We start from the raw sequence: 72,089 nt of genomic DNA, 5'->3' as shown, positions 1-72,089 counted from the left end.
TGCGCAAAGACTGATTGGCCTTTTTCAAGAACTATTAGCTCTATGCCTGGCTATTTGTATTTGTGGTTTTATTATTCCATTGTTTGTTTCGGTTTGAGCTGGCACAAGAAAAGAGGGCTGTTCCCAGTCAAAATAGGTATTATTAGTAGTGATTGTTAGTGATTGGTACTTTTCTTAGAACTACCTTTTGATCCTCATTGGCCGCTTCTGTTGGCTTCATGGGATCAGTAGTTTGTTCTTGACTGCAGCTGCTATTAAAAATAAAGAAGAGACTTAGCATAATACTTGCCTCCGTGTCTTTAATAGAATTAAGACTTTCCTTCATAACTTACTAGGAAAATCTACATTTGACTCTACCAGATTGCTTTGCCAGCACCTTCTCCGTATCCTTTTTTTAGTCCTCCAAAGACATTCATTCTGTTTTCTTTTTCTTTCTGGCAAAAGTAGTACCTCTCGGAGATGGTCCCAGTGTGATCTACTTTGGCCCCTAATGCTTTCCCAATCGGAAGCCTTCTTCCTCTTGGTGTGCCTCTCCCCCTTCTGCTGCTCTTTCTCTCCTGAGCTTTAATGTTATAAAAAGCTTTCCTTAGTTCCTTTAGCCCTCTGTCACGTCTCAGCCCCTCAACTGTATTCGTTTTCTGCCCTCTCAACACTGATGCCTCCAGACCTCTTGTCACTTTCTTTATTCCCCACTAACATACTAGAATTCCTAGTTACTTCCACAAAATACTTCCTTACTCTTTGTCGATTTCTGGTGGCCTCCGGTTCCCAGGTTTATAGGAATATATTTTGTTTTTCCTTTCTTTTGCCTAAGAGCGGAATCATCTTGTTGAGCCGAAGTACCAGGTAGGCATTCACAATTATGTTGTATGGTGTTTCTCCCCTTTGGAATAACATACAATTCCCCCCGCCCCCCAACAGAAAAACGTTGATAAGTGCTTGCAATTTTCGATGTATTTATTATTCGATGAATTTTATCTGGAAGATTTGTGACCTCCCCCCACCGCAAACACCTTTTTATTTTGGATTACTTTGGGCATTTTATTTCTCACTTTCAACACCACTAGTTTGTTGACTTGACAGTGGTCTAATTCTGATAAAAAAGAAATGTATTTCACCCATATTTTCCAAAGGTTATCTTCTTTCCTCTAAGTGCCTATTAGCATATACATATTATGTCCATCCCTACAGCACCAATTCACTATACTTGAATACTTATAAAGCACTGCGCGCATAAGGATTGGGCCGTTCCTTGATTTCTTAGATTTGTTTTTGGTCAAGGATAGCGTATCCAATACCTGATTGCATATAGCTTACAGATCATATTAAACAAATTGACCTGTTTCAAGTCTGAATTTAGGAAGACCTGCGTGGCTTTAATATAACGACAGCTATTTTTATCTGAAGACAGAGTCCCAAAATATAGGATGCGTCAAGAGAATGCCTGCCGCGATCCTTTTTGCCTCTTTGCTGAGCAAAACATGGAGAAACACACAATTCAGAGACACTTGTCTGAAGGATGCTCCAAATAGAGGGGAATTGCACATATTTGTTTCGCTTAACAAAATGAAACACCCAATTAAAGGACTTTTTTACCTCGTTTTTCAATGTTTCTCCCTCTTTTGTACTTTGCCACACATCCCCGGTCCTAAAATGGCCCTGACAGACTCTTACACTTGTATACTTCATGAATACAATTTAGTAATTATTAAACTGGTTTGCACGCCCCAGTAGGGAGTCCCTGAGGCTACAACTATCCCGGACTTTTCTACTTTTGACGACATGGTTGCTGGTCGGTCACCTTTAGCAGCGTGACACACAAACAGCTGAGAGTTATACTCCGATGTTTGGCACAGTGTCCACAATGTCATTTTAGTTTCAGTCAGTCAGCTTTATTAGGAATTTTGAACTTCAGTTCTGTATCCCGTGCAGTGTTTTTAACTGCTCATCATGCAGCGCTCCGCCATTATCTTGATTGTTTTGTAACACTGAAGCATTGTTATAATACATACTTTAGTGTGTCAGACACGTGTACCTGACAGGAGGAAATGGTAGCGTGTCAGACAGAGTTGGAAGGGAAGAAAACAAAGGCGCTTAACAGTTCTATTTATGCCCTCCCGCTCAATAGGCTTTAATTAGAGAAACATGATAAACATTTATACAGCTTTTAAAAAAGTGTCTATTAGTCACTGACAGAATATGAACACCCGAATGTGTTTGAAGATGAAGTGTGCTGTCTTTCTGAAGCTGCTTCTTTTCTGGAACAGCGGGCGGGGCTTTAGTTACAGCGCTGCCTGCCCCTCCCCACCAGGCCCACTCCCCCCCACCAGCCCTACGCAGGACTCTGGCTGGCTTATCGTCACCGTGCAAAACAGCGCTATTTATCAGACCCCATGTATCAATTTAAGAACATGAATATATTCAACACCTTGGGTTGCAATGAGTTCCTCTACAACATGACTATTTGACTCACTTATTGAAGAATGATCCAAGCCTTAGAATAACATAATTAAGGCGAGAAGACGAGATGAAAAAACACTTCCTCACAAGCGGTTGATGAATGCGCAGGTAGGGAGAGTGATGTGCATGTGTATCATCCTATTAAGGAAAATGCTACCAACAATGTGAGAAAACTTGTTTTGTCTTTTTTGAATGAACTGCTTCCAATATAAAATGGAGCTGTAACATCCTTTATGGATATGGTAATGCTTTAGGGTTACTTGATTGATATTACTTGGACGATCTCGGTGCTTCTCCTAATCAATATTCAAAGTTGTCTTTATTTTCTGAAACAGTGGAGTGCATTATGCGCTGAGATCAGGGTGTAAAGTGAAGACCACGGTTCCCAATCACTCCACCGTCTATCAAGCTTTTCATCCTCTTATGGTTGATAGACTCAGGGCCATTGACTTGATTATCCGTAGTACGTTACTTTCAAGGTGTACAAATATTACAACTGCATTAGCAATCTCTACATAATCCATGGAAGTCTGTAATAACTATAGAAACGTATTTCTAGAAGAGCCATTTGAAATATGAAATGACATAGCTACTTAACTGTAATAAGTCATAACAACTGGGTTTTGAAATCACATTACCGCTGCCAAGTACAACATGCAATGTTAAAAGGTAGGACATGGACCAGCATCTCAAATCTTTTTGTAATCAATGAAAATTATAACTCGTTTCAGCTCTCTATTTCACTAAACTTGTCAGACCTTTATGGACAGAATGTCAATTTATTGCACTGTTTGAGCTAATTACAAAAAACATAGGACATATCTTCATCCGAACAAGCATGCAGAAAACAGACGAATTTTAAAAGTGGCTTACATTACATTGTTTAAAATATACTTTGTGACCAACTTTATGCTTCACAATTAAGTTATGTAGTTTCACAGTACAGATTTTAAATTTATTCCATGTATTTACAAACATCTTTTATTTTATACAATTTGCTAAAATAGAAAAGAGTTACATAGTTGCCTGGGGGAAGTGAATGGTGTGGCCATTTACTATAAGATGAAGATACTTTCTATTATGACTTACTCATGGAATACAGGCCATATATACAAAATTCCGCTTTTGCATTTCCTAAATAGTGAATCATAAGAAATTGATATTTAGGAAATGCAAAACAGAATGCACGAAAATAGAGATTTCTTAATAGCAATTCTTACAGAGCAGGAATCGCCAATACGACATCGCTATTTAGGAAATGCAACACCTTGAGGTCCATAGATATGAATGGTTTTGCATTTCCACTAGAAAATGTAAAACCAAGGGTGCCAATGGGCCCACAGCCCACATTGATGCACCCCCAAAAAAGTGGTGCACCTGTAAAGCTCACAAATGCCCTAGGGGCATGTGCGCTACATGAGCTTTACAAAATGCATTTTGGGTGCATTTTTTGGGTGCATTTTTAAAAATTGCACATGGTTGCCATTGACTCAAAGTCAATGGTAGTAGCATTTCCTAAATGCCCATTTCGCATTTAGGGAATGCTTTGTGCATGTGCTAAGGAACTCGCAAATAGAAATTCTCTATTTAAGATTTCCTATTTAGGGAATCAGAAACTGTGATTTCTATCTATTGGATATAAATCGCATTTTGCAATTCCTTATCTGTCTATGTCTACATATGGAAAGGTAATTTAGCATTTGTTAATAGATTGAAATTGCGAGTCAGTCCCTTAAGAAATGCTAAATCCTTTCGTACATATGGTATATAGACCCTCAAGCTTGCATTATACGGATAGTGCAAGTCACCAAGGAGGTCCAGGCCCATGAGGAAGAATGAGGCCAAATATTAATTTCCTTCATAAGGTCATGGAACTTCGAGGCAATATTATTTTAACTTATGACAAAGCGTTTTTTTTCTTATAACACATTAGTTACACCATCACTTTTCCCACAGACTGCTTACATTCTTGGTATCTTGCTCCTTGACTTGAAAGAGAACGTATGATTGCAGGGACAAATAATAAAAGGGGATTCTGTGGTAGAAAATTGACCACACTAAACACAGTTAGTAAATTTGCTGCAAAACCATATCAGAAAGATGAGGAAAATTCTTTCCTGCAATGCATTAGGCGAAAAAATACAAACATTTCCACAAACCTTTCCTGCTGATCATTTTAGAAAAACATATAATAAGAATGATAAGCCATTTCTAATTTTTGTTGTTTAAAATGCTGTAATGATATTCAGTGACCATACCAGCCTTTCATATTGGCTACAGGCTCTGGCAGTAGGCATTTTGATATTTCAACTCAACTGTAAAAACTTATTATAGTTGTGTAGTTACATCACTTCTCTACTGCAGGTGACTGTACCAACTCAAGTGCAATACAGAATTTAGAAAGGGGCTTCTATACAGAGTTTGCATTCTCCTATGTATTATAAGGTTATTGCAACTCATTTTGGAGTTATGTGACTTTATTAAGGAACCTGGCCTTTTTCTTTTTTCCGCTATAAGATAATGAAATTCCAGCAGTAGCAGTGTAATGCATAGTAAGGGATACTTTATTCCAGATACAAAAACAAGAATCTGTTATTGTACATGCAATCAGCTGTTTGGTGAAGCAGATAGCATGATATGTGATGAATTCCTATAAAAACAAATCAACACTATATAGTAAAATATGCTGAGTATATCCCACCCTCTTCTGGAGGCTATTTCCCTCTGCACAACAGTTTTGATCATGTGCAGCAACCAGGCTCTGCATCCAGCTAGTGGTGTTTGACCAACCCCACTGCACAAGGCTTTTGCTGGGTGCAGCAAGAGTTGGTCTTAGGGCCCCATCTCACTGAAGGTGGCCAAACCCAGCTGAACAAGTGCAGAAGGAGATTGCAACAGGGACTACACTGCAGTCAGGCCTACCTTCCAACCCACCCCATGTAGCCAACATCCAGAAGTGACAGTAGGTTAGGTGCAGCGGTAATGCAATGAATATTTTCCATTTTATTAAAGAACAAATTAATCTTTTATTTCGGTAAATTTTAACCTCTTCAGGCCCAAACCAAATACCTCTAAAAGAGCTAATTTCTCAAAAGCTATTGAGCAGATTTACTCCAAACCTAGCAAAGTTCTATTACATACCAAGTCTGGAGTAATTTTGTGCAGACATTTTATTCAGCCTGGACGAGCAAACAATCCAGTGGGAGTTAAAATGGTCAATGTGACTTTTATGATCCTCCCATTTTTAGGCCCCTGGTTGATGAATCTACATGATACAATCCCTGACAAACCTAAAGTGGATGTATGTTTCGTTCCAGAATTATTTACACAAATTTCTCAAATGGCTCTAACCTCATTATGAAAACCAAAAATGCCTTCAATGGAAACCCATTGTTAACTATAACTACTGAGGAGCTATTGCCCCATAGTTAGTGACTTGACAAAAATAAACTTAACTCATTCTAAAGGATTCCATTTTAGAATCATTTGACAGATGTAGAACCTGAGCCTTACACACAAAGATTATTGTTTGTGATTATCTCTCACTGCATGAACCTAAAACATTGCACTATGGAAATGGAACTCTACCATTTTTATAGCTACTGCACATGCAATAATATCATGACATAAACCATACATGTAGATTGATTGTCTATAATATGATCTAATTTATTACCACTTTTGTAAAGAGAGGGCCCTCCTCACAGTTGAGCATATATATATATATGTTACCTAGGTAGTTATAGTTAGGACCTAGTTTCTACAGAAAAAGTGTTTCTTTGTTTCTTCGTTTGCTAATAACTTTACCGTCAATTAATCTTAATGAGATTTTTCCCCCAAAAAATGGTGGTCACTTCAGCTGCTGTCTGGAAAGTTTTGGAGTGATCCATCAAGTGGGGGCCAAGAAAAAGGGTGTGTCCCAAACTGCCTTTTCGCCATTCATTTTCCCATTGGGGTTTGAACAATGATAGAGCCCAAACCACTAGACGGATTCGCACTAAATTTTGCAGAAAGACATCTCTTAGTTTAGAAAGGAGCTGTTTGTTATTTGGTGTAAGTCCATTCAGTAGTTTTAGAGAAATTAAAGAAAATCCAAATTTGTATATAAAGGGATGCGAATGCTTCGCAAACCCTCCTGATCTCGTGCTGAGATCTGATTGGCTGTCTACACTTCAACAACACACTGTTGGCAGCCATGTTAGGACTCAGCTTCAGCCGACTCCCAGAAAAAAGTGTAAACAAAAAACAAAAGGAGCCAGAGTAGAGTCACCCTGACCCCTTAGCTCTGGTGCATGGGTCCCAGAGGGATCTCCCCAGAGCTAAAAACAAGAAGTAAGCATGGGCTCCCTCACTTGCATTAACTGCAGCCTGCGGGTGGGCCAATTTCTGGGGTCATTCTCATTTTAATGCAGGCGGGCCTGCTGGCCCCAAGCTTCCTTAGGGACTGCCAACTCCTCAGGGCAAAAAAAATTGATGTGTGTGGGGGGTCATCCTGTCCCCTGCTGTCCTGGGGACCGCCACCTTCCTGGGGCATTCAACCAAAATGATCAGGGGCATCCCTGGAGACTGCCACCTGCATGTGGGGGCTGCACAGCCCCCCTGCAGCCCCAGGGACTGGGGCTTTAAAGTAATATGTGGAGTCACACGGCCCGCCTGCAGCCCTGGGGCCACCACCTCCCTGGGGCATCTATCCAATTCAGAGGTCTTCAAACAGGGGGGTGGGCCCCCCTAGGGGGGGCCTCAAGTGATCCCAGGGTGGGCACCAGGCTCTGGCCAAAAGACAGATTATGCAGATAATAATGCTTTGTTTAAAGCAGAAACATGTTTATTGAATTTTTAAAAAGGTAACAGAACTTAACTACAATGTTTAAGTAAGTCTAGACTTATTTAAACGTTGCCAACTTAATGGAATAGTTTTGAAAAATTCTGAGGGGGGCCCGAGGATACATTTTTTCCCACTGTGGGGGCACAGCATTAGCAAGTTTGAAAACCACTGATCCAATTGAATGTGGAGGGTAGCGTGCCTCACCCCCTACAGATTCAGGGACAACCACCTCCCCAAGGCATTCAATTAATAGAGCATGGGGGGAACAACACCATCTGGGGCCACAATAAAAAAGTTCAGAACCCTGGGGACTACCCACTCCCTGAGGCAAAGGTCATTGGAGGGGGCTGCACAGCCCCCCTCGAGAAGCCACAGATGGCTCTAGGGACCGCCACCCATCAGGGCCAGCTCCTGCTATGTCCAGTTGTGTCCACCCCTGGGACATAGATGTTTGCTTTTGCTGACAGCTCGAACCAAGCAAACAAAGTCCTTTTTCTGCAAGAGGGAGCTGTTAAACAGCTCTGCCTTGCAGAAAGTGGAGTTTTTATCTGTCTTCCCTGCATGCCAATATGCGTGCAGGGAGAAAGATGTAAACATTGCTCCTGCAAGCAGGGAGCTGCTTTCAAAAGCAGCTCCCTGCTTGGGGAGCAATGCCGGCTCCCACAGGATGTGGGGAGCCAGCTTGGACTGTGGGGGCCTTTAGACTACCACTGCTTTCCTGTTACTCTCTCTCTCTCTCTCTCTCGTGCATCCCATAATGGGATAGAAGAGAGCAAGAGAGAGAGAGATGGTCATTGCAATGGTCTCTCCATGCAATTACTTCAAATAATGAAAGCACACTAAGCACTCACCTGTGGCATAATGGTTAAGGGCTCAGTCATTCTCGCTGAAAGTTGAGGGTTCTAGTCCATGTGTGTCTGTTGTCACTTACCTATTTACATTTCTCTTAAACTTTAAAAGTGTAAGGATTATACGGAAGGGTAATTTCACTCTCTTTAATTGACAAATGCATTTTTTCTTTTCAAATGGTCCAGAAATATCTCATTTTAAGTATATCATTCATCAAAGTCTAAAAACCTCTCTAACTCTCTCACTCTCACTCTCACTCTCTTTCTCTCTCTCAATTTCTCTTTTTCAATTGCTTTCTCCCACTCACCACCCACGTAGACCCTTACACTCCCACTATCAGACCCACTCAGACACTCACACACCCACACACAGACTCACTCAGAATTGAATGCACCCACTCACAGCCCCACTCACACCCTCCCACACCCACTCACAAATCCACTCAGACACTCATACATCTACTCACAGACTCACTCACACTCTCACACACCCACTCATAGACCCACTGAAACCCTCCTCCACTCACTCAGAGACTCACACAGACACTGAAACACCCACTAAGACACTGATGCACCAACTCACACACCCAGACAGACACTCACACACCTACTCTGAGACCCACTCACACTCTGACACACCCACTCACAGACCCACTGAAACCCTCACTCACCCACTCACAGACCAACACAGACACTGACACTCCCACTAAGACACTGATGCACCCACTCTCACACCCAGACAGACACTCACACACATACTCACAGACCTACTCACACACCCACTCACATTTTAAACATGCCAAACCATAGAAATTCACTTGTAATAGTTAAAGTTATCTTAAGTAACTATAACTGGTGCCCTCAGGTAACTATAACTTGCCCCCTCACCATGCACTGCTAATTACCCCACAAATAACAGCACTTATGACATTGTTCATAACATCACTAATAATATCAATGTGATATTTACAGTATTGAGGAAAAGACTGTGCATGGCAGGGGAATAGACCCAGAGACCGCCACCTCCCTGGGGCTAATATCACATTATATGCATGGGTGTGCACCCACCCACACAGCCCTGGGGACCACCATTTCCCTGGGCAAAGTATATAAAATAAGCAGGGGATCCTGCAGACCCCATGCAGCCTTGGGAACCACCACCTCCATGGGTCAAAGTGTGTTCAATAAGTAGGGGGGTCTGGCTGACCATCTATGGCCCTGGGGACCACCACAGGGCTAACTGAAATGTTAGCGGTCACATGGGCCCTCTTAAGGAGCCAATAATGGCCCTCGTGACCACCACCCACCTAGGGCCATTTCCTGATATGTCCTGGGATGCCCACAGGAGGCAGGGAGCAGCTGGGATGACAGGGGGCCTTCAGGCTCCCCCCACAGTCTCCCCCCCAAATGTACACGTTGAGGCTCAACCCCGAGGGATGGGGTCCCCAGGGCAAAAAGCTCATTCCTGCACACTGGGCACTTACCAGCCAGTAGAAAGTGATCCAGTTGGATAGACATTTTAGGCAATCTGTGGAATCTTGTTGGATAAACAAGCAGGTGAGCTTCCATTCTGGCCATGATGCTCAATTCACAGAATTGAACCTCAACAGAAATCACTTACACATATAAACATAACAGTTATCCCAGTTGAAGTACCCTATATATTCTATTCATTTTGCCCCAGGAAGGTGGTGGTCCATGGGGCGCGGCCCTCCCTCCGCATAGTATTGAAATAAAGCCCCAGGGGGTGTGTCTGGCCATGGACCCTGACGACCACCTGTAATCAGAGCTCTGCGCAGCAGCGGGCCCTGAACAGGGGTAGGGGCACCCGGTGAGCTGTAGCAACTTGTGATCATGGCCTGGGAGGCGCCGTAAACGAAGTGACACGATTGGAGGGTCTGGCCGGGGGGGCACCACTGCAGAACCCTGCTTTTATTGCAGCTATGCTGACAAGGCCTAGCGGTACAGATTACAGCAGCGGCCTCACGTGAGAGACGAGCAAGGCCGGCCGCGCATGTGAGAGATGCGTGGCTGTAACTGAGGTCTGTGACCTCCTACCAACATCGCCACATCGGCTGCACCACTGAGAGGCGGGGGCCAAGGTCCTCCCACACACCGCCCCCCTTTTTCTTTTCTCTCCAGTAGGACCCATCGAATGAGGGAGAGGGACCAGCACCCACTATACTGCAGGCCAGCGAGGGCCGTCGGGGGTCACCCCAGTGCGGGAGAGACAAACTGCCCACTCAGTGGGAACGGCCCAGCATTAATGCCAGGATCTACCTGCAGTCCCCCCACAACTATGTTCACCCTCCCCCCTCGGAGACCGGCATCACCTCTGAGTGGTGATATGGGAGCCCTGGCCGAGCCATCAACAGACCAGCACCTCTCACACCCGTAAAGGAAACCAAGGCTCACCACAGAGAATCTCACTGTGCCAGCACCTTCACCTGAATCCTCTTCCCATCCCCTAACCAACGCTGCTCATTGGACCTCATGGAGGAGGGTGGCTGGCCTCTATCTTTTATCCTTTGCCTGGAAAAAACCATCAAGGCCCACCTGAGGCTTGGGATCCAGAACAGTCCGGGGTGGTGCCCCTCACCCACCCTCCTGTACAGTGGACAAAGTAAATGTGGGACCCTATGTAGGTGCAGGTGGGGGAACGGACATATCCTTGCAGGACAAACCAGACCTCTGCCTGGGTTATGGTGAGTTCAAGGGCGGCACCCAGGTCCTGAACTGGGATTGAGCGCCCACCCCCAGATCCTTGCAGAGGCCATGAACTAGGGGGTCACCCCCCCCTATTCTTCCTCTGCGGTACTTCAGCCCACCTCCCTACCAGAAGCGTAGCTCCTCGACAGTGACACCATGGAGCACTGTCTGAAGATTCAGTCTGGAAATGCCAAATGGTAAATCTGCCAGAAATCCCACTAATAAGCCTGCCCGGCAATTCTCTGAAGTCCTCCAACACCCACGATCAATGTCCTCTATCAAGGGAGTGCCGGAGTCGGAACCACTTACTATCTCCACTAGCCCAGTGCAGGATACCGCTATGGATATGATACTTTTGGAAATCAGGGTGATGGACTCTACCATCTGTACGATAGCAGCCAAGACCAAATCCATAGGTTTGGATATAGCGGGTTTCCAGGCTCGGGTGACGGGGCTAGAGCAGAGAATGACAAAGATGGTGGACCACTTCAAAACCATACCGGACCGAGATCAAGAGCTCCTTCACCTGCGCAGCATGCTCATTGACCTAGAGGAAAGGAGCCTCAGGGACAACGTCCATTTCTTTGGTTTCCCGGAACAATCAGAAGGGACGGATGTCCAAGATTTCTTCCAAAGTATCCTCCCTACTATCCCAGGCCTAACTTTTGACCCCCCCGTTGGAATTTCAGAGGGCAGATCGTCTGGGACCACAACGGCACGACAGAGACACCTGCCTCGCCAGATAATCACCTGTCTACTAAGACATGGGCAGGCCCGACGACTCATCATGGTAGCACGTGCCCATGGCCCATACTGAGCAGAGGGGTACGAGGTGCAGATAGCAGCAGACTTTTCAAAGGAGACCAGTGACCGCTGCACAACTTTTCTGGCATTCTGGCCTCAACTCCATCAACTGGATGTGAAATTTGGGCTGTTTGAACCAGCACTGATGTGGATCACTAAGAACTGCAAGTCCAAAGACTTCTATGATCCATAAGATCTACAACGCTTCCTGCATGGATTAGCAACTCAGGTTATAGACAAGACACCCCCAGGTCGACCCTCGGGGCAGACAATCAGCACCCAGATGCACCACCCTTGCCTGCCTCCCCGGGAAGACAGCCCAGACGTGATGATGATCTGCACCAATGGGGCAGGAACCAGTAGCAACTTCCAAGGCCACATGGCAATAGAGACATGGCACTCCTGGCTGTGGTGCAATACACACAATGTCAGGATAGAGACAAATCACGTTACCCTTTGAAACGTCTACATGCTTCCAACTGACACGCCATCAGGAGATGGGGCCCTTCCTGCCCATGAGACTGTACTGAGAAGTATGGTCCACTGCTCGGACGCACAGCTGAGTATACCACTGCATGCCTTTAAGAGCTAGGGCCTAACTCTATTGCAGTTAGATGCAAAATGTAGAATAAGGGCTGGCCACGAAGAGTCCTGATGTCTCTTGTACTGCTCTATGACTGCTCTGGAACTCTCTGTCCTCCCTCACCCCCCAAACTTTTCATCAATGCAGTGCCTCAAACTGTTAATTGTGGGGGCACAGTAGAGTTCTGTGAGATGTACGGCATTGTGGTTACTGCTGTATACTGTGCCGTTATTTGTCTGCTTAGAGCCTTGATGCCCTGCAACCCACAATCGATGCTCTGAAATGTTTTATGTATTACAGTTCAACTTTTTTCTGACGATATTCTGCCATAGGGTTCAGGACTTCTTCATTGTCTATTGTTAATGCCGGTGGCCACCCCAATCCCATGGTCACTTTTGCTGCCTACTTAGATGTCCATGTGCCCTTCCCCCGCCTATCCGGTGGGGGTCCAGGAGATTGGCACCCACACTACGGGGTGGTGACATGGTCAGCCCCTCCCAAGAATCTCCCTCCTGGCCATGGCTTGACTAGCCCTGCATGTCCTGTGTTCCCTGTGTGCCCTGCCCCCTGCCGGGGCCCTCCGGTCACCCTGGCCCCACAGGCTTAGACCCGCAGTCTACAGGCTCCACCCGGGGGACACTCCCCCTTTCCACATGATGTCTCTTGTACTGCTCTATTACTGCTGTGGAACTCTCTGTCATCCCTCACCCCCCAAACTTTTCACCAATGCGGTACCTTAAACTGTTAATTGTAGGGGCGCAGTAGAGTTCAGTGAGATGCAAGGCATTGTGGTTACTGCTGTATACCATGCCGTTATTTGTCTGCTATGAGCCTTGATGCCCTGATACCCACAATCTATACTCTGAAATGTTTTATATATTACAGCTCAACTTGTTTCTGACGATATTCTGCTATAGGGTTCAGGACTTCTTCATTGTCTATTGTTAATGCCGGTGGCCGCCCCGATCCCATGGTCACTCTTGCTGCCTACTTAGATGTCCATGTGCCCTTCCCCTGCCTATCCGGTGGGGGTCCAGGAGATTGGCACCCACACTATGGGGTGGTGACACGGTCAGCCCCTCCCAAGAATCTCCCTCCTGGCCACGGCTTGACTAGCCCTGCATGTCCTGTGTGCCCTGTGTGCCCTGCCCCCTGCCGGGGCCCTTCGATCGCCCTGGAGCCACAGGCTTAGACCCGCACTCTACAGGCACCACCCAGGGGACACTGCCCCTTTCCGCATGATGTCTCTTGTACTGCTCTATTACTGCTGTGGAACTCTCTGTCCTCCCTCACCCCCCAAACGTTTCATCAATGTGGTGCCTCAAACTGTTAGTTGTGGGGGTGCAGTAGAGTTCCGTGAGATGCACAGCATTGTGGTTACTGTTGTATACCATGCCGTTATTTGTCTGCTATAAGCCTTGATGCCCTGCGACCCACAATCTATGCTCTGAAATGTATTATGTACTACAGTTCAACTTGTTTCTGATGATATTCTGCCATAGGGTTCAGGACTTCTTCATTGTCTATTGTTAATGCCGGTGGCCGCCCCGATCCCATGGTCACTCTTGCTGCCTACTTAGATGTCCATGTGCCCTTCCCCCACCTATGCAGTGGGGGTGCAGGAGATTGGCACCCACACTACGGGGTGGTGACACGGTCAGCCCCTCCCAAAAATCTCCCTCCTGGCCATGGCTTGACTAGCCCTGCATGTCCTGTGTGCCCCCTATGCCCTACCCCCTGCCGGGGCCCTCGGGTCGCCGTTGCCCCACAGGCTTAGACCCGCAGTCTACAGGCTCCAACCAGGGGACACTCCCCCTTTCCACATTCAGAACCCCCTACCTTCTACCCCTCGGCTTCGTAACTTAACCTTCTCTTTCCCTCCCCCCTACTCCCAATTTTTCTTTCCTCCTCTCCTCCCACCCTTCCCATCTGCTCTATACGACTCTTTGCTTTACTTCACTCTAAATCACTGCAGCTAATCTAGATGGGCAGCCGTGTCCCCTCTATCCTCTCCCCCTCCCCCTTCACATCGACTGAGTACCAAGTCAGCCTTCCACCTCGCTCCGGTAGCCAGTCCTATCCCTACTCCCTCCCCTTCATGGACACCCTCTCATTATCCCAATCAGTCCCTTCTTCCCCCGACTTCCTTCCCTCTCCTTCTAGCCTACCCTCCACATTTACCACTGCTATGACCGGCCAGTCTTACCTCTCTCAGCACCCACTTAAGGTCCTGTTCTGGAATGTCAATGGCCTGACCCATTATGTGAAGCGAAAGAAAGTACTCTCGTACCTCCAGTCAAAAAGGGTTGATGTGACTCTCCTTCAGGAGATGCATCTTGACACAGCTGAGTCTAGCAAATTATGCCAGGAATGGATAGCGAAAAAAAAATTCAGCTGCTGCCCAAAGTTGTGACAGGAGGGAGAAGGGGCACCCAGGAAATGTGGAGTGGCAATCCTCCTCTGCAAGACCCTCCACGTAACGGTGACCAAAACATGGTCTGATTCAGAGGGAAGGTATGTGTTCATCAAACTGAAAGTCGGGGACTTCTCACTATGCGTCGGCTCTGTCTACACGCCTACAGGCTGTAAGTGCTTGTTTTTCCCACCAAATCAACCGCCTACTTACTGAGATTAGAGCATCCCGGTACCTCAAGGGGGGAGACTGGAATCTGGGTTGCGACACAGTACTTGACAGGACTGACCCCATAGATGTTGGCAATATCCAGGACAGGGCAATATTAATGGACGTGTCCTCAGATCACGGGCTGGTGGACCATTGGAGGCTTACACATCCGGCAGACAGAGAATACACATCACTATCGCGGGTACACAGAACACAGTCGTGATTGGACTACTTTCTGGTGACTCAAAACATAGTAGCCCAGGCCCACGACTTTCGAACTGGAGTGTGCCCTCTCGGATCACTCCCGACCCTGATGACTATCGACACGGCCTGGTCACACCGGGCCATAAACCGTGGCGTCTTGCCACACACCGTTACGGCACAACGCAGGGCAAAAAACAACTGAAGGCCCATGTTTCCACCTATATGCGAGACAATAAGGGCACAGTCTCATTCCAGAGGGTACTGTGGGCAGCTGCAAAGGCAACCATTCACGGGCAAATGATGCAAGATGCAGGGGAGACAATTGAGCTAAAATTGGCTTGCCAGACAGAACTTGAGGACAATATTGCACACCTCACCTGCCAATACACTGACCTACCCTCATTATCTACACACCAGCGCCTCAAAGGAACCCGAAAGGCCCTTAATGAACTGTATACTTCCTGAGCTGAATATGCACTGAAACGCCTGCATGGGAGCCACTATGAGAAGGGGGAAAAAGGTGTCAGGCTCTTAGCAGCGCAGCTTCATCAGAGTGAAGCCGCACAGGCCATTCCAGCCACCTTAACCTCTAGGGGAGAGCTCCTGACTCAGCCGCAGAGTATTGTTAACAAATTTGCAGCATTCTATCACCGTTTATACACCCCAGAGGGACGAGACAAGGTTGCCCTCTCTCGCCACTTCTATTTTTACTGGCTATGGAACCTCTTGTGGCCACACTTCGACAATCTCCTCAACTCACCAGAATCCCCCTGAGGGGGGGCGAGTCCAAAATCTACTTCTATGCAGATGATATTCTGTTCACCATGGCGGACCTGGGCCAGTCCCTCCCGGCCTTGCTGAAGATTGTTGACAGTTTTGTGACCCTTTCTGGGTACTGGGTGAATTGGGACAGGAGTGAAGCCCTGCCCCTCTCTTATTTCAGCACACGGGCGGCAATTCACGACCGCTCCACCTCAAGTACCTGGGAACCCCTATCAATCGTGGACTGGAGCATATGGTAAGGGGTAACTTAGACCCACTCGTCACCCGCATGACCCCTGATTTCAAGAAATGGTCCCACTTGGGCCTCTCCATGTGGGGGAGGATACAGGCAGTGAGGATGGTTACACTGCCGAGTTATACATATGTGCTAGGTATGCTTCCCATTCTAGTTCCCCTATCATCCCTCCGACTGATAGACAAGGCGATCAGAGCCTTTGTATGGGGCTTCTCCCGCCTTCGCCTATAGTCAGCCAAGCTAATGGTGCACCGCTCCACGGAGGCATGGGACTCTCGTCGATTGAACTCTATGCCATAGCCCTGCACCTCCCTCAGCTAGTGTATACGCTACCCTAAGTAACAGACCCACCGCAATGGGTCATCACGGAATGCATGTTGCTGTCCAGTCTCGGCATTCTAGAAGCCCTGTACAAATCTGACCAATCACAGTCAGGCCCCGATAACCCAATACTGAGGATGATGCATGGCATGACCCTGCCACCCAAAGTCAACATTGTGGGGAGGTAATTTTTCACCAGCCAGATAAACCCTCCCAGTTCATCAGCACTTATCCTATGTGCTCTCTCTTTCCCAGACATTTTGCAGTTTCCCCTCACTCCAAATCAAATAGCCCCAAATAAAATAAGAAACTATCCCACCTAACCCCAAATACCCCAACAGACTATGCTACCCCAAGACCAACACCCCACAATACAATACAGGACAAAAACACTACTCAAGACTCAGGAAAATGACAAAATGCACAGGACAGCAAAGGACACAGCACAAAACTCTCAATAACCACTACTCTACCAGCACCACACACCCACTCACAATCACAGACAAAAAGATTGTAAAGTGAAAGTGAAATCACTGTACCATGTAAGCAGCAAGGAAGTCCTGTCTCAACACTTCCCGGGAGTGTGCGTCATGTTTTCTGATCTTTTTTTTTATCCATGATGGTCATGCATGTTTTTTTTTCCCATTAAGGCTGACAAGGCCTGTTGAATTGCAATTGACATGCAGGGGCCAGGTGTCCTTTTTTTAAGTAGCGTAGTATGGAGTATTGCCGTTTGTGTCAAAAATGTTGACGCATAACGAGAATGCATTGTATTCCTTCCCTTGAAGGCTGACAAGGCCTGTCGACTTGCGACTGATACGCAGGGGCCAGGCATCATTTTTTGGAATAGTGCAGTATGCAGTATTGCTGTTTGTGTGAAAAAATTTGACTCATAACGAGAATGTGTGGCTTTTGTTGGAAAGGCTGACAGTTCACCCAGATTCACATACCATGTCACAGGGGCTATGCATGTATGTTGTCAGTATGGTATGGCTATGTGTGTGTGCGTGTGCATTCATGTTGTAACAGTAATATCAGGATCTGTGACCATATGTTTGTATGTGTGTGTGATGCATGCAATGACTAATACCGTTTGCATATGTGCATGTGTTGGTAGACTTTTTCCACATATATGTTACCACATGTATACAGGAAGTATATATATGGGGTGTAACACATATTTGTGGATTTACCACATTGTCATGTCTGATTTCCAAATGTACTTTTGACAACAACACATTAGATATGATGGGCTGTGTCCAATACATGTTCATGCATGTGATACCCTTGACAAATCATATTCAGAGGATGCAGTGGATTATGGCTGGGTCAATTTCACATAACCCATGGCTATGTGAGTGCATGTGTATCTACAGTGTGGTGTGTTGTATGGGTCAGGGTTCATGATGCTATGCCACACGTATAACATATGGTGTCCTATGCATCTATGATGCAGGAGATGGTGTACCCACATGTGTCAATGAAGGTTGGTATGTGACATGTGTAGTGTAAAATGCATAAAGGTTGGTATGGAAAGACATGTGTAGTGTAAAATGTGTAAAGAATGCTAAAGTGGTGAGTTAATGGAATATGAAACTTCACAAATCTATATTCCTGCATGGACATATGTTGGACATTGTATGGTGGATGTGTAGTCCTATCAATGCCACCTATGTTTCCGTATGTGGGAACACATCTGAAGGTCATTTAAGTCTATGTATGATCATGTGATACAAATACATTTTTATGAGTGGAAAGTAGATGTTTGTGCATACTCCAATATACAATAACATTGAAGTAGTACTTGTGTGCAGAGAAATCAGACATTGGGCCTCATTCCGAGGCCGGCCGGCGGCGGCTGCCGCCCGCCTGGCGGGAACTGCCATATGGCCGCTCCGCGGTCGAAAGACCACGGAGGCCATTCTGGCTTTCCCGCTGGGCTGGCGGGAGACCGCCAGAAGGCCGCCCGCCAGCCCAGCGGGAAACCCCTTCCCACGAGGAAGCCGGCTCCGAATGGAGCCGGCGGAGTGGGAAGGTGCGACGGGTGCAGTTGCACCCGTCGCGAATTTCAGTGTCTGCTAAGCAGACACTGAAATTCTTTGTGGGGCCCTCTTACGGGGGCCCCTGCAGTGCCCATGCCATTGGCATGGGCACTGCAGGGGCCCCCAGGGGCCCCACGACACCCCATACCGCCATCCTGTTCCTGGCGGGCGAACCGCCAGGAACAGGATGGCGGTATGGGGTGTCGAAATCCCCATGGCGGCGCAGCATGTGCGCCGTCATGGAGGATTCCTGAGGGCAGCGGAAAACCAGCGGGAGACCGCCGGTTTTCCCTTTCTGACCGCAGTCAAACCGCCACGGTCAGAATGCCCTTGAGAGCACCGCCAGCCTGTTGGCGGTGCTCTCGTTGTCGTTGACCCTGGCGGTCAATGACCGCCAGGGTCAGAATGACCCCCATTGTGTTCAAGGCATAAACTAGTTACATGCAATAGACCACATGTTTGATATGACTGTTACATGCAATGGTGTACAACTGTGTAGCATGGTTGCAGTCAGGCAATGATTGCACCCTAGTCATCATTGCTCCTGTGGGGTTGTTTTGAAGCAAGTTGATGGTGCTCCACTCAGCTTAGTTCATAGTGCACATGCATCAAGCCCCTGACTGTGTCAAGATCAATGTAGCCTCAGCATAGGAGTTAGGGGGTATTGGGAGGAGATCTGCCCTCATCATGATAACTCTTCAGCAGCGCAATACACAGTCCCCTGCAGACAGATACCTGCACAAATGCGATCCCATGGCCTGGGACATTCAATTTCCTTTGAGGTACTTGATGTCAGACTTGTCCTATCATGTACGGGGAACTGGCTGCTTGTATGGGCAGGACATGTCTCATCATTTGGCATGGCCTGACACAAATGGTTATACATTGTTAGCATTTTACATATACAGCTTGGTTAGGACATGTATCTCAAGTGTAACTTGTTCATGTTTTCCGACCCAGGGGACAGATGATGCCATTCTGTTACTGCCTTCTGTTAGAATAGTATGCAATGGGCACCTACATTGTTGTTGTTGTTGCAAACATGAATGGGTTATGCACTGACTTAGACATCCTCTGTGAACATAGTAAGTACTGATCTATGTGTGTACCTTTTCAAACATTTACAGCATATCTTGTTTGGAACTGATTTGGTCCTACATTGTTGGCATTTTTGAGGCTGCTTACACTTTGTACACATCTTCTATTGCAACATTGTCCTGTCATACTTGGACAGGATGATACGTGTGACTTGTGTAATTTGAAGATGTACACATCTTCTACTACTGGCTACGTGATAGTTTCCCTCCCATTTCCACGCTTTGCAAGATTAAATGACTTCCACACACACATGACAGTACGTCAACCACAGCACTTGTGTAGTGTCCAAGTGACCTCCCCATATTGTGTCTCCAAGTGCCTTAGGGAGTCTCTCAGCTGTTCTTCCACATCCTTTGGTGTACATGAGCATGGACTCACATCTGTATTCCACAACCTATGTCACTGTCACCATGAGTTTTGCCACATGCAACACATGTCTCCTTCTTCACCCATACAATTTAGGGTGGGACTGTGATATGTTTGGACATTGCTAGACTTACATGCACATCCCAAACCGGATTGGCATGTGGGAGACCTAGACATTTTAGGGTATTGGTCCCACTAGGTCACTTTGTCTTAGTTAGGTACATGAGTGTCAATGAGAGGTGTGTTTTCATATGTGGTATGGGATGTGTGATGACATTATGCAGACTATTATGGTTTACCATGCTGACAAATATCAACTATTGTAGTTAATTGCAAACCCTTTCCTACCTAGGCCACATACCGGTACATCAGTCTTCACATGTCTTTCTAGATTAGCTGCAGGCATATGTCAAGACAGAACAATTGTGTGACATGTGTGTTAGAATGAACATAGGATGAGCTGCAGACTCTGCCTACATTCCACCCACACTTTCATGTGGAGGTGAACTCTCCCATTTAGTGAACCATTCCTGGCTATGGGGCATATGTGTGGTGAGTGGATCAGCACCCATTGCTGCTTCACATGTCTAGCGACCCTTAGCGCACTCCACAGCCAATATGTGTATTCTATATTTGAGGTATAGCACACCACGTGTCAGGGATGGGGCCAAAAGTGCTGATAGTACATAATGCCATTGATTTAGGGTGCAGGGTTAGGCTCAAACTTTTGTCTCTCACCCTGAACAGTCCATGAAGGTCCATTGATACCAATAGTGTTCCCTCTTGTCACACGTGCTCAGTGCTGGCATTACAGCTAACCACCTGAGTTGTGAGACTATTTATTTCCTTATTTTGAAATACACCATTTGAAAACAGCCCCTACCGTATGTACACCCTCCTTGCATGCATCTTGCCTTGCATAGCCATTTTGTGGTGAAAGGGCAGGATTTTGCATTATGCCTACTTAATGCCACGTAGTTTTTCTGGTACGTGGATCTAGCCATTTGAGAGCCACATGAACGTGAGCTATGTGATGCTGATGTGTGGAATGGAGGCCCTAGACCCTCTTCCACAACAGCCTGTGTTCCAAAAATCTTTTTAACCACTGTATTTTTCTTCCTGCTCTCTGAGGTATGAGCAAAATTCCAGTTGTATATGTGGTACAGAATGAGTACGTCATGGACAATCTGGTGCAACGTGATTTAATGGTACAAGGTGATATTAGTTGTACAGTGTCTAGGTGTAGAAGTACTGTGCAATTTGTTGTCTCCTTCCAACTCCAGAAGCAGTATTTTGTTGTTCCCCCTCCACCTGTGCTGCAGCATTGTCATCCTCACTGGGGACATCTAACAGTTCATCCCAGGGGACATTAGTCAAAATACATATGTTGTGCACAATTGCACATACAAGGATCATCTTGCGTACCAGGGGTGGGGCATACAACAGGCTTCCTCCTGTCAGGGCCAAGCACCTGAACCTTGACTTCAGGAGCCCAAATGTCCTCTCCACCTCATTTCGTGTCCTTCTGTGCCCTTCATTGTATGCCTGTTCTTCCACCAATGTTGGGTTGCCAAAAAAAGTCATCACCCATTGCTGCATGCCGTAACGTTGGTTAGCAGCACAGGAATGAGAGAACATGTGTCGGTCATACATATTAGTGGATTTGTATGTCCCATGGCAGATGTAATTTTTAGGGGGAGTGGTGACTCAGACTTGCTGTGTGTGTTCCTGTCGGTCCTGTTGACTAGTACTGTGTGTGTTCCTGTTTTGTTGAATGGTTGCATTGGTGTGTCGTGTTGGACAATACTATCATGGGTTGTGGCTCAGGTCCTGGTGATTTTCAAATGAAATCTGGACTGACAGTTCGACCATGCAAAAAATGTGTTGTGTTGTCCATATTTTGGGCTGTGTCCTATTGTTATTGGAACCTACCACCTCCTTGCACCACAAAAGTGTAATTTATATTGAGACTATGAAGCCCTACAAGGCCAAACTCAGGCCTCCATGTTACCATGTAGTACCCATACAGTGCAACACTTAGTGACCCTTTGTGGCAGATTATGCCTGTGCTATCCATTATGTGTACAAGGGTGAGAGTCACACAATATAAGGAGTAGCAAAATTGGTGCAGAGAAATCTCCTAGGTTCCTAGACATGATTTATCACAGACACTTGCAACACATGCACAGAGCAGGCTTTAGGAGGGGGCACATCATTATTGTGAATGGGTCCCTATGTACTGAGCATGAAATGGTCATGTATGTTTTCAATATTCCTACAGAGTCCTACTATGGCATCCATTATCTTGACACAATTGCACCTACTATGCACCATGGTGCACAGTTTATTGTATAGGGTGCACACATGGTGGCGTCAGGAGGGTGTTAAGGGGTGCAAGAAAAGTGGGGATGTACTATGTGCAGCGCCACTTTTCATAAATCTGCCTCATGGTCTTTCATGGCTGGTGAAGTTGTATTCCTACGTGTGCGGCACATGCACCAGGCAGGTGAAGGTGCACACAATGGGTACGTCAGGTATGTTTAGGTGATAAATAGTTGGTGATGACAACACTTGGATGGCGTTTGATATTGGTGCTGCCAGAGGCATCTCCACACCATGACATATGAGGGGCTGTGCCTATATGTGACTTTCTTTACATTGACATGGCCAATGCTATTCACATAGCTCAGCTATTAATTGTTAGGTGTTATGTGTGTGGGATCTGTATTTAGTTGTCAACCAGTGGACACTTGTAGTGGTTTGGACCCAGCTTCTCTATGCAAAGAGTACATAGCTCCATCTGTCCTTCACGTGGTGTGCCAGTCAGGTTGTAACTGTATTATGTACATATGGGTATATGTGTGTGTGATGTGAAATGAATGCAGTGTAGTGTGGCATGTGGCATATGTGTTGTTGTCTGTACATCTGTGTTCCCCTGTCCATGTCTGTTTAGTGTGGTGTATGTATTGTTTGTCCTACAAGATTGGTGTTTTGTCTGTGTACTGATTGGTATGGTGGTTTACCTATGAGTAGCCTATTGCCATATTGCCCATCCTGGAAATGCTCATTGATGGTAGAGTGCCGGAGTATGTAGGCCTCATGGACGCTGCTGGGAAATTTGGCTAAGATGTAGGCAATGAGCCCACGGTGGTCCACAGTGGTCTGTGAGTGGATGTGTAAGAGTCTGAGTGGGTCTGTGAGTGGGTGCTTGAGTGTCTGTGTGTGTCTGTGAGTGGGTGTGTGAGTCTCTGATTTTGTCCATGAGTGAATGTGTGAGTCTCTGAGTGAGTCTGTAAGTGGATGCGTGAGTCTTTGAGAAGCTCTGTGAGTGAGTACATGAGTCTATGAGTAAATGCATGAGCTTCTGAGTAGGTCTGTGAGTGGGTGTGTGAGTCTCTGGGTGGGTCTGTGAGTAGATGCATGAGCCTGAGTGGGTCTGTGTGTGAGTGCATGAATGCCTGAGAGGGTCTGTGAGTGGGTGTGTGAATATCTGAGTAGTCAGAGTGGGCACATGAGAATCTAACTGGTTCAGTGAGTGGGTGCATGAATGTGTCTCCGAGTGGGTATGTGAGTCTCTGAGTGGACCTGTGAGTGGGTGCGTGGCCTCACTCCTCGGGCTGATTTTGGCCCTGGGGCCCCAGCCCTCGAGCCTGGCCATGTCTCTAGGGTGCCCCACAGAGCAACCAGTATGCAACAGGACTGCAGGGGGAGCTTCAATGCCTCTGCAGTACCAGCCAGCATTGCTCTTGCACAAAGGGAGCTGCTAAACATGCAGCTCCCTGTTTGCAAGAGCAATTGGTTCATCGCTTTGATTAAACCTCCACTTCCAGTGGGCAACAGCACTTTGACAGCTTTCACCTACTGGAACCCAAGTGTTTACTATGACTTGGCGGGAGCTGCCAATGCTCCCAGCAAATCAGAGAAAACTGCTATGTCACTGGGGCAGTCACCCCGGGACAGAACAGGATCCGGCCCTGGGGGTGGCCGTCCCTAGGGCCATGTATGGGTCCATTAGGGGACCACATAGCCCTCTTCCAATGCTTACTTTAGCCCCAGGGAGGTGGTGGTCCCTGGGGACATGCGCCTGTGGTGTATCTCCTCATTATTTTATTTCAGCTCCAGGGAGGTGGCGGTCACTAGGGCCCTGGTGCGTTAATTTCAGATTTAGCCTTGGGGAAGTGGCGGACTCCGGGGCTGTGGGGAAGGCTGTATGGGCACCCCATTACAACTTAGTGTTTTGCCCAGAGAGGCTGTGGTCCCTGGGGCAATAGGGGGCCATGTGGGCCCCCTGCATTAATTTCATTTTTAGCCCTGGGGAGGTGGCGGTCATCAGGGCTGTGGAAGAGGCCATATGGGCCTTTCCGATTAGAAATTACTGTTTTGCCCAGGGGAGGTGGCGGTCCCTGTGACACAGGTGGGCCATGTGGCGCCTGGAAGGTGGTACTCCCCCAGGCTAATACAACACTAGGAGGGGGGTGCCTTGCACCTTCTTCCTTTTTTAAGCCCTCCAAAACCCCAGGACCTGGCCACCCGGATCACACTAAAAGAAAGGGGTAGGGAACCGCCCCATTTAAAAAAAAAAAAACTAGTCTGAAACACTGCAGATTGTTAACCCTGGTAGGGTCAATGAGCGTTCCGCAAACCAAGGCTAGGGGGTCAGGGTGACTGTGGCCCTTTTTCTTTTTTGTAAACTTTTTTTAGAACTTTTTTTTAAAAACTTTGCTGAAGCCAACTCCCAAAATGGCTGCCAACACTTCCTTGTTGATGTGCTGGCAGCCAATCAGATATTAGCATGGGGACATTTGGATCCATGGATGATCCCCATCCCTAGATATATATATATATATATATATATATTTTTTTTAAACTCTAATACATCAAACACTAACGAACAGATTCACACCAAATCACATAAACTTGCTTTCTGGACCAAGAGCTAGCTAGCTTTTATCCAAATTTGGTGTAATTCTGTCCAGAATTTTGGGCTGTAGCCCTGTACAAAATCCCTATGGGAAAATGCATGGGTAAAATGTGTTTTGGGACACCCGCTTTGCTTCTCAGCCCCTGCTTGACAGATCACCCCGAAACTTTCAAGACAGCAGCTGAACCAACTCAAGTATAGGTTTTGAAAATTTTGTGAAGATTCATCAAGTGGTGCCAAAGCTAAAACAAACACTGCTCTTCCTATGGAGATATAGATATATACAATAATTATAGATATAGACATATATATATAGATTAAGATATTACCTAGTAGCGGTCACCACAAGGTAGTTATAGTTAGGACCATGTTTCCATAGAAAAAAACGTTTTTGACTTGGCTATATCTTTGGCACCATTTGACAAATCTTCACAAAACCTTTGCAGAAAAAGTGTTGCAGTGATTTGTTGTGCTTACTGCAAGTTTTGGGGTCATTCAACAAGTGGGGGTTGAGAAAAAAGGGGGTCAACAAACATTGTGCTTCCTTTGTTAATTCCCATATATATTTACACACATCTACAGCCTGAACCGCTGGACCGAATTAAACCAAATTTGTCCGAAAGCTAGCAGAAAGTATGCAGATTACTCTTTCACTTATTTAGTGTAAATTTGTTCAGTAAAGAAATTTAGGGAAATCCAAATTTGTATATCTCTGGCTGTGAAGTATTTGTGAACAAAAATGAGCTTGTGCAGGGAGATGCACAGCTCTGACTGACTGCCAACACTTCAAACCAGGAAGTGTTTACAGCCATCTTGAGACTCAGCTTGAGCCGAGTCCTGGTAAAATAGTTAAGAAAAAGACAAGGGGCCAGGGTACAGACACCCTGACCCCTTAGCGCTGGTGGTGGGGTCACAGAGGGACCCCCACTGAGCAAAAAAGCATTTTTTAAATTTTTGTTGCCATGGATATGCGTAATTTGTGAATTCGCTGCAAAAAGACAAGCATGTCTTCCTGTGATTGTGTTTTAATGGGCCCCCAGGTGGGCCAGGTCCCGGGAGCATTAATTTTTTTGAGTGTGGCCTCTCTCTGGGCCCCTCCACAGCACCGGGGACCACCACCTTGCCAGGGTGATTTTCATGATATATGCAGGGGGCCTTGGGCCCCCACACCCTGGGGAATACCACCTCCTCAGGGTAAATTGCATTACCCATGTGGGGAAGGCCCGTCAGCCTCCATCACCTCCCCGGGTCTTTAATTAAAATAAATGAAGGGGCCAAGCGCCCCCCCTGCAACCCCAAGGACTACCACCTCCCCAGGGCAAATAGGAGAACATCTAACTGGGTTCAATTTTGGATCCCCATTAGCCTACAGGAACCACCACCTCGCCAGGGCTAGCTTCACGTTGGTTGGGGGCCATGCGGTTCCCCTCATGAAGCCACTGATGGCCCTGGGGACTGCCATCCTCCAGGGCTGGCTCCTGCTATGTCCCAGGGTGCCCATAGTCATTTGCTTTTGTTTGACTGCGGCTTCAGAGCCACAGCAAACACTCCAGTTTCAGACAGCGGAACTATCTATCAGGCCCACTGTAAAAAACTAGAGCTTTAATTTCTGTCCCCTGCACATGTACAGGGAACAGAGATGAAAGGTTTGCTTCAGCAAGCATGGAGTTGCTGTTAAGAGCAGCTCCTTGCTTGCTGAAGCAATGGTACTGCAGGATAGGCCTTGATACGTACCCCGCAGTGCCAGATAGCCTTTAAATAGCATTTTGTATAATAATTTTTTTTTTTTTTTTTTAAAACATGTAGGGAGCATGGAGGAGCCCTTGAGGGCTCCCCCATGGTCCCAGATAGCCCATAAAGGGCTAAAAAAAGGATCACCAAAGTAAAACCAATAGCTCTGCATGAAGGTCACAGACTCAAATAACATATATATTTTCTTCTCAAATTGAACTGAAATATCTTTCTAAGTATATCAGACATCAAAGACTAAAAAAGTCTCTATCTCTCTCTCTCTCCATCTAACTCTCTTTCTCTTTCTCTCTTTCAGTCTCTTTCTCCCACTCACACAACCACTGAGACAATTATGCACCCAGTCACAAACCCACTCAGGCACTCATGCATCCATTCACAGATCCAATGAGACCCTTGTGCACCCAGACACAGCCCAAGTCAGACCCTCATGCACCCACTCACAGACTCAGTCAGACAGTCACACACCTACTCACAGACCCATTGACACCCTCATGCACCCACTCACAGACCTGCACACACATTGACATACCCACTAAACCACTAATGTATGCACTCTCACACCAGACAGACACTCTCACAGCCGCTCTCATCCCCAGATACACTCTCTCACACCTATTCTGATACCCAGGGAGGCCATGGGCAAGGGGTTGGGTGATTAGGGGGCTTGGCTGCAGGGACTGGCTGAAGGCCAGTCCTTATGGGCAAACCCTACTGTGCAAGAGCAAAGGGAGTGCATCGTGCAAGGTTGGGTACTTACAGGGGGTTCGATTAACGTATAGTAATGAAAATTACTATACGTTAAAAAAAACTCAGAAACTCACTGAAAAAAACAAAGGCGGCAATTTCCTTTGATTACATTAGAGGCTGCTGGCGTCCGTGATTTGCACCAACTCCACGATGGTGGATGTAGCCGGGAGATGCCGGAACTTGTGTTTTTGCATAAATATTTATATATACTTATATGTATATATATATATATATATATATATATATATATATATATATATACACATTACTACAGTAGGTAGTGATAGTTAGGACCATGTTTCCATACAAAAAGCATTTTTTGACTTTCCTATATCTTTGGCACCGTTTGACGATTCTTCACAGAATTTGCCAGAAGAGGTGTTGCAGTGACTCTTGTTGTGGATGGTAAGTTTCAGAGTGATCCATCAATTGGGGGCCAATGTTTATTTAAATAGGAGTTTTGAACAGGACTACAGCCTGAACCGCTGGATAGAACTGCACCAAATTTGGCAGAAAGGTAGCTTTCAGTACGCAGATTACACTTTTTGTGGTGTAAATCCATTCAGTAGTTGTTGAGATATTAAAGGAAATCCAAATATGTATATCTTGGGCTTAAAAACACCTTTTTGAAAAAAATGTTGCTGAGAATTCATGACATCTAAAAACCACAGCAAACAGTATTTAAAAAAACAAGCCCATGCTTTTTTCTGAAGCCCCCAGGTGGGTCAAGTCCCGGGGGCATATGAAAATGAAGGAGGGGACACACAGGTCCCCTCTCCTATAGCACTTTTTTGCCCCAGGGACCACCACCTCCCTAGGGCTTTAATCACATTGAGTGTGGGGGTGCAGTGCATCCCCCTGCAGCCCCCTGCAGCCCCAGGGACTGCCACCTCCCCACTGCTTTAATCACAATGAGTGTGGTGGGTACTGTAGCCCCCCACAGCCTTGGGGGCTGCCACCTTCCTGGGGCTTTAGTGATAATGAATGCAGTGGGGACACACAGTCCCCCCGCAGCCCCAGGGACAGTTGTGCCCTGGGGCTTAAAAGATAATGAGTGCAGGGGGGCGCACTGCCCCCCACCACAGCCCTGGGGACTGCCACCTCCCTGGGGCTTAAACCTTAATGGATGAAGGGGGCTGCACAGCATCCACCAGGAACTACTGTCACCTCCCTAGGGCTGGCTCCTGCTATATCCTGGGGTGCCCACACCCAGGCTACAGCTGTTTGCTTTTGCTTCATGGAAGCTGACAGCTCCTAAAAAGCTAAAACAAACAAATTCTGCTTTCTGCAATTGGGAACTGTCAAACAGCTCCTGCGTGTAGAAAACAAACTTTTCATCAGTTCCCCTGCACACAAATGTGTGTGCAGGGAAACAAATGATATCATTGCTCCATCACAGAGGGAGCTGCTATTTCAAGCAGCTCCATTCTTGAGGGAGCAATGCCGGGTCCAGCAGGAGTCCTGAGCCAGCTAGGACCGAAGTGGTGGCTCCCCTCACATTCCTGTAGCTGTAAAAAATTAAATTACTCCTGGCCCACCTGTAAAGCTATTGGAATGTCACTCAGTAAAGGTTCTAGTCCTGGTATCTTATGCAGTGTGTCTGTTTATTTACACGTGTTTGGAATGTTAAACATTCTTAGTGATGAAATATTTGTCTTTTTCACCAACAAAATATTTGAATTGAATATCAAAGGTATGGCTGGACACTATACATTAAGGAGTCATCTGTGGACTAGTCTTTAAGTTCTCTGACCATTACACTGAAGTTTGAGGGTTCCAGTCTTAGGGCCTGATTACAACTTTGGAGGAGGGTGTTAATCCGTCCCAAATGTGACGGATATACCACCAGCCGTATTACGGGTCCATTATATCCTATGGAACTCGTAATACGGCTGGTGGTATATCCGTCACATTTGGGACGGATTAACACCCTCCTCCAAAGTTGTAATCAGTCCCTTAGTGTGCCTCTGGCCGTTCGCCCTGTTTAACATATATACTGAAAGATGATCTCACTCTTTTTATTTGACAATTACATTTTTCTTTTCAATTAGTCCTAAAATATATCATTCTAATTATATCATTAGATAGAGTTTAGAAAAACTTTCTGAGTGGTCACAGGGAGTTGGCCGCAAGGCCTGACCACAAGCCATGCCTTGCATCCAACACCTGCTGCGCACGCCTGAAGGCCATGGGCAACGTGGGATTGGATGGTTATAAGGGTTGGCTGCATGTCCTCGTCATGCTCTAATAATTACCCCACAAATTATAGCACTCATGACATCTTTGATAACATCATTGAAAATGTCTCTGTAACATCTGCAGTAAAATAATTGATCAGATAACTGTGTATGGCAGGAGTGCAAGTTATAGTTACCTTAGGGCATGAGCTATAGTTACTTGAAATAACTTTAAGTGCTGAATTTCTCTGGTTTTGTGCACTTAAATCCAGAACCTAACTATAATGTCTTTGTAACCTTTGAATTTTTAAGTGTATCTCCAAGTCAATAGACATAAATATACATTTATACAAGTCGATATCCCGTAACGGGAATAGAAATAGCATTGCAACCACTCAAATTCCAAATTTGTTTATTACATATATAAATCACCGACTGAAAGAGTAGGTAACAATATCATACACACACACACACACACATATATGATGTAAAACTATCATTATAAACCTTTAAAAAAAATTAAATTTACTTGTTTATTTGGCAGTTGTGTGTATAATGTTTTGATTATTTCAGAACACAGTTAAAGGAATCAGTAGTTTTTTGATGAGAAGAAAAAAACAAGGGGGAGAACAAGTGTTATCTGGTACAGGGTTGCCATTAACTGCTAATCTCTGTACTTTGCCCCTGGTAAAAAAGAAATTCCTTTCAACTCAATCCTAAATAGTGTAGTTTATTGGTTTACTTTAGTTTATAAATGTGAATAGTATTCTGTTCCTTTTTATGAATTAAATGAAGATATTATTGTAAAAAGTACATGAAATTAATTGAAATAGTAGAGCAAAATAATCTGAAAAATGCAGGAATTCACTCTGTTCTTAGTCCCACTGCAATGAAATAAAATATTTTTTATTAAATAAAATAAATACAATTTCTCAGTAGGAAACAATTATTAAGGTACCGATTTAATAAACAAAGAGAGCTATTATTTCATGTATTTTTAGATTTCTATACCTTTTTCTACATATTTGTGCATATGCCATACACATACCTTCAAGCAACATAGATGTGGAGCTAGGAATGGTAAACCTATGCTCCCCATATGCACTTACCTTTTGAATATTTGTCCCACAATATTCTGTCCTCAATATTAGTATGCTTTGGTATGGCTTGTGTCAGTATTCAATAGTTCAATCACTAGAATTGACTCTACACCTTGCTTCTAAAGCTCTTCTATTTTCCAAATCACCTCCTTGGTGTATTTAGTACTAGGAAACATCCACAGCATCCCCTGACACTTTGCAAAAATAATCAACTGACAAAAATATTCAAGTAAAATGTTCTAAAAAATTAAGAACTGAATTGTCACCCCTATGTGTTACTTGTAAAGGTAAAAACACAAATATATTAATTTGTAATCTTAATAGATATGCAGGTGTTACCTGAATCGGTAGTGCAAATGCCATTTAAAATGCTTTGCCCTCAATGGGTATTAAGTGCACATGTTACAACTTGAATACTTTATGGGTGTGTAGATAGAATGCTGTAGTTTGAATAGTATCAGACATCTTTCAGCTAGAACGCTTGCCTTTTAGATTATGTTTGAGCATCAAGATAGGAGCAGAAAAGTGAATACTGGGTATGCTTGAATCACTATTACCCTCTAAAAATCAGTGCTGTTACATTTTATTCTGTTATGGTCCCACCTGCATATGTAGCTTAGGTGTTAGACTGCAATAGTAAAGACATTCAAGAACAACACACTAGGCCAGATCTCCTCTGAAGAAGATTACAAACAGCCGTAGATATGTTTTAGTCCCCATGAGCCTCAAAAGTGCAATTTTAGGGCCAGATGTCTGTAGATTATTTGAGGTCGCAAATGACCTAATTCACAGAATCGTGCTCTTTGTGACTGCAGTAAATCCTTTTACCGAATCACAAAATGGGTTTGCAATTCGGTATAAGGAAAGGTAGTGTTCAGGGCATCTCTTCCAAATAATGACTTGCAGTGGTATGTGTGAATGATTTGTGACTTAAATGCGGTTGCAAAACATTCACATTTTATTGACTCTTTGAAGATGGTGACCCTTTCCCCTTTGTGAATGTGGGTGCAAATATTTTTAAGAGCAGGCAGTGATCCCACGGACCCCTGCTTACTCTTAAAAATGAAAAGAACAATTTGTAGTTTTCTTTTTGAAACACATGCCAATTTTCTTAAAGGAAAACCAAGCTGCATTTAAAAAAATGCTTTATTTAAAATGGAATCACAGACATGGTGGCCTGCTGACCCCAGCAGGCCATCATCCCTTTGATTTTGACCATTCCCAATCAGTCACAATTTGCGACCTACCTCATGAATATCGATGAGGTAGGTCAATTTGAGACCCAATGAGTATCACCAAATGTATCTGAGACACTTTAGTACATCGCTGTTTGCGATTTCCTAATTGTGAATCGCAAAATATCACAATTAGAAAATCACAAATACAAAGCTACATACATCTGGCCCTTAGTTCCTAAAGCACTGTGATGATTGGAGCAACATCTGGGCATACACTAGCCACTTAAAGCGAACTACGTAGCACAAACGTAACAGCTACATGCCTAGGCATCGACTGTGCAGACATTTGATTGTACATGGATAATGTCTTCTTCCTTATAATTCCTGATAATTTACAATATTGGCACAGCCCATACAAGAAGAATATGCACATCAAAATACAACTACTGTCGAGCATTGCTAATTAAAGTGGGGAATTAGGACATTCAATTAACATGATCCAGAATAATTTAAACCCACATTTACATCTCAAATGTCTAGATATTGCTGCTGTTAAGAGTTATTTCCCAAAGAAAATTTAGGTCTTTCAGTTGGACGTTTCAATTGGAAGTTGACATCCATTATGTTTTTTGTAGTTTGTATTACCCTAGATTTGTACAAAATTCACTAGCTATGGTCCTCCTAAATTAGCCTGTGGAGGAGAATGTCCATGTTGTTTCAAATCAAGAAGGCCTTTTGCATCGCATTGGTAAAGTAACATTTATATATTTGGCCACCTTTTCAGACCTATTTGTGAAACTTCTTTACTGGTTCCCTTAAGGTCAGGTGTGTCTCCATTTCCAAAAATGAAAAATAAGGCTTGACACTGAGATCTTGTCAACTTATCATGCCATAGCGGAGTTGCCTTTTCTTGTTATAAATGTGCTATTTTATGTCCTCAGGGGTGCATATGGGTAGGAGGAATTTTTAATTCCCCTGGCAGAATTGGAGGAATTTAGGGGGTCATTACAACATTGGCGGTAAAAGCCGCTTACCCCCCTGCAGAAGACCGCCAACACACCGGCGCGCCCGTGGAATTCCCCCACAGCTATTATGACCCACATCTCGAAATCCGACAAAAGTCAGACACCCACACAAGTCCGCCACACCAAAGGTCAGTGATAAACTGGCGAAAACAAATCCGACACCGTCACAGCAACAGAAATACGCCCACGCTATCACGACACACGAATCCACGCGGCAGTCTTTCAACCGCAGTATTCCATTGGCGGTACACACCGCCGCGCTCAAAATATACACACCTCTACAAAACACCGCCACATTGGACAATTCGAAATACACACACCTGATACACATACACACACCACTCCCACACACCCATTACAATATAAAACACACACCCACATCTCCCACAAACCCCTACGACCACTATTACAGAGAGAAGGCCAGAGAGAGATACCACCATCCACAAACTAGCAGCCACAGGTACTCAACACCATCACCCACACAACTTCCACGCACAAAACACCACACACCACTACATATCACCACACTTATCACCACACACACCACCCCACACATCACCTACACCACCCCATGGCACTGCAAAGACACCCCAGGTTTTCGGAGGAGGAGCTCAGGGTCATGGTGGAGGAAATTGTCTGGGTAGAGCCACAGCTATTTGGAGCACAGGTGCAGCACACCTCAATTGCAAGGAAGATGGAGCTATGGCGAAGAATAGTCAACAGGGTCAATGTAGTGGGACAACACTCAAGAAATCGGGACGACATCAGGCAGAGGTGGAACGACCTATGGGGGAAGGTGCGTTCCGTGGTCTCAAGACACCACCAGGCGGTTCAGCGGACTGGCGGCGGACCCCCACCTCCTCACCCACAACTAACAACATGGGAGGAGCAGGTCTTGGCGATTCTACATCCTGAGGGCCTCGCAGGAGTCGGTGGAGGAATGGGCCTTGGGACAGTCGGTTCCCCTCACCCAGGCACAGGCCACCACAGACCTACCCCCCTCTGGTAACACCAGCACAGCACCCACCCAGCAGGCCCATACCTCCGTACCCAGGACACATCAATCAGCTGTGTGTCCACCACTACAGGGAACCCAGGATAACCCAACACCCCAACAACAACAGGGACCTGGGGGCAGTGGTAGTGGGCACACGGTCCTGGGGACGGAGGCCCAGGAACACAGGGGAACAGGGAGGGCTGCTGTGCGACAGGGGGTGGACAGGCCAAGGGAACCCACTCTCCATGAGGCCCTCTCCTCCATCATGGGAGCATACCACCACTATCAGGAGACAATGGCAACGGTCCTGGCCAAGTTTCAGGAGACCCAGCGCATGCAGGAGGAACAGTATTTGGGCTTCAGGGAGGAACTCAGAACCATCAGCTCCGCCCTGGGCACCATCGTAGGAGTGCTGAAGGAAATACTCAACACCAGGAGGGACACTGTGGCACTCCAAGGGGCCCCTGACACTAGAACGGACGATGAACTGCCCACCACCTCCGCCGGCGCTAGTGGACAGGAGGCACCGCCACAGGACCACCACACCAGCATCCCACCCCCTGCAGAGGGAGAACCACCCGCAAACGGTCCCTGAGATCCAGGAACAAGACAGAGCACGATGCCAAGACCCCCGCCAAGAAATGAGACCACCCTGATTGTCAACCCACTGTCCCACTTTGTCACCCTGTCCATATTGGAATTGCCCCAGCTCCACTTCCTATGCCCATATGGGCAATGCACCTATGAGACTAATAGACTGGACTCTGCCATGGACATTCCTCCTCCATCAACCCTCATCATTTAACTTCCCCCTCCAATATTTTGTATGTAAATAAACACACCTAAAGCACCAAAAGATCTGGAGTCTGTCTGTGATTTTGAAATAGTGTATTTGCTATGACAGTGACAACATTTCCAGGAAATAGTTATGTCAACATACCTATGTCACACAGCTCTAGTCCATGAGGAATCTAAGCAGATGACACACGTTGGGACCCACACCTGTGAAACCGTAAGGGAAAGTGACAACTCAGTGACCATACACTGGGTGAAATCGACAGACAGGATAGAGGTAGAAGTGTAAAAGTACTTGTAGTAGGCAGGAATGTATTCTCACCTGTGTTTCAATGGAAATATTGCTGGATGACTGAGTCCCTGTTATCAATGTCTTCATCCTCTGCTTCCTCCTCATCACTGTCCACAGACTCCACAGCTGCCACAACACTGTCATTTGGACCATCCTCCTGCAGAAAAGGCACCTGTCATCGCAAAGCCAAGTTATGAAGCATACAGCAGGCCACGATGATCTGGCACACCTTCTTTGGTGAGTAGAATAGGGATCCACCTGTCACTTGGAGGCACCTAAACCTGGCCTTCAGGAGGCCGAAGGTGCGTTCGATCACCCTCCTAGTCCGCCCATGGGCCTCTTTGTAGCGTTCCTCTGCCCTGGTCTTGGGATTCCTCACTGGGGTCAGTAGCCATGACAGGTTGGGGTAACCAGAGTCACCTAATAACCACACCCGGTGCCTCTGTAGTTGACCCATCACATAAGGGATGCTGCTATTCCGCATGATCTAGGCGTCATGCACTGAGCCAGGGAACATGGCATTCACATGGGAGATGTACTGGTCGGCCAAACATACCATCTGTACATTCATAGAATGATAACTCTTCCGTTTCCTGTACACCTGTTCACTCCTGTGGGGGGTACCAAAGCCATATGGGTCCCATCAATGGCACCTATGGTGTTGGGGATATGTCCAAGGGCATAGAAGTCACCTTTCACTGTAGGCAAGTCCTTCACCTGAGGGAAAACGATGTAGCTGTGCATGTTTTTCAGAAGGGCAGACAACACTCCGGACAATACGTTGGAAAACATAGGCTGGGACATCCCTGAGGCCATGGCCACGGTTGTTTGAAAAGACCCACTTGCAAGGAAATGGAGCACTGACAGCAGCTGCACTTGAGGGGGGATTCCTGTGGGATGACGGATTGCTGACATCAGGTCTGGGTCCAACTGGGTACACAGTTCCTGGATTGTGGCATGGTCAAACCTGTAGGTGATGATCAAATTTCTTTCCTCCATTGTCGACAGGTCCACCAGCGGTCGGTACACCGGAGGATTCCGCCATCTCCTCACATGTCCCAGCGGACGGTGCCTATGAAGGACGACAGCGAGCACAGAGTCAAACAATTCAGAGGTATGTACCCACAGTCTACACAGAACACGATTCATACACAAAATCTGGCCTGTATGTGTGTTGAGAGTAGGCCCAGGTATGTGTGACGCAGTTGGTAATTCGGCCATGTGGGCCCCTGAAATGGTGGCTGTCTGACCTCTAAAGCGGGACAAGGGGATGTGAGGTAACTGCGATGGCATTGTACACCGTCGCGGTAGGCGGTCGAAGACCGCGGCGCAATGCTGCATTGGTTAACATTGGACCCTATGGGTCCCAGGAGCCAATGAGGATGTACGCCAGTGGTGATGGTACGCACCGCCGCGGACGTGACTGCCGCGGACGTGACCGCCATTTTCTATCTGTTGAATCACTCGATACCTGATCTTCGACAGGAGAGGACCTACACTGCAAGTGTTGCTGTGACCTCGGTCTGGAAGAGACAATGGCTCGTGCGTCTGGGGAAAGGGCCCCTGCCTTCACATCGGAGGAGTTGGAGAAGCTCATCGACGGGGTCCTCCCCCAGTACACGCTACTCTACGGTCCTCCAGACCAACAGGTAAGTACACAGTGATCATGTTGCATGGGCTATGCCTGTGTGGAGAGGGCTGGTTGTAAGAAGGAAGGGGGCAGAGTTCTGCGTGCATGAAAGACGGTGGGTGCATGTGCCACATGGCAAGGGTAGGGATGGGGACCACTCACTTTGACGGTGCAGTTGGAAATTACTTCTCTTCTTCCCCTGTACATTTCATGTAGGTCAGCGCCCACCAGAAGAACGATATTTGGCGTGCCATCACCAAGGACGTCCGGACCCCGGTGGTCCACCACAGACGGAGCACCCACTGCCGGAAGAGATGGGAGGACATTTGCCGCTGGAGCAAGAAGACGGCGGAGGCTCAGCTGGGGATGGCCTCCCAACGTGGGAGGGGTGCCCGTCGAACCGTGACCCCCCTGATGTTCCGGATCCTTGCGGTGGCCTACCCTGAGTTGGATGGGCTCTTGAGGGCACCACAGCAGACACAACGGGGTGAGTACACTCTCATTCAGCTGACTTAGCGCGCAGTGGAGGTGTCTGGGTGGGGGAGGAGGGCTGTGGGTTTTCCTAGGCCAGGCCGAGTTCCGTAGGCTAGGCCCCTTCATAAGGCATGGCCCTGTGGCCCCCCACCCTACCTCTGTAGAGTGCCAAGTACAGCTATTCATGCCCCCGTGTCATCTATGTGTGCAGATGTCATCCATAGCCTTGTAGGACAATTACCAGGAAATGCACTGTAGAGCCCAACAGCGCGACGTAGTGCAGGAAGCTGCTGTGTCTGTCTTGTCCGCCAACAGTAGCGTTAAGCCATGCACTCAACCTGTCTTTCTTCTGTTTCCCCCCCCTTTTATTGCAGTCTCCCTGTCCTTGTGTGCATTAGCATCATCAGGCGGAGGAGCAGTGGCACCGGAGCATGAGGGAGCTGCATCCCACATGGGCATGGAGGCCCACACTACGGACTTGGAATACACCAGTGGGACGGAGGGCGAGGGGAGCACCATGGCGGTCACAGGATCTGCAACCAGCGACACGGACTCGTCCTCCGATGGGAGCTCCCTTGTGGTGGCGGCAACATCTGTGCCCCCCACTTCAACAGGTACAGCCGCCACCCCCCTACCAGCACCGCCCTCCCAGCAGCCCCTCAGCCTTCGCCCCGTGCCCGCTCACCCAGGATGGTGGGCATCTCCTTCGCCCCCCTTCGACACCTCAGGCCCTGCCCCTGTCACCTCTGCTGCCCTCAGTGAGGAGGCCATTGACATCCTCAAGTCCCTCTCTGTTGGGCAGTCTACCATTTGTAATGCCATCCAGGGTGTAGAAAGGGAGTTGCAACACGGTAATATATTCCTGGAGGGCATTCATTCTGGTCAGGCTGCCCTTCATCGAACCGTTCCAACTCTGGCCTCAGCACTGATGGCAGCCATTGTTCTTGTGTCTAGCCATCCCCCTCCAACTTCCTCCACCCACACCCAATCCCCTGTACCTCTGCCTTTCCCAAGCACACCATCAGACCAGCCTGCACAGACCTCACCACACAAGGGAAGCTCAGGCAAACATAAGCACCACACATCCCACAGGCACTCACGCAAGCATCACATACATACAGACACACCAACATCCACTGCCTCCACTGTGTCCCCCTCCTCCTCGTCTCCCTCCTCCCTCCCAGTCTCGTCTACACTCACACCTGCATGCACTACCACTACAGCCACTACGTCCCGAACCAGCAGACCCACCACCACACCCCACTCACGTGCAGTCACCACCCCCACTACTATTTCCACGTCCCCCGTGTCCTCTCCCAGTGTGTCTGTGACGCCCCCTCCGAAGATATACACACGCAGGCACACACCCACCCAACAGCCATCCACCTCACGACAGCCTCCAGCACGTGCACCTGCACCCAAATCCACAAACGTTACACCTCCTACAACCACCACCTCTTCTCCACTCCCAAACCCCCTCCAGCTACCCGTCCCAGTGTCTCCAAACAACTTTTCATGTCCACCATCAACCTATTTCCCACCACCCCCCCGTCCAACTCATAGGTCCCGTACTAGCACCTCAGCCACAAAATCACCGGGACCAGTGGTGCCTGTTGTCACAGGTATGTGGAGTGCATCGGCCACCAGGCCAGCCAGCGTATCACGGAACCAGAGCACAGCCAGTACCCCCCTGTGAAGCACCAGAAGTTGGCCAGTGCCCGGCGGGAGAGGGGGAAGACTCCAGCCACCCAAGCCGCTCACAGGGGTCCCGGGGGGAGTGTGAACTCAGCTGTTAGGAAGGGGCAGAAGAAAGCCGCAAAGTCTGGGAGGAGCAGCACGGCGGAGAAGACCGCCATCATCCCCGCTGGCCAGGAGGCCACCGCCAGCCACAGCCCAGCTGCCCAGGAGGGCCCCGCCAGCCACAGCCCAGCTGCCCAGGAGGGCCCCGCCAGCCACAGCCCAGCTGGGCAATGAAGGACCCCCAGCCCAGCTGGGCAATGAAGGACCGCCAGCCCCAGCCCAGCTGGGCAATGAATGACCGCCAGCCCCAGCCCAGCTGGGCAATGAATGACCGCCAAGTCAAGCACCGCTGAACAGGGCAAGCACCGCTGAACAGGGCACGGACCGCCAAGACAAGCACCGCTGAACAGGGCAAGCACCGCTGAACAGGGCAAGGACCGCCAACTCAAGCACCGCTGAACAGGGCAAGGACCGTCAACTCAAGCACCGCTGAACAGGGCAAGCACCGCCAAGTCAATCACCGCTGAACAGGGAAAGCACCGCTGAACAGGGCAAGGACTGCCAACTCAAGCACCGCTGAACAGGGCAAGCACCGCTGAACAGGGCAAGGACCGCCAACTCAAGCACCGCTGAACAGGGCAAGCACCGCCAAGTCAAGCACCGCTGAACAGGGCAAGCATCTTTGAACAGGGCAAGGACCGCCAACTCAAGCACCGCTGAACAGGGCAAGCACCGCTGAACAGGGCAAGGACCGCCAACTCAAGCACTGCTGAACAGGGCAAGCACCGCCAACTCAAGCACCGGTGAACAGAGCAAGCACCACTGAACAGGGCAAGGACCTCCAACTCAAGCACCGCTGAACAGGGCAAGCAACGCCAAGTCAAGCACCTCTGAACAGGGCAAGCACCGCTGAACAGGACAAGGACCGCCAAGTCAAGCACCGCTGAACAGGGCAAGGACCGCCAACTCAAGCACCGCTAGCCCATGAGCGGCAGGGGCAGTGACGCAACAGGGACCGTCACGGGGTGAGTGATGCACTCTGGGCACCAGTCCCCCTCCAGAACCAGTGGAGACATGCATCCACTCCGTCTGTCCTGAACAGGATGAAGCACTCTGGGCACCAGTCCCCCTCCAGAACCAGTGGAGACATGCATCCACTCCGTCTGTCCTGCACAGGATGAAGCACTCTGGGAACCAGTCCCCCTCCAGAACCAGTGGAGACTGTCATCCACTTGAGAGACTGTGGCTTTGCACTCCCCAGGATAAATCTGTGGGCAAACCACCCACTGGAGAGACTTGAGAGACTGTGGCTTTGCACTCCCCAGGATGGTACAGTGGGCAAATCACACAATGGAGAGACTTGGGAGACTGTGGCTTTGCACTCCCCAGGATAAGTCAGTGGGCAAACCACCCACTGGAGAGACTTGAGAGACTGTGGCTTTGCACTCCCCAGGATAAATCAGTGGGCAAACCTCCCACTGGAGAGACTTGAGAGACTGTGGCTTTGCACTCCCCAGGATGGTACAGTGGGCAAACCACCCACTGGAGAGACTTGAGAGACTGTGGCTTTGCACTCCCCAGGGTGGTACAGTGGGCAAACCACCCACTGGAGAGACTTGAGAGACTGTGGCTTTGCACTCCCCAGGATAACTCAGTGGGCAAACCACCCACTGGAGAGACTTGAGAGACTGTGGCTTTGCACTCCCCAGGATGGTACAGTGGGCAAACCACCCACTGGAGAGACTTGAGAGACCGTGGCTTTGCACTCCCAGGATTGTACAGTGGGCAAACCACCCACTGGAGAGACTTGAGAGACTGTTTCTTTGCACTCCCCAGGATGGTACAGTGGGCAAACCACTCATTGGAGAGACTTGAGAGACTGTGGCTTTACACTCCCAGGATGGTACAGTGGGCAAACCACCCACTGGAGAGACTTGAGAGACTGTGGCTTTGCACTCCCCAGGATAAGTCAGTGGGCAAACCACCCACTGGAGAGACTTGAGAGACTGTGGCTTTGCACTCCCCATGATGCAGCAGTGGCAAACCACCCACTGTAGAGACTTGTGAGACTGTGGCTTTGCACTCCCCAGGATACATCAATGGGCATGGAGGCCCCTCATGGATCTGGCATCATGCACTCATCCGCCTGAGGTGCCCCCCTTCCCTTCCCCCTGAGGTGCCTGTTGTATTTCTATCTGACGCCCCTGCAGTGTTTTCTCTGTCATGTTCGGGTATCTTGTGTGGGCCTCGCCCATGCATTTTGGGCTCAGTGGTCCACGGACTATGAATGGTGTATTACCTGGACTACTATTTGTGGTGTATATTTTGTTAATAGTGTATATATGTATATTTTTGCTTACTCTATTTTAATATTATACAATGGTTACACTCATTTCCTTTTGTCTTTGCATTCTTCCGGGGGGTTGGGGAGTGTTACTGTAATGTTTGGATATGCATTGGTGTGTGTGTTGTAGTGGGTGAGGGTCGGGGTGGGGGTTGGGGTGTTGCGTGTATGTGTCACTGTTTTTTGCCTCCCCCCTCCCCTCTCGGCATGGCTTGAAGAGGCCCACCACCCCCATTAGACACAACAAAGAGGTACGGGAAGCAGCGGGAGAGAAGCAGGAGACTTCCTGCACTAGTGTACATGGTAAGAGGGAGAGACCCTGCATGCCTAGAAATGTATAGAGACCAACCAGGTCTTGCTAATGCACTGTGCATTAGGAGGGAACACTTGCAAACACTACCACTTTCTACCTATGGCCTGCCATGGCCTGGTGAGGGAACCAATGTGTGTGTGACTCAGGTAGGGCCAAACTAGTTGAGGGTACCCCACAAACAACCTCAGAGAATCCAAGAAATATTGCAGATATGCCTGTGTCCTGGGCAAGGACAGACTGGCATGTCTGCTGAAGGCAAGGCTCTTGTCTGTACCCAGGTCGGCACATGGAGAGAGATTCAGGGATTCTTGCACTGATTTGTATTGAGTTTCAGATACTTATGACGGTACTGGTGGTGCTATTCTGTGGCATGGTGGGTGCCAGTGGCAGCAGTCTAGAGTCGATGAGAAAGAGATGTCCCTGCTGCTGTGAAAGGTGGTGGACCTGGCCAGCAGGAAGGTAGGTGTCCGCTGCTTTCATTTTATGGTCTTATTAAGTTTTCAATGTTAGGACAAAAGTACAGGACTACCTACATACATCCAGTGGCCAGTGTGGAACATAACCAAAGTGAGGGAAATGAGGTGTCACAAAGAAAGGTGTGTAGTAGGAACAGGGTAAAAGTAGAGGGGTGGGCAGAAAGTGTGGGTGATTGCTCTTTGCTATCAGTAATGTGTAATGTATAGGTAGTCATTCCCTAGGATGGGTCAGGGTTAATGTGGTGCTCCTCCAGTGGTTCCCTGTCCCCCTGTGTGAGGCGGAGTGTGTGGAGATAATGTGGGCAATCAATCAATCAGCGATTTGTAAAGCGCACTACTCACCCGTGAGGGTCTCAAGGCGCTGAGGAGGGGAGAAGGTGGAGGGGGGAGGTGCTGCTACTGCTCGAACAGCCAGGTCTTGAGAAGTTTCCTGAAGGTAAGGAGGTCTTTGCTCAGGCGTAGGTAGGTGGGAAGAGTGTTCCAGGTTTTGGTGGTGAGGTGAGAAAATGATTTACTGTCGGTTGTAGTTCTCCGGACGTGTGGGACGGTTGCGAGGGCGAGATCAGCGGAGCTTAGATGCCGGGTCGAGGAGTAGAAGTAGAGTCATTTGTTGAGGCATTCTGGTCTGGTGTTGTGCAGTGCTTTGTGAGTGTGGGTGAGGAGTTTGAAGATGATTCTCTTGTTGACTGGGAGCCAGTCCAGGTTTTTCAGGTGGTCTGTGATGTGGCAGTGGCAGGGGATGTCCAGGATGAGTTGTGCGGAGGCGATCTGGATGCGTTGTAGCCTCTTCTGGAGTTTGGCCGTGGTTCCTGCGTAGAGGGCATTGCCATAGTCCAGTTTGCTGTTTACGAGGACTTGGGTGACTGTTCTTCTGGTTTTGGTGGGTATCCATTTGTAGATCTTTCGGATCATGCGGAAGGTGTTGAAGCAGGAGGAGAAGATGGCGTTGACTTGCTGGGTCATGGATAGTGAGGGGTCCAAGATGAATCCTAGGTTGCGTGCGTGGTCGGTGGGAGTTGGAGCGGTTCCGAGAGTAGCAGGCCACCAGGAGTCATCCCATGCGGAGTGGGTGGAGACGAAGATAAGGACTTCCATTTTGAGTTAGAGGCAGCTGCTCTTCATCCATTCGGCGATGGCAAGACAATGCTCTAGATTCCTGGAATAGTAACTGAATGCAAGGGCCCTACATTTTTATCAAACTGGGGCAGTTTGCACTCAGTCACTGCATTGAGCTTCTCCATACCTAGTAAATACCTGATTTCATAAAGCCAATATAATTTGGACGGGGTGGTGTCCATACCTCATTTGGCCAGTATCTTTTGTTTGGCTTTGCACAGTGCAAGGGTGATGGCTTTCCACTTCCAGGATTTCAATTGTAGCGCAGGGCATCTGGGACCCACAAAAGAACATAGCTCGGGAAGCATGGAATAGAAGTGTCAGATATCTCATTTATGTCTGCCAGGACCACTCAACCATGTATCTGAGTTGTGCTGCTTGGTAGTAGTGTATCAAATGTGGTATACCAAGACCAGTCTCCCTCTGGGGCCAGTGTGTTTGTTTCTTGGACATTCTAGCTTTTTTCGCTGTCACAAATGTAGTGCTGAATTTTTTGCAGTTTTTCAAGGACATGGGCTGGGGGTTGGAATGGCAGTGTTTGTAATCCATAGAGTATCTTTGGCAGCAGAGTTATTTTTACATCATCTAGTCATCCTAAACAATTAATGGAATCCCCAATCCATGGCCACAAGTCTGGCCTGCCATAACTGTGTTCTACAATTTTACTCTAAGGATGCAGGGATCTGCAGACCCAGGGATGGAATCCCTTGAGTAGCTTAGAGAAAAGGAAATAGGCTAGCCAGGTGAGTCTTATCGGCCTGTGAGATAGTAAGACCCAGAATCATTGGTTTCTGAAAATTGACCTTAAAACCAGAGACCTTACCAAAAGTCTCCAATTCTGAACCCAAATGTGGAAGGGATGCCAGTAAGTATGTGAGTGTTATCATGACATAATCTGTGTATAAGGCCAGTTTGTGTTTCCTGCCTGCCTGTTATCTGAGGATAGCCCTATATTATTTCAGGTAGTGGCTTCATATACAGGGCAAAAAGGAGCGGGTAAAGGGGACAGTCCTGTCTAGTGCCTCAGCCAATTACAAAGGGACTCAATCTTACCCAATTGACCCCAACTTGTGCCCTCAGATTGAAAAAGTTATTCCGTATCCACTGTCAAAAAACGGGGGCCAAAGCCAAATTTAGCTAGTACCTCCTGCAAATATGACCAGTAAACCCAATCGAATGATATTCAGCATTGACTGATGATAGTATAGCAGGTATACATGATAAGTGGGACTTGTCTGTTAGGCGATATAGGCGCTTGGGGGCATATTTATACTCCGTTTGCGCCGGAATTGCGTCGTTTTTTTTTACGCAATTCCGACGCAAAACTAACTCCATATTTATACTTTGGCGTTAGACGCGTCCAGCGGCAAAGTCCATGGAGTTAGCGTCATTTTTTAGCGTGGACACCTACTTTGCGTTAATGAGATGCAAGGTAGGCGTTCCCGTCTAAAAAATTTACTCCGAGGCATGTGCGCCATATTTACACTCCCGGGCAAAATTTACGCCCGGGAGTGGGCGGGTCAAAAAAAATGACGTACGGCCGCTTTTGCGCCGTTTTTTTGCGCCTGGAAAAGGCAGGCGTTAAGGGACCTGTGGGCTCTGAAGGAGCCCAGAGGTGCCCTCCCATGCCCCCAGGGACACCCCCTGTTACCCTTGCCCACCCCAGGAGGACACCCAAGGCTGGAGGGACCCATCCCAGGGACATTAAGGTAAGTTGAGGTAAGTCATTTATTTTTATTTTTTTTGTGGCATAGGGGGGCCTGATTTGTGCCCCCCTACATGCCACTATGCCCAATGACCATGCACAGGGGACAGAAATCCCCTGGGCATGGCCATTGGGCAATGGGGCATGACTCCTGTCTTTGCTAAGACAGGAGTCATTTCTATGGGGGTTGGGAGTTGAAAAAAATGGCGCAAATCGGGTTGAGGCGAAAAATTTGCCTCAACCTGACTTGCCCCATTTTTTGACGCCCAAGCTCCATATCCCCCTACGCCGGCGCTGCCTGGTGTACGTTGTTTTTTTCCACGCACACCAGGCAGCGCGGGCGGCTAACGCCGGCTAACGTCATTGATTAAATACGGCGGCCGCATGGCGCTTCAGAATGGCGTTAGCCGGCGCTAATTTTTTTGACGCAAAACTGCGTTAGCGCAGTTTTGCGTCCAAAAGTATAAATATGGCCCTTGGTGTTATCACTGCAGCCTCTTTCGGGGATAAAACCCGCCTGGTCAGGGTCAACTAAGCCCTTCATGTAGAGAACCAAGAGGGATGCCTGGATGCTTGTGAATATTTTGGCATCCACATTCAGTAAAGATATGGGGTGATAGGAGGCACAATGTACTTGATCCTTTCCTGGCTTAGATATCACCGTGGTAATGGCATCTCTCATGGACTCAGTGGTGACACCGGTGGTGCTAAAGGAGTTGTACAAAAAGGTCATGAGAGGGGCGAATGTAGGCACAAAGCACTTATAAAAGTTGGTTTGAAAGCCATCCTGACCAGGTGCTTTCCCCAGCTTCAACTGGGCAGTGGCCGCCAGCTCCTCTGCTACTTGGATGTCCTGATCCATCTGTTCGCATCTCTATGCCAGATTCAGATCACCAGAAGTCTTTACTAAGACAGGAGCCATGTCCATGGGGCTTGTGTGCCAGAAAATGGCGCTACACTGCCTAGAGGCAATTGTTTTGCCTCTAAACAGTGTAGCACCATATTTTGGCACACAAGCCCTGGTTCCCCCTATGCCTCCCCGGCCCTGTTCTTTCCAGGGCTAACAGGGCCTTAGCCCCAGCTAGCGGCATTCCAAAAATATGGCACCAGGCCGGCATCTAGGAATGGCGCTAGCCGGTGCTATACTTTTTGGCGCAAACCTACTTTAGGGCAGGTTTGCGCAAAAAAGTATAAATATGGGCCCAAGTGTTAGAGTGTGGTGGATAGTATGGGAAGCTCATGGTAATGCTAATAGGAGAATGATGAGAAAAAGCTGCTGCGCCTATGTCCACTCCTACCACAGACACTACAAAAATGCGGAGGTCAGAAACAGATCTATTCAGGATATGTTTGGTGAGAAACTGAGAAATAGGTGTAAGGCCTGTCTGAGGGTTGTTTCGTCCACCAAATATCCTCAAGTCCCAACCTCCTGCATCCAGTGAAGGCCAGATTTGGAGAACGACCCAGTTTGGCCTATCCATTGGGCTGACCTGTCCATAAGTGTGTTGGGTACTAGATTAAAATCTCTGCCAATTAGTATGTCAGGATCGGGGGATGTCAGCATCCTCCCCATAGCGTCTAGTATAAATGACTCCTGATGGTCATTAGGAGCATAAAGTATTGCAACTGAAAAGGTGTAGGAGTGCAGAGTTATCCAGAGTGCAAGTAAATGACCAGTCACTTCGTCATGCATTTGTAAAACGCAACCAAGGAAGTGAGTGACCCAGAGAAGAGTAACTGATGATCTAACCAATGGGATTGTAGATGTCAGTCCCATTTTAGCAGTTATGTCTCTGCGAGAAAGCAGATATTGCATTTGGTTTCTTTTAGCAGAGACAATAATGCTAGCCTCTTCACTGGGGAATTAATGCCTCAGACACTAAGGCTTAGAATTTTAATCATGAAATCATGTGGGCCAATAAGCTCCAACTGTCGAGAGCGGTGATCGAGGCACAAGGGGGACAAGACCTATGTCTACTAAGGGTCCACCCCATGTCAAATGCTGCAACTGGTGTGGTGATGAAAGAGCCAGTGTAGGTAAAAGGAGGAAAAACAAGGGAATCAACACAACAGTAACACTCCCCAAACTGGAAAAAAACATTCCTGGTAGACAAGGGTCCATGATCCTGGTGGTCCAACATCCTTGCCACTGATCTGAATGAAACAATGGGACCCCACCAGGAGCAGAGCACAATGAATCAAAGTCAACAATAACACCAGAGCCACCTGTATATGTGAAGCTAAGTGTGTGTTTAGTAATTATAATCTGTGGCCCTGATCCAGTATCTCCAGAGAGGACTCAGTCATAACTAATCACTGAAATATTCCCTTGTCGCTGAAGTTGCCTCAGAAGGGCTGCTTGTTCCTTGTGGCTTTTGGAGGTTGAGGGCTTGGCCGTCGAGGGCCACACATTATGCTTCTGCTGGTTCGATTTTTTGGCAGACATCGTGTAGGGGCCGATGTCGGCCCGGTGGGTGTCATCTGCTGGGGAAGGCTCCAGTTCAGAATTTCCTGTTCTTCTTCCAGAGTGGAGATGGCATGAATCTCTTGATTCCACATGAAGAGAAGGCAGAAGGGGTGGCCCCAGCAATATCTGATTCCTTTTCCTGAAGGAAGATTGTGACTGGGCGCAGTGACCCTAGGTGCTGGAGCATGAGTGGCTAGAGGTGTTAGAAGATGCTGAGTTGTGTGCCTTTAAAAAGACGATGGCCAGTCATGGACAGCCGCCGTAATATGTTCTTTCTGTTTGTAGGAGTGGAGGCAGGTAAGGGTAGTCCAGGGTTCTTTGCTGGTCTGCCTGCCCTATGTGTTTGTTCTAGAAGAATGCCCTTTTTTGGTAAGTTTGGCACCAGGTAGCAGAGAAGCCACATCACATAATCCTCCACCCTTCCTGAATCTGCCTGTAGTGCCACTCCCCTGATGCAAATGTTGCAATGACGTGACCTAGTTTCAAGGTCCTCCAGTCAGTAGTATGAGTCATCATTATTTTCCTTCAGTTCTATCAATTATCTCCGGTGTTCATCAAGCTCCTCTTCCTTATGGTTGTTGGATTGTTCCAATGTGTCTAATCATTGTCCTACCTCTCCAATCTCCTTCTGGAGTCCCTTGATGTCAGCAGCTACGTCACGTTTAAGTGATGCAATTTCATCCCGCAAAGCTCCAAAGAGGTGTTCTGGGAAGGTGCATGTCACTCCCCAGATGAAAAAGGGTATCTTGGCTGCAGAACAGCTCCTGTTGCAACAGTGGCAATGCAAATGGGCCCAATCCCGGCACAGCTCCAGGAAAGGGCTTCTACGCAGCTGCCATCTTAGCCTTAATATTCTAATCATGAGATTGGGCCGAGGGTACCAGGGGGCAGGGGTTTAACCAAACTTTTGATCTATGTTCTTTAGCATAAACACATTGCCATACCAGCTTAGTGGCTCAGTGTCATGACTCTTTCACCAATCCTGCTTTTTGGTCAGCAGTGCACATCATGCATTTTTATTTAAGCGCATATGTGTGTTTGTGAAAGTGAAACTACAAGTCTCAGAATGCAAAGTGTGTATGACAAATGTTCCAAAGGCTGACTGTATAAGTCAGAATTCACATATAACCACTAAGCAACTGTGCAAGAAACGTGTTACTTACAGACATCATTCACAGTGCCCGGGACAGTTATAGAGAATGTGTCTAATCATTGTCCTACCTCTCCAATCTCCTTCTGAAGTCCCTTGATGTCAGCAGCTACGTCACATCTAAATGATGCAATGTCATCCCGCAAAGCTGAAAAGAGTTGTTATGGGAAGGTGCATGTCACCTGCTCCTCAGGTGGAAGCCATAGGAGTGGCAGGCTGCTAAAAACACACTGTTGTTTTGTAGTGCTCCCACTGCCCAACAATGTGCTGCCTGGCTGCCGTATGGAGGCAAGGGTCTCAATGTAAGTGAGTAGGGGTAGGGCCAAGGCTGCTGGCCCCCTGTCAACTCTATCCCTAGGTCGGGAGTATATTAACAGGCCTTCCATCCCCTCACGTCATCCAGCAGAGGAGAGTAATGTCTCATGACCGTAAGTCCCTACACATGTGTCATTGATCAGTAGGCCAGCAACCAGGCTGAGCTGCAAAGAAGGCACCCTGACTCCCCCTCCAGGAATCCAAACACAATCCAGGCATCAGGGCAAAGCACAAGGCCCACCAGACATCCACGCACCTCTGTGTCCTTGCTCTTTAGTTTCTGAGTGGCAAAGTTGCAGTTGTTGTACTCACCTTCCATCCCTATACGCCAGCTGTCCACCTCCACCTCAGCTCTCTGACACAAGTGGAGGTGCCCCGAAAATGGGGGGGAAGTAGTTAGCTGCCGGCCCTTAATGTATTCGATATGCAGCTGCCAGCCAATGCCATAATGGGCCGCACCCCCGCCCACGCAATCCACCGCATCCCTGCTCAATTGTGCCCCAAGGGCCGGATCCAATGCCCAAAGGGCTCCGCAAATCATGTTGGGGGCAGCCGGCCACAAGACAGCTCTTTGGTGTGTGGGTAATGACTATCGGCTGCGCACCCTCCGTGCACATCTCAACAGACTGCTAAGCTGCACCTCGTCTCAATCTACTGCATCAGCCTTGTCTCTGACACCTCTAGTGAGCTGATTTCAGAGTCCTGGTAACCCCCCAGATGAAAAAGGATATCTTGGCTGCAGAACAGCTCCCGTTGCAACAGCGGCAATGCAAATGGGCCCAATCCCGGCACAGCTCCAGGAAAGGGCTTCTACGCAGCTGCCATCTTAGCCTTATTATTCTAATCATGAGATTGGGCCGAGGGTACCAGGGGGCATGGGTTTAACCACACTTTTGATCTATGTTCTTTAGCATAAACACATTGCCATACCAGCTTAGTGGCTCAGTGTCATGACTCTTTCACCAATCCTGCTTTTTGGTGAGCACTGCGCATCATGCATTTTTATTCAAGCGCATATGTGTGTTTGTGAAAGTGAAACTACAAGTCTCAGAATGCAAAGTGTGTATGACAAATGTTCCAAAGGCTGACTGTATAAGTCAGACTGCACATATAACCACTAAGCAACTGTGCAAGGAACGTGTTACTTACAGACATCATTCACAGTGCCCGGGCCAATTATAGAGAAACATGCAACCCATGAGAAAAAGTCTGTGTTCAAAGTAGCTGAGGTGCCAGTGGCAGATCAACTGAATGCCAGGAATTGCAATCAACTTACTTCTGGTTATTCTGGAAATGTTGTTTATTTTTCAAGGCAGCTAAGAAGTGGGGTACATTTTAGTATGCTTAATATTTCTAGACTTTTCCTTGCTGTAACAGATCAAAACTGACTTAACTCGACCACCACCCTCCTCACACTAAGGGTGGGCAGAACTCTGCAGACGTTTTTATGTCATTCTGTTGAGTAAAGCTCTGCGAGTCCTGTTCTATTTAGAATATTTTGTTGTGCTCTGCCCTGTTTTGTTTTAACAATGTTGCCATGTTGCTTTGAGTATGGTATTGTTTATGTTATTGCGTTATTGTTAGACCTGTCTGTCTTACGGTGGTCGTTCCTCAAACCTTTTGCCACCTTCCCTCCAATTGTGCTGAATCTCTTTTGGATGGTCTTAAGAATCTGTGCACTTTACCACTGCTGACCATTGCTAAAGTGTTTGTGCTCCCCTACAAAATAATTGTTTGATTGGCATATACCTAGCTGGCGTATCTATTTTACTTATGTGTCCCTAATAAAGTGCAGTACATGTGCCCAGGGCCTGTAAATTAAATGCTACCAGTGGGTGTGCAGCACAGCTTGCCACCCACTTAAGTAGTACTTTAAATCGTGTCCTAGGTCTGCCATTGCAGCCTGCATGCAGTATCACACTGCCATGTTGACATGGCATTTAAAACCCCTTGTCAAGCCTTAAACTCACCTTTTGTTACATATATGTCACCCCTAAGGTAGGCCTTAGATAGCCCATAGGGCAGGGTGCTATGTAGTTGAAAGGTAGCACATGTATTTTTAAGTTATACATGTCATGGTAGTCAAAAACTCCCAAATTCATTTTTCACTGCTGTGAAGCCTACCCTTCTCGCAGGATTACATTGCTATTTCTTATTATATTTAATAAGCTGTATTTCCTGATTGAGAAGAAGAAAACTCTGTCATGATTAGTACCTATGACATTGTAATGATAATTCCTCTTTAATGGAAAAGTCAGATTTATTGTTACAAATTTGAAACTGTCACTTTAAGAAAATTGACATTTTCCTGCTGTTAGCCTTGTGTGCCTGCAGTCTGTCTCTGATCACTTGATTGGGGTTGATGACAGTAGGGCTTTGTCTTGTCCCTCTAGACAGCCACACAAAATGGGAGCTTAAGTGTGTCTTGATAGGCCATCTAAATCCTAATGGGCCATCCTCAGCAGGATGGGAGGGAGGGGCTGGGCACAGCCTCACACTTACACCTGAATAGGCTATGTCCTGTTTCCACACAAAAAGGCTGCATACCCTCCTATGGTGAACCTGTAACCTGCGCAGAAAGGGAGGGCCTCTGTGCACTTCAAAGTCCTCATTGAATTCTCCTCCTCTTCTCTGACCTTACCAACTCAGTACACTTCTGGAGCTGTGGACACTCTACCATCAAGAAGGACTGCTGTGCTGTTGAAGGACTGAAACTCTGCTGGACTGCTGCTCTAGAAGAATTGCTTTATTGCTGTGCTGACATACTGCTTGCTGTGATTCTTTCCTGGGGTGAGAAGGGCTGAACCTACATTACTTGAACTCGACACCCACAGTGACTCAAGGGTCAGCTGACTAGTGTCCTGTTTACTGAAGTCTCAAGGACATAAAACACTACAAACCAAATGACCCAACTGGAGACTGCCGGCTATGAGCCTGACCCGCTAAGTGGTGCCACCCCAGTCCTGAACCCTTGGAGGTAAATCTTCAGGTGCTGCTCCAGCAGAACCACTGTATCCCTACCATTACATGAACAGAACCAGCATTCTAGCCACTGAACTCATCAGAATCAGCGTATCACCTCAACACCTACACAGCTGGCTCCTGCACCTGAACTCCATCGCATTTTGGCTCTGACGCATCATCACTGCTTCGAGGAGAACTTTGATGGATCTCCTTGTGTGTGGGGAAAAATCGGCACATCTCCTTGTCAGCGTGATTCAGACCTACAGCAATGCTTCAGCACTAGGATTTTTAGGTTCTTTGGTGTAGAGGTCTGAACTGGGTTCTTGATTTGCACAGCCTTAACTTTTGATTTTGTCCCAGTCTGGCATGACCAGATAGACCTGGTTAGAGGTTTTGGCTTCTGAGTGTGTTACTACAGTTTATTCTTTAAAAATTCATTCAAGTTCTACTTATTGGATTTTTATCATATGTTCTTGTTACATCTATTACATCAAGTACTGTTTTCTAATCCCACTGTTTTACTGTTTGAAATGTTGCACAAATACTTACCACATTGCCTCTTAAGCTAAGCCTATCCCCACAGGAGCGGAAGGACATGATTTAGTAGAGAAAACATAAACTGGAGCTGGCCAGACTAAGGATGAAGGAGAAAGATTGTCACATGAACTCAAACATAACGAGCTGGACATCAAGGCCAGACAGGCAGAGTCCAACAGAAATGGTGGTGGCATACCTACATCGTCTACTTGAAAAGGAAGGGTCTGTAAACCAAAGCCCAGCTATGTGGTGGTGGATGACATTGATAAGTGGTTTTCAGCATATGAGGTGGATCTAAGGGTACACAAGGTTCCTGAGAGGTATTGGGGGTAGCTTGTGGAAATGCATGCCAACAGTGGGGCTCTAGCTCACAGGGCACCCAGGAAAACCTACCAAACCTGGACATTTCTGAAAACTAGACACCCAGCAGGATTCAAAATGGATTGACTTGTGGGGCTCTCATCAGATTCTGTTACCCAGAATCCTTTGCAAACCTCAAAATCTGGCATACAAAACACTTTTTCTGCACATTTCGGTGATGGAACGTTCTGGAATCTAAGAGGAGCCACAAATTTCTTTCCACACAGCATTTCCCCAAGTCTCCTGACAAAAATGGCACCTCACTTGTGTTGGTAGGCCTGGTGCCCACGACAGGAACGCTGGGGAAAGCTGGGTGGTAGGAAATTTGTTCAGGAACGGTGATCCTAGAAAGAAAAGCGAATAAAATATGCTTTTTTAAGCAAATTTCAAGGTTTGCAGAGGAGTCTGGGTAAGAAAATGTTGGGAGATCCATGCAAGCCACACCTCCCTGGACTCCTCCAGGAGTCTAGTTTTCACAAATGTCTGGGTTTGGTAGGTTTCCCTAGGTGAAGGCTGCACCCGCGACCAAAAATGTAGGTGCCACCCCAAACACGGGCAGTTTTGTAACTCATCATTTTGATGTGTCCACGTACTTTTGTGATGTTCTAAACACACACATTGTGAAAAGAAACGCACTTTGTTTATGTTAAAAATACCCCTCATCCACCAACCAAGTTGGTGGCATGCTTCATCATCGAGGTCCCAACCGAGACACCTAGCATGTCACGGGTGTGCTGCAACGCCTGATTACAGCGGAGCAGGTTTTGTCATTTTTATCAAACATACTGGTTGGATTTGGCACGAGGGTGAGTGATGGTTCAATAGATCAAATTTAATTTACAAGAGATTTCACAAAAATGAAATGCACTGTTATGTCTGAAAGGCCAAAAAACTGAACCAAAGGCTCACAGCATGTGAGCTGTAAAGCCGCGTCAAGGCAACAGCCGCTTTACAGTCCATTCACACACCTTTCATACATGACATGCACAAGACCATTCGCCGCCAGCCGCGGGCCCAGTACATTACAACACTCGCATCAACAGACAATGCCATTCAAGGGCCCATCACTTTCATACACCCACATGCCTGATACAGCAATCGCACCGCCAGCCAAGCGCCACCCCATGCACACTGCCAGTCAAGCGCCACCCCAAGCACACTGCCTGCCAAGTGCTGCTCCACGCACGCAGCCAGCCAACACCACTCCACGCACACCACCAGTGAAGCGCCACTCCACACACACTGCCAGCCAAGCACCACTCCTTGCACACCGCCAGCCAAGCGCCACTCCACGCACACCACTAGCCAAATGCCACTCCACACACACTGCCACCCAAGCTCCACCCCACACACACCTCCAGCCAAGTGCCATTCCATGCACATCGCCATGACTTTATTTTTAAACAACAAAGAAACCACTAACTAATTATAAGTACAAAACTACAAACACAAAAGTTATAACTGAATACATGACAGTAATGCCAACTGTAAAACTGAACATATGAAAATATAAAACTGCAGTTTACGCTCACAGTAGTTCCCAGTAATTCTTCTGTGCGTGGTAACTCCTGAAACAGCCAGCCACACACAGCCCAGGCTTTGAAGGACAGTCCGAGCAGTACATCCAGCTCTCCCACTGGATACCTCTTCAGGCACAGACTCTGCATTTCTTAGAGGGCAAGTCTTTTTTGGGAGTGGGAGGAATGTGGTCAGGAAAGTGTCAATCTTTCAATCTAGCCACATCCTCCACTACTTCTACTCTAGGAACTGTTCCACCACAATAAGGCTCTCCATCACTGACTCCTGAAATTTAAAAAATGTCATCCTTGACTCAGGGAAACAATCCTTGAATACAATAAAGCATTCAAAGTTGCCAAATAAAACAAATGGATGGCCAACTTTTTATACCACGTAAGACTTACGAAGAGCAGTGTAAGGTTCCAACCTCTGATCTACTTTATCAACACCACCCATGTACTTATTGTAGTCCAAAATGCACGCAGGTTTGCTCACTTCTGCAACCTGACCCCAAACAGTCACAGGGGAAGTACTCTCATCATGGATGGTAGTAAGCATGTACACATCCCTCTGTCTGCAAATTTCAGAACTAGCAGCTCATTATTACGCAAGGCACTACACTGTCCCCTCTCACGCTTTTTACAAACAAGCTCCCTTGGATAGCCTTTCCGATTAGAATGGATTGTGCCACAAGCAACAGTATCCACTCTGAACAATTCCTTGAACAACTGCACTCCAGTGTAGAAGTTATCTTTTTACAAATGGCAACCTTTGTTAAACAGTTGTCTACTAAGTTCCCACACAATTTTCTCACTAACTCCAAAAGTAGGCGGACAACCAGGGGGGTCAATACTGGAATCCCTACCAGTGTAGACCCGGAAACTATACACATACCCTGTACTTCTTTCAGACAGCATACACATATTAATTCCACACCGTGTCCTCTTGCTAGGAATGTACTGCTTAAAAAACAAACGCCCCTTGAGCAGAACCAAAGACTCATCTACAGATATTTTTTCCGTGGAACATAGACCTCTGAAAATGGATCTACAAAATGATCAAGGACAGGCCTAATCTTAAAAAGGCGGTCACAATCAGGGTGATCTCGTAGCAAGGCTGAAGAAGAAGCCAAAACCGATTACGAGTCATGGTTGCAGGAACTATAGCCATTGCCTTTAAAGGAACAAGTAGACCAAAAAGAAGCCTGTGACGGCTTCCTTATCAACCCGATCAAAAAAGTCAAACCCAAGAACTTTTTCATCTCTTTCAGATTTGTGGGAATCCACTGGGTAGCTCTAGACAGAGGCTTAAGTCTGGCAGCCTTGTCCATCAAATACTGCTCCTCATACAAATTAGTCTGCTCAACAATCTCTTGCAAAAATACATTGTTCGTAAACAACTGAAAGAAATTGACAGGCAAAACATTTTCCTTATTAACTCTACACCCTGGGAGACCAGAAAAGGCAGGCAACTGTGGCTGCTTCATGTTTGGGGCAACCCAGAGTTCAGGTCTTCCAATGGGAAACTTTTCAGCCCCAGGCTGCTACACTATTGGCACGTCAGTTTCCTCCTCTAAAACAGGCCCTTCATCTGCACTGAGAGTGGCTTTCTAATTAGAAGATTCCTCTTGGACAGAAAAATCATGCCAGAATCTTTTACTTCCTCAGATGCAGAGTAAGTCTCACAATCATGGTCAGAAGATGACTCAAAAAGCATGCCAACAACCTGCTGAGCAGTCATTCTGCGGCTACCCATAATCCTTTCTAAGAAGTGTAACTTGACAAATGCACCAACCACAATCAGCACTGTCTAAAATGAGTAATAAACAAAGTGTGGCTTTATCACAAAGAGTTATGTACTCAAAAACTATACCACTCACTTGCCTGAAAAAGCTAGACTCACCAGCAACTACTCTGCACGAACACAGCAATCACCAATGATATCCCACTAAAAAGAAAAAAGAAAAGCAAATTAGACATAAGCCAACACAAATATCAATGTGCACAAATCTAAGGACACTTTCACACACAATCCTGCATTTAGTATACCACCTACAAACATGTCATTCATGCATGGCAGCAATACTCCTTTGGAATAAATTGTTTTTACTTACCTAAAACATGCAACTACGTAAAACCTCAGGTCAACCACTACCAAAACTGCAAGGAGCCACAGCAAAGGAGGCAAAAGCTTTGAATTAGAAAAAAAAGAAATAAACTGTTATAATCACAAATGCAAAACCTTCGCCAGTTGACAAACACCCTGCCACCAAGCATTCAGACATTTTCCATGGTGCCTAAGTGGATTCTGCCCCCCTCGGGGCAGATGGGCCTACAAAAAATAGGCCGATCTGCCCCCAAGGGGGGCAGAAATGGCCAACAGTTTTGTGCCCCCCCCACACCAAACACACACACATACACTAGATCCCTGGTGCCTAAGTGGATTCTACCCCCTTGGGGGCAGATGGGCCTAAAGAATAGCCCGATCTGCCACCAAGGGGGGCAGAAATGGCCAACAGTTCTGTGCCCCCTTTGGGGGGCTATCCTTGCCAAAGAGGGCCCATCCCAACAAAAAAAAAACAAAGGGAAAAAAAATCCCTGGCGTCTTGGGGACAGATGGGCTTAAAAAAAAAATGCTGATCTGCCCCCAAGGAGGGCAGAAATGGCCATCAGTAATGTGCCTCCTTTGGTGGGGGCGACCCTTACCAAAGTGGCCACCCGCCACACAAAACACACACACAAGATTCCGTGTGCCTGAGTGGATTCTGCCCCCTCGGGTGCGAGATCGGCCAAAAACATATAAAATAATCTTGCCCCCAGGGCAGCGACCCTTGCTTAAGTGGTTGCTGCCCTAAAACATTATAATGAAGACAATCACTGGTTCCTAGTGGGTTTCGACCCACCCGGGGAAGATCAGCTGAAAAAAGGCAGATTTAAACCCCAGTGGGGGCCGAAACACAAATACTGTAGTGCCCTCAGGGTAGCGACCCTTGCCTAAGGGGTCACTGCCCTAAAGCATTATTAAAAAAGATAATCCCTCGTTCCTAGTGATTTTTGACCCCCACTGGCGGCAGATCAGCTGAAAAAAACAGCCGATCTTGCCCCCAGGGGTGGCCAAAACATGGATACATTATTGCCCCCAAGGGAGCGACCCTTGCCCATGGGGTCGCTCCCCAAAATACACAAAGAAAACAGCCCTGGTGCTTAGTGGTGGATTCCTGCTCCATGATTGTGGGCCTCGCCCACGATCGTGGAGCAGGAATCCATTTAAAACAAGCACAGGGGGAAAGGAAAAACTCTTTCTTTTCCCTGTGTCTGTTTTCCACCCCCAACCCTCCCCCCCAGGAGAAGGCCTCACCTTAAACATGTCCTTTCTCAAAATGCGTTGGAAGGAAATGGCTTCCAGCGTGTCCCCAGCACTATTTGATGATGTTGGTGCGCTGTGAGCCCACTGATGTCATCAGATTGCCAGGGGGGGAAGTCGGGGTGCGGTGGAAGTGGAAGCAATTCCTCTTCCTTCCCTGATGGGGGTGCGGTGGGAGGCACACAGGTGGAGCATGGGCCGGGTGCAGGATGAGCTGGTCTCGTCCCAAGGCACACGGGAAACATGGCCGAGGGCAAGAAAAGCTCGTCCCAGGCACCCAGGAGGTTAAAGGCAGCTTAACTTCATATGAAAGACAAGAAAAGACATTCAACCAGGCAAACAAACACGGCAAATTCAACAAAAAATCTATTAATAATTACACACATATTGACAACACATATTGACCAGCAGTAAAATATGAGATAGTACCATAATGCTACTAATGTGATGATAAAAATTAATTTGATAATTTAGATTTTGGGTTGATATGTTTTACAAAACACATTAAAAATGGCTAACTTAAAATCAAAAGTTGCATTTATGTTTAGTGGCTCATTCAAAAGTCTAACTTACTAGTCTTCATTTTACCAGGGATCCCTGGCAAGCATTCAGGATGTGGGATCTGCAAGACCTTCTCCTCCCAGAAACAAATTGTAAAGGGGGGCTAGGAGAACTACGACCACTCCTCTGGGCCTTCAGGTGCTGCTTGGAGGCCAATGAATGCACTCTCCTCGCATGTTGTTCCACCTCTTCTTAATTTTTTCCTGTGTGTGCAGGTTGTTTGCTACAGCATTCACTCTGTCAACTATTCTGGCCTACATTTGCCCTTTCTGTACTATGGTTGTATTTTGTACTTGTGCTCCAAACAATTGTGGCTCTTATGATTTCTTCCACCATGACTGACAATTCTCTCTGTGTAAAATAGGGATTTCCCCTCCCTGCCATTATCAAAATAATATTGAAATACATTTTTTAACCCACATGAAAAAATTGAGAGGAGAAAAAGGGACAAGAAAACGATACATAAAAAAACTTGTCTGCGCTGACAAAGTGTCTGCTTCACAATGTTGTGCTGCAGTAGAGTGACAAAGGATCACAGGGGGTCATTAAATCATTGGCGGTAAAAGCCGCTTACCGCCGTGCAGAAGACCGCCAACACACCGGCGCACCCGCGGAATTCCGCCACAGCTATTATGACCCACATCTCGAAATCCAACAAAATTCAAACACCCACACAAGTCCGCCACACCAAAGGTCAGTGATAAACTGGCGAAAACAAATCCGACACCGTCACTCCAACAGAAATACGCCCACGCTATCACGACACATGAATCAATGCAGCGGTCTTTCAACCGCGCTATTCCATTGGCGGTACACACTGCCGCGCTCAAAATACACACACCTCTACAAAACACCGCCACATTGGACAATTCGAAATACACACACCTGATTCACATACACACACCACTCCCACACACCCATTACAATATAAAACACACACCCACAAACCCCTACGACCACTATTACAGAGAGAAGGCCAGAGAGACACACCACCATCCACAAACTAGCAGCCACAGGCACTCAACACCATCACCCACACAACTTCCACACACAAAACACCACACACCACTACATATCACCACAACTATCACCAAACACACCACCCCACACTTCACCTACACCACCCCATGGCACGGCAAAGACACCCCAGGTTTTCGGAGGAGGAGCTCAGGGTCATGGTGGAGGAAATCGTCCGGGTAGAGCCACAGCTATTTGGAGCACAGGTGCAGCACACCTCAATTGCAAGGAAGATGGAGCTATGGCGAAGAATAGTCAACAGGGTCAATGTAGTGGGACAACACTCAAGAAATCGGGACGACATCAGGCAGAGGTGGAACGACCTATGGGGGAAGGTGCGTTCCGTGGTCTCAAGACACCACCAGGCGGTTCAGCGGACTGGCGGCGGACCCCCACCTCCTCACCCACAACTAACAACCTGGGAGGAGCAGGTCTTGGCGATTCTACATCCTGAGGGCCTCGCAGGAGTCGGTGGAGGAATGGACTCCGGTAAGCCAAACCTTTAACTACCATATCCCCCACCCTACCTGCATGCTATCACATACCCCCACCCTCACCCCCACCCCTACCACTCCAACTCCTCACAAATGGACCAATATCACAAACCACACATCCCAAACCCAAACCCAAGCCCTGCATGCAACAACAACGCATGGACACCCATCACTAAAGCATGCCCACTTCACATACCCATACACCCCCATAAACCAGCATCACACAAGCCCCCACACAGGAATGCAAGAAGTGGGGTACACGGTCACCCACCCATTGCACACCATGACACACACAGATGCAATGATCATGCTTTTACACCCCTGCAGGACCACTACCCAATGTCACCAGACAGGAGGGTCCAGACATCTCCACCCCACCCACAGAAGAGGCCCACAGCGATGACAGCAGCTTTGTCCACCTGGATCTCGATGACCAGCCCGGACCATCGTGGGCCTCGGGACAGACGGTTCCCCTCATCCAGGCATAGGCCACCACAGACCTACCCCACTCTGGTAATGCCAGCACAGCACCCACCCAGCGGGCCCATACCTCCGTACCCAGGACACGTCAATCAGCTGTGTGTCCACCACTACAGGGAACCCAGGATAACCCACCACCCCAACAACAACAGGGACCTGGGGGCAGTAGTAGTGGCCACACGGTCCAGGGGACGGTGGCCCAGGAACACATGGGAACTGGGAGGGCTGCTGTGCGACAGGGGGCGGACAGGACAAGGGAAACCACTTTCCACGAGGCCCTCTCCTCCATCATGGGAGCATACCACCACTCCCAGGAGACGATGGCAACGGTCTGGCCAAGTTTCATGAGACCCAGCGCATGCAGGAGGAACTAGTATTTGGGCTTCAGGGAGGAACTCAGAACCATCAGCTCCGGCCTGGGCACCATCGTAGGGGTGCTGAAGGAAATACTCAACACCAGGAGGGACACTGTGGCACTCCAAGGGGCCCCTGACACTAGCATGGACGATGAAATGCCCACCACCTCCGCCGGCGCTAGTGGACAGGAGGCACCACCACAGGACCACCACACCAGCACCCCACCCCCTGCAGGGGGAGAACCACCCCGCAAGCGGTCCCTGAGATCCAGGAACAAGACAGAGCACGATGGCAAGACACCCGCCAAGAAATTAGACCACCCTGATTGTCAACCCACTGTCCCACTTTGTCACCCTGTCCATATTGGAACTGCCCCAGCTCCACTTCCTATGCCCATATGGGCAATGCACCTGTGAGACAAATAGACTGGACTCTACCATGGACACTCCTCCGCCATCACCCCTCACCATTTAACTTCCCCCTCCAATATTTTGTATGTAAATAAACACACCTAAAGCACCAAAAGATCTGGAGTCTGTCTGTGATTTTGAAATAGTATATTTGCAATGACAGTGACAACATTTCCAGGGAATAGTTATGTCAACATACCTATGTCACACGTTGGGACCCACACCTGTGAAACCGTAAGGGAAAGTGACAACTCAGTGACAATACACTGGGTGAAATCGACAGACAGGATAGAGGTAGAAGTGTAAAAGTACTTGTAGTAGGCAGGAATGTATTCTCACCTGTGTTTCACTGGAAATATTGCTGGATGACTGAGTCCCTGTTGTCAATGTCTTCTTCCTCTGCCTCCTCCTCATCACTGTCCACAGGCTCCACAGCTGCCACAACACCGCCATCTGGACCATCCTCCTGCAGAAAAGGCACCTGTCATCGCAAAGCCAAGTTATGAAGCACACAGCAGGCCACGATGATCTGGCACACCTTCTTTGGTGAGTAGAATAGGGATCCACCTGTCACATGGAGGCACCTAAACCTGGCCTTCAGGAGGCCGAAGGTGCGTTCGATCACCCTCCTAGTCCGCCCATGGGCCTCATTGTAGTGTTCCTCTGCCCTGGTCCTGGGATTCCTCACTGGGGTCAGTAGCCATGACAGGTTGGGGTAACCAGAGTCACCTAATAACCACACCCAGTGCCTCTGTAGTTGACCCATCACAAAAGGGATGCTGCTATTCTGCATGATGTAGACGTCATGCACTGAGCCAGGGAACATGGCATTCACATGGGAGATGTACTGGTCGGCCAAACATACCATCTGTACATTCATCGAATGATAACTCTTCCGGTTCCTGTACACCTGTTCACTCCTGTGGGGGGGGGACCAAAGCCACATGGGTACCATCAATGGCACCTGTGATGTTGGGGATATGTCCAAGGGCATAGAAGTCACCTTTCACTGTAGGCAAGTCCTCCACCTGAGGGAAAACGATGTGGCTGCGCATGTGTTTCAGCAGGGCAGACAACACTCTGGACAATACGTTGGAAAACATAGGCTGGGACATCCCTAAGGGCATGGCCACAGTTGTTTGAAAAGACCCACTTGCAAGGAAATGGAGCACTGACAGCACCTGCACTTGAGGGGGGATTCCTGTGGGATGGCGGATTGCTGACATCAGGTCTGGCTCCAACTGGGTACACAGTTCCTGGATTGTGGCACGGTCAAATCTGTAGGTGATGATCAAATTTCTTTCCTCCATTGTCGACAGGTCCACCAGCGCTCGGTACACCAGAGGATTCCGCAATCTCCTCACATGTCCCAGCGGACAGTGCCTATGAAGGACAGCAGCGAGCACAGAGTCAAACAACTCAGAGGTATGTACCCACAGTCTACACAGAACACGATTCAAACACAAAATCTGGCCTGTATGTGTGTTGAGAGTAGGCCTAGGTATGTGTGACGCAGTTGGTAATTAGGCCATGTGGGCCCCTGAAATGGCGGCTGCCTGACCTCTAAAGCGGGACAATGGGATGTGAGGTAACTGCACTGGCGTTGTAAACCGTCGCGGTAGGCGGTCGAAGACCGCGGTGAAATGCTGCATTGGTTAACATTGGACCCTATGGGTCCCATGAGCCAATGACGATGTACGCCGGCGGTGATGGTACGCACCGCCACGGACGTGACCGCCGCGGATGTGACCGCCATTTTCTATCTGTTGAATCACTCGATACCTGATCTTCGACAGGAGAGGACCTACACTGCAAGTGCTGCTGTGACCTCGGTCTGGAAGAGACAATGGCTTGTGCGTCTGGGGAAAGGGCCCCTGCCTTCACATCGGAGGAGTTGGAGAAGCTCGCCAACGGGGTCCTCCCCCAGTACACGCTACTCTACGGTCCTCCAGACCAACAGATAAGTACACAGGGAGCATGTTGTATGGGCTATGCCTGTGTGGAGAGGGCTAGTTGTAAGAAGGAAGGGGGCAGAGTTCTGCATGCATGAAAGACGGTGGGTGCATGTGCCACATGGCAAGGGTAGGGATGGGGGCCACTCACTTTGACGGTGCAGTTGGTAATGACTTCTTTTCTTCCCCTGTACATTTCATGTAGGTCAGCGCCCACCAGAAGAAGGATATTTGGCGTGCCATCGCCAAGGACGTCCGGACCCTGGGGGTCCACTACAGACGGAGCACCCACTGCCAGAAGAGATGGGAGGATATTCGCCACTGGAGCAAGAAGACGGCGGAGGCTCAGCTGGGGATGGCCTCCCAACGTGGGAGGGGTGCCCGTCGAACCATGACCCCCCTGATGTTCCGGATCCTGGCGGTGGTCTACCCTGAGTTGGATGGGCGCTTGAGGGCATCACAGCAGACACAAGGGGGTGAGTACACTCTCATTCAGCTGACTTAGCGTGCAGTGGAGGTGTCTGGGTGGGGGAGGAGGGCTGTGGGTTTCCCTAGGCCAGGCCGAGTTCCGTAGGCTAGGCCCCTTCGTAAGGCATGGCCCTGTGGCCCCCCACCCCGCCTCTGTAGAGTGGCACGATCAGCTATTCATGCCCCTGTGTCATCTATGTGTGCAGATGTCGTCCATAGCCTTGTAGGACATTTCCCAGGAATTGCACTGTGGAGCCCAGCAGCGCGACGTAGTGCAGGGGGCTGCTGTGTCTGTCTTGTCCGCCAACGGTAGCGGTAAGCCATGCACTCAACCTGTCTTTCTTCTGTTCCCCCCCTCTTTTTGCGGTCTCCCTGTTCTTGTGTGCATAAGCATCATCAGGCGGAGGAGCAGTGGCACTGGAGCACGAGGGAGCTGCATCCCACATGGGCATGGAGGCCCACACTACAGACTCGGAATACACCAGTGGGACGGAGGGCAAGGGGAGCACCACGGCGGTCACAGTATGTGCAACCAGCGACACGGACTCGTCCTCCAATGGGAGCTCCCTTGTGGTGGCGGCAACATTTGTGCCCCCCACTTCAACAGGTACAGCCGCCACCCCCCCTACCAGCACCGCCCTCCTAGCAGCCCCTCAGCCTTCGCCCAGTGCCCACTCACCCAGGAGGGTGGGCATCTCCTTTGCCCCAGGCACCTCAGGCCCTTCCCCTGTCACCTCTGCTGCCCTCAGTAAGGAGGCCATTGACATCCTCAAGTCCCTCACTGTTGGGCAGTCTACCATTTTGAATGCCATCCAGGGTGTAGAAAGGGAGTTGCAACACACAAATGCATTCCTGGAGGGCATTCATTCTGGTCAGGCTGCCCTTCATCGAACCGTTCAAACTCTGGCCTCAGCACTGATGGCAGCCATTGTCCCTGTGTCTAGCCTCCCCCCTCCAACTTCCTCCACCCAGACCCAATCCCCTGTACCTCTGCCTATCCCAAGCACACCATCAGTCCAGCCTGCACACATCTCACCACACAAGGGAAGCTCAGGCAAACATAAGCACCACACATCCCACAGGCACTCATGCAAGCATCACACACACACAGACACACCAACATCCACTGCCTCCACTGTGTCCCCCTCCTCCTCGTCTCCCTCCTCCCTCCCAGTCTCGCCTACACTCACACCTGCATGCACTACCACTACAGCCACTACGTCCCGCACCAGCACACCCACCACCACACCCCACTCACGTGCACTCAGCACCCCCACTACCATTCACACGTCCCCTGTGTCCTCTCCCAGTGTGTCTGTGACGCCCCCTCCGAAGGTACACAAACGCAGCCACGCACCCACCCAACAGCCATCCACCTCACGACAGCCTCTAGCGCATGCACCTGCACCCAAATCCACAAAAGTTACACCTCCTACAACCACCACCTCTTCCTCCACTCCCAAACCCCCTCCAGCTACCCGTCCCAGTGTCTCCAAACAACTTTTCATTTCCACCCTCAACCTATTTCCCACCACCCCCGTCCAACTCATACGTCCCGTACTAGCACCTCGGCCACAAAATCACCGGGACCAGTGGTGCCTGTTGTCACAGGTATGTGGAGTGCACCGGCCACCAGGCCAGTCAGCATATCACGGAGCCAGAGCACAGCCAGTCCCCCCGTGAACGAAGCCAGAGCACAGCCAGTCCCCCCGTGAAGCACCAGAAGTTGACCAGTGCCCGGCAGGAGAGGGGGAAGACTCCAGCCACCCAAGCCGCTCACAGGGGTCCCGGGGGGAGTGTGGACTCAGCTGTGACTCCTCCCAAGGTGGGGAAGGGGCAGAAGAAAGCCGCAAAGTCCCCTCGTCGCTGTCCAGGAGGACCCCGCCAGCCACAGCCCAGCTGCCTAGGAGGGCCTCACCAGCCACAGCCCAACTGTCCAGGAGGGCCCCGCCAGCCACAGGCCAGCTGCCCAGGAGGGCCGCGCCAGCCACAGCCCAGCTGCCAAGGAGGGACCCGCCAGCCACAGCCCAGCCTTCCAGGAGGACCCCTCCGGCCCAGGAGGGCCCCGCCAGCCACAGCCCAGCTGTCCAGGAGGACCCCGCCAGCCACAGCCCAGCTGCCCACGAGGGCCCCACCAGCCACAGCCCAGCTGTCCAGGAGGACCCCGCCAGCCACAGCCCAGCTGCCCAGGAGGACCCCGCCAGCAACAGCCCAGCTGCCCAGGAGGACCCCGCCAGCCACAGCCCAGCTGGTCAATGAAGGACCGCCAGCCCCAGCCCAGCTGGGCAATGAAGGACCGCCAGCCCCAGCCCAGCTGGGCAATGAATGACCGCCAAGTCAAGCACCGCCGAACAGGGAAAGCACCGCTGAACAGGGCAAGGACCGCCAAGTCAAGCACCGCTGAACAGGGCAAGCACCGCTGAACAGGGCAAGGACCGCCAACTCAAGCACCGCTGAACAGGGCAAGCACCGCCAAGTCAAGCACCGCTGAACAGGGCAAGGACCGCCAAGTCAAGGACCGCTGAACAGGGCAAGCACCGCTGAACAGGGCAAGGACCGCCAACTCAAGCACCGCTGAACAGGACAAGCACCGCCAAGTCAAGCACCGCTTAACAGGGCAAGCACCACTGAACAGGGCAAGGACCGCCAAGTCAAGCACCGCTGAACAGGGCAAGGACCGCCAACTCAAGCACCGCTGAACAGGGCAAGCACCGCCAAATCAAGCACCGCTGAACAGGGCAAGCACTGCCGAACAGGGCAAGGACCGCCAAGTCAAGCACCGCTGAACAGGGCAAGCACTGCCAAACAGGGCAAGGACCGCCAAGTCAAGCACCGCTGAACAGGGCAAGCACCGCTGAACAGGGCAAGGACAGCCAACTCAAGCACTGCTGAACAGGGCAAGCGCCGCCAAGTCAAGCACCGCTAGCCCATGAGGGGCAATGACGCAACAGGGACCGTCACGGGGTGAGTGATGCACTCTGGGCACCAGTCCCCCTCCAAAACCAGTGGAGACTGTCATCCACTTGAGAGACTGTGGCTTTGCACCACCCAGGATGGTACAGTGGGCAAGCCACCCACTGGAGAAACTTGAGAGACTGTGGCTTTGTACTCCCCAGGATAAATCAGTGGGCAAACCACCCACTGGAGAGACTTGAGAGACTGTGGCTTTGCACTCCCCAGGATGGTACAGTGGGCAAACCATCCACTGGAGAGACTTGAGAGACTGTGGCTTTGCACTCCCCAGGATGGTACAGTGGGCAAACCACCCACTGGAGAGACTTGAGAGACTGTGGCTTTGCACTCCCCAGGATAAGTCAGTGGGCAAACCACCCACTGGAGAGACTTGAGGGACTGTGCTTTGCACTCCCCAAGATGGTACAGTGGGCAAACCACCCACTGGAGAGACTTGAGAGACTGTGGCTTTGCACTCCCCAGGATAAGTCAGTGGGCAAACCACCCACTGGAGAGACTTGAGAGACTGTGGCTTTGCACTCCCCAGGATGCAGCAGTGGGCAAACCACCCACTGTAGAGACTTGTGAGACTGTGGATTTGCACTCCCCAGGATACATCAATGGGCATGGAGGCCCCTCGTGGATCTGGCGTCGTGCACTCATCCGGCTGAGGTGCCCCCCCATCCCTTCCACCTGAGGTGTCTGTTGTATTTCTATCTGATGCCCCTGCAGTGTTCTCTCCGTCATGTTCGGGTATCTTGTGTGGGCCTCGCCCATGCATTTTGGGCCCAGTGGTCCATGGACTATGAATGGTGTATTACCTGGACTACTATTCGTGGTGTATATTTTGTTAATAGTGGATATTTGTATATTTTTGCTTACTCTATTTTGATATTATACAATAGTTACACTCATTTCCTTTTGTCTTTGCATTCTTCCAGGGGGGTTGGGGGGTGTTCCTGTAATGTTTGGATATGCATTGGTGTGTGTGTTGTAGTGGGTGAGGGTGGGGGTGGGGGTTGGGGTGTTGCGTGTGTGTGTCACAGTTTTTTGCCTCCCCTATGTCGTAGGTGCAGTACTCACCGTGGTCTTCGCCGCCGGCGTTTGTGCTCCTGGTACAGGAGCAGGAAGACTATCACAGGAAGAATATGGAGTTCCAGCTCCATGGTGCCCTCCTTCCTCGTGGAGTGTGTAGAGGTGAGCGTTTTCCCTTCAAAATGCCTGTTTCTGCTGTGTTTTTATCCGCGGTGAATCCGCCCCGGAAAAGGTGGCGGATTGGCCTGTCATAATAGTGTGGGCGGTACATTGTCTCCCGCCTGTCTGTTGGCGGTGAACGCCAAGCTGTTTGTCTGTAGTGCCGTGGCGGTCGGAGTGTTAAAGTGGCTGTCTTTGTTGGCGGTTTCCGCCATGGTCGTAATTCCAAATGTTTTACCGCCGGCCTGTTGAGATATTACCGCCGCTTTAACACCGTCCGCCAGGGTTGTAATGACTACCACAGACTCTCATGGAGTGTGGTTTATGGTGTAGTATGCAAGTGTAACAAAATTAGGCAACACACATCAGGTGTGTGCTTCTAACACCCATCCACAGGCATAGTACAATGTTAAACATGTCCTGTGACGGACACCTGCCGTCAGGAATCCACTGCTAGAACAATGCCTGCACAACTGTGAAATCTAAGGCCCTCATTACAACCCTGGTGGTCGGTGATAAAGTGGCGGTAATACCGCAAACAGGCTGGTGGTAACTACCGCCAAATTATGACCATGGCGATGAGAACTCAGATAGACTGCCACTTTACCACACCGACTGCCAGGGCGGAAACAACAGGCACCTACAGTCAGGCGGAAGTCAATGTTCAGCCCACCATATTAAGACACACGAATCCCCCACCTTTTCCAGGGCGGTACCAACGCCATCAAAAGCCTGGTGGAAACCGAGCACAGAAGTCAAAGGACTCACCATTGGAGGGAAGAACCACGCCACCATGGAGCCCGATCTTCAGATATTCCCAATGACTTTCTACGTCCCGCTCCACCACGAACACCAATGACGGTGAAGACATCCACAGTGAGTACAGCTGCCTAGCACACAGGAGAGGGAGGGAGGAAAAAGAGAGTGACACACACAACACACACCCCCAACACCATACACACAATCAGATGCAGTAATGAAACCTTTTTACCCTGCACCCCTAATGAATAATGCAAGGACAACAGGAATGTGATTAAGTGAGTATAATAATATAAATGCAGTAGAAATTAGAAAATTAAATCTAATGGTATATACATATTTACAGTTCAAGGGACACTGCCCAGTCCTCATTGTGCGCGGGCCACAGGGCCACAGGCCAAAATCCAAGGCCCCACCTGTCACTTGCAGCAACACAAAGAGAACACTGCATGGCCATCAGTTGGAAAATAGGCAGGCACCTCAGGGGGATGGGGAACAGGGGGGCACCTCAGCCAGCAGATGACAGAAGACCACTGGTCCTGGAGGGGGCAACATGCCCTGTGCTTGGTCCTGGGGAGTACAAGGCCACAGTCGCTCAAGTGGGTGACTTGCCCACATGCTCTGGAGGGGGCAACATACCCTGTGCTTGGTCCTGGGGAGTGCAAGGCCACAGTCTCTCAAGTGGGTGACTTGCCCACATGCTCTGGAGGGGGCAACGTGCCCTGTGCTTGGTCCTGGGGAGTGCAAGCCCACAGTCTCTCAAGTGGGTGACTTGCCCACATGCTCTGGAGGGGGCAACATGCCCTATGCTTGGTCCTGGGGAGGCTGGGGTTGGTGGGTGTCTTAACCACTGGTTCTGGAGGGGGCATCGTGCCCTGTGCTTCTGATCCTGGGAGACTGGGGTGGGTGGGTGTCTTACCCACTGGTTCGGGAGGGGGCATCATGCCCTGTGCTTCTGATCTTGGGGAGTGCAAGGTCACAGTCTCCCAGCAGGGTGTCATTCCCACAGGATTTGCAGGGGGCAGGCCGCACAGCAGCCCATGGAGGCAGGACTACATACCGTCCGCCAGCGGTGACGGCTGCTCAGTGGTGGTACTGCTGATGCTGCTGATGATGGTGGGGGGAAGCTTCAGCCCATCAACTGCAGCCTCGGACGGCTACCCACTTGTGGTGCTGCTGTTGGTGGGGGTGGGTGGAAGCTCCACCCCATCACCTGCAGCCTCGGCTGGCTTCCCACTGCTGGTGGTGGTGGTGCTGCTGCTGGTGGTGGGGGGAGGCTCCAGCCCAGCCCCTGCAGCCTCAGATGTCTGCCCACTGCTGGTGGTGGTGGTGGTGCTGCTGCTGGTGGTGGTGGGGGGAAGCTTCAGCCCATCCCCTGCAGCCTCGGACGGCTGCCCAATGCTGGTGGTGGTGGTGGGGGGAAGCTCCAGCCCATCCCCTGCAGCCTCAGGTGGCTGCCCACTGCTGGTGGTGGTGCTGCTGCTGCTGGTGGGGGGAGGCTCCAGCCCATTCCCAGCAGCCTCAGATGGCTGCACAACCGTGGTTGGTGGTGGGGACTCCAACTGAGTCCCTGCACCAGGCCCCTTGTTATTCCTACCTGCTGGTGCAGGCCCATTGCCCTTACTGGCTGCAGCTGGGGATGGCTCCTTGCTCTTCCTGGCAGCACTTGGGACAAGCTCCTTGCCCTTCCGGGCAGCACTTAGGGCAGGCTCCTTGCCCTTCCTGGCAGCAGCTGGGGATGGCTCCTTGCCCTTCCTGGCAGCACTTGGGGCAGGCTCCTTGCCCTTCCGGGCAGCAGCTGGGGCAGGCACCCTTTCCTTGAGGTTGCCTGGTGCCCTAGATCCTTTCCCCCCATGAGTGGGTGTGGAGACTACTGGGTCCGTGGACTGGGTGGCTGAGGTGCTTGCCTGGGTTTTTGCCACCCTGGCCAGACGTAAAGGACAGGGGAGGGGTAGGGAAGAGGTCAATGGTGGAAAGGAAAAACTTCTTAGGGACATTGGGGTGGGAAGAGGGAGCAGGTTTCGCAGTGGTTGTGGGAGGTGTCTGCTGTGTTTGGGTGCAGGTGCATGAGCTGGATGCTGTTGTGAGTTGGATGGCTGTTGGGTGTCTGAGTGCTTACGTTTGTGTACCTTGGGAGTGGGGGGACAGACACAGTGGGAGGGGAGACAGGGGCGTGTGCATGGCTGTTGTGGAGGTGTCTGCCAGTGAGGTGTGTGTTCTGCTAGATGCGGTGGTGATGGCGGTAGTGCATGCAGGTGTGAGTGTAGACGGAACTGGGAGGGAGATGGAGGAGTAGGAGGAGGGGGACACAGTGGAAGCAGTGGATGTTGATATCTCTGCATCTGGGTGGTGTTTGTTGGTGGTGGTGGGGGGAAGCTCCAGCCCCTCACCTGCAGCCTCGGCTGGCTTCCCACTGCTGGTGGTAGTGGTGCTGCTGCTGCCGCTGGTGGTGGGGGGAGGCTCCAGCCCAGCCCCTGCAGCCTCGGATGTCTGCCCACTGCTGGTGGTGCTGCTGCTGGTGGTGGTGGGGGGAAGCTCCAGCCCATCCCCTGCAGCCTCAGATGGCTGCCCACTGCTGGTGGTGGTGGTGCTGTTGCTGCCGCTGGTGGTGGGGGGAGGCTCCAGCCCAGCCCCTGCAGCCTCGGATGTCTGCCCACTGCTGGTGGTGGTGGTGGTGCTGCTGGTGGTGGTGGTGGTGCTGCTGGTGGTGGTGGTGGGGGGAAGCTCCAGCCCATCCCCTGCAGCCTCAGATGGCTGCCCACTGCTGGTGGTGGTGGTGGGGGGAAGCTCCAGCCCATCCCCTGCAGCCTCAGATGGCTGCCCACTGCTGGTGGTGGTGCTGCTGCTGCTGGTGGGGGGATGCTCCAGCCCATCCCCAGCAACCTCGGATGGCTGCACAACCGTGGTTGGTGGTGGGGACTCCAACTGAGTCCCTGCACCAGTCCCCTTGTCCTTCCTACCTGCTGGTGCAGGCCCATTGCCCTTACTGGCTTCAGCTGGGGATGGCTCCTTGCTCTTCCTGGCAGCACTTGGGACAAGCTCCTTGCCCTTCCGGGCAGCACTTGGTGCAGGCTCCTTGCCCTTCCTGGCAGCTGCTGGGGATGGCTCCTTGCCCTTCCTGGCAGCACTTGGGGCAGGCTCCTTGCCCTTCCGGGCAGCAGCTGGGGCAGGCACCCTTTCCTTGAGGCTGCCTGGTGCCCTAGATCCTTTCCCACCATGAGTGGGTGTGGAGACTACTGGGTCCGTGGACTGGGTGGCTGAGGTGCTTGCCTGGGTTTTTGCCACCCTGGCCAGACGTAAAGGACGGGGGAGGGGTAGGGAAGAGGTCAATGGCGGAAAGGAAAAACTTATTAGGGACATTGAGGGAGAAGGTTTGGCAGTGGTTGTGGGAGGTGTCTGCTGTGTTTGGGTGCAGGTGCATGAGCTGGATGCTGTTGTGAGTTGGATGGCTGTTGGGTGTCTGAGTGCTTGCTTTTGTGTACCTTGGGAGTGGGGGGACAGACACAGTGGGAGGGGACACAGGGGGCGTGTGCATGGCTGTAGTGGAGGTGTCTGCCAGTGAGGTGTGTGTTCTGCTAGGTGTGGTGGTGATGGCGGTAGTGCATGCAGGTGTGAGTGTAGACGGAACTGGGAGGGAGATGGAGGTGGAGGAGGAGGAGGAGGGGGACACAGTGGAAGCAGTGGATGTTGATATCTCTGCATCTGGATGGTGTTTGCGTGAGTACCTGTGGGATGATGTGTGGTGCTTGTGTTTGCCTGTGCCACTCTTGTGTGTTGTCCTGTGTGCATGCTCATCTGCCTTTGTGCTTCGGGTAGGCTGTGGTTGAGGGGAATGGGATTGGGAAGAGGAAGTTGGAGGGGGGTAGAAACAGGGACAATAGCTGCCATCAGAGAGGAGGCCAGAGCCTGGATTGATCTCTGTTGGGCCGCCAAGCCAGTGTGAATGCCCTCCAGTAATGCAGTTGTCTGTTGCATTTGGGCTGCCAGCTCCTGGATGGCATTCACAATGCCATCCTGGCACTGGCCTACAAAGATGGATAACAGGAGGTCAATAGCCTCCTCACTCAGGGCAGCAGGGCTCACTGGGC

The sequence above is a fragment of the Pleurodeles waltl genome, chromosome 1_1 (assembly GCF_031143425.1).
Source record: "Pleurodeles waltl isolate 20211129_DDA chromosome 1_1, aPleWal1.hap1.20221129, whole genome shotgun sequence".
NCBI lineage: Eukaryota > Metazoa > Chordata > Amphibia > Caudata > Salamandridae > Pleurodeles > Pleurodeles waltl.
The sequence above is the reverse complement of the archived record's forward strand: the minus strand, read 5'-3'. Positions refer to the sequence as shown.